General features: G+C 45.6%; 2 protein-coding genes across 2 annotated transcripts; both read right to left on the bottom strand.

Moving 5' to 3' along the window:
* Positions 1 to 21,898: 21,898 nt before the first annotated feature.
* On the bottom strand, positions 21,899 to 22,777 carry LOC125548657 (putative calcium-binding protein CML41). Its single transcript, XM_048712220.2, has one exon. It carries the CDS (start codon positions 22,657 to 22,659, stop codon positions 22,057 to 22,059), a length of 603 nt encoding a protein of 200 aa, XP_048568177.1. The 5' UTR covers positions 22,660 to 22,777; the 3' UTR covers positions 21,899 to 22,056.
* An 8,344-nt stretch (positions 22,778 to 31,121) lies between these two features.
* LOC125544878 (protein DETOXIFICATION 33) lies at positions 31,122 to 34,295 on the bottom strand. Its single transcript, XM_048708659.2, has 8 exons — positions 33,637 to 34,295; positions 32,983 to 33,524; positions 32,802 to 32,888; positions 32,647 to 32,703; positions 32,309 to 32,547; positions 32,077 to 32,195; positions 31,888 to 31,974; positions 31,122 to 31,786 (listed from the first exon to the last, which is right to left on the bottom strand). Exons 1-8 carry the CDS (start codon positions 33,865 to 33,867, stop codon positions 31,712 to 31,714), a joined length of 1,437 nt encoding a protein of 478 aa, XP_048564616.2. The 5' UTR covers positions 33,868 to 34,295; the 3' UTR covers positions 31,122 to 31,711.
* Between the last annotated feature and the right edge of the window lie 37,794 nt (positions 34,296 to 72,089).

The following is a 72,089-nucleotide window of genomic DNA, read 5'->3' as shown; positions in this document are numbered from 1 at the left end:
CCAAGCCAAATACACTCAAGACATGCTCAAGAGATTCAAGCTAAGTGATGTCAAGCCGGCTTCCACTCCCATGCCCACCAAGTGCCAACTTGACATTGATCCCAATGGTAAAGCGGTGGATCAAAAGGTATATTGTTCCATGATTGGCTCCTTGCTTTGCCTTTGTGCATCTAGACCGGATATCATGTTGAGTGTGGGAATTTGTGCATGGTTTCAAGTCGCACCTAAGGAAAGTCACTTTGTGGCGGTCAAGCGAATCTTTCGATATTTGGCTCATACCCCAAACTTTGGCCTTTTGTACCCAAGAGGAGCAAACTTTAAGCTTGTAGGTTATTCAGACTCGGATTGGGCGGGAGACAAAGTGGATAGGAAGTCCACTTCCGGAGGGTGCCAATTTCTTGGTTGCTCCTTGGTGAGTTGGTCTTCCAAGAAGCAAAGTTGTGTGTCTCTCTTGTCCACGGAAGCGGAATATGTGGCCGCCGGTAGTTGTTGTGCACAACTTTTATGGATGAGGCAAACTTTAAAGGATTACGGTGTCACTTGTGACAAAGTGCCTCTTTGGTGTGACAATGAAAGTGCCATCAAGATTTCTCTCAACCCGGTGCAACACTTCAAAACAAAACATATTGAGATTAGGTATCACTTCATCCGGGATCACATTAGGCGAGGGGAGATCGAGCTCAACTATGTCAACACTCATGATAACCTTGCAGATATTTTCACGAAGCCTCTGGATGAAGCAAGATTTCGCGAGTTAAGGCATGAGCTAAATATCATTGATTCGAGCAATGTGACATGAACCCTTGCACACCCCACCTCACTCAACTTGTTATCTAGTTTAGGTGTAGGCATGGACATAGGGGGTGTTGTTCTCTCAATGAACTTTCCCTCCCCCCATAATGCATAAACTAACCAAACTCTTTAACATTAGCCATTTTTATGGTACTTGTGCTTCAAAGATGAGTGTTGGTCATGAGCCCAAGGTTAAAATCTTCGTGGCACCATACCTCTGAACTCAAACATAGGTGGCCTCGGCCACCACCCTCTCTTGGAGAGGTGCGTGTCTTCTTTCTTTTTGTCGGTTTTGTGTGTGTGTTCTTGTTTTGTCTCGGTTTCTTCTCTTGTGCTAAGCCCGGTTTGGTCAGTCCTTTTTGCGGCAGAGAGGTACTACCGCTATGTGCGCGGTACTACCACTGACAAGCGTCAAGCGGTACAACCGCCCACCCCAGCGGTACTACCGCTGCGGGGCGGGCGACGAGGGGTTATGTCGGGGCAGTGGGAGTTGTTTCTCCCCCATACCCATTCGCCCCCACTCGCTCGTCTTCATCGGCGCTCCAGCAAGCTCTCGCCGCAGGAGGGGCCCGGCCGGCCACCGCTTTCGGGCCATCTCTCTCCATTTCCTCCGGTGGAGTTGATCCCCACCACGTCCTCTAGCCATGGATGCCGGTATTGCCCCCGTTCCCGTTCTCTCTTTGCCTAGATCTTGCATCTAGTTTTTAGGGGCAATAGGCATTGTTCTTCTCGTCTTTTGGCCAAGGCGAGGCTTGAGTTGGATGGAGATGGCTTCTAGGCACTGTGGATTGAAGTTTGGTAGGTTTGTTTTTGAACTTGTCATCTCCGGTAGTGCCGGATCTGACCACGGTAGTAGGGAACCGCCGTTCCCCATCTAGCGCGATACTACCGCTCTCCTCGAGCGGTACTACCGCTCAAGCGCTACTGCCACTGTTGGGTCGCGGTACTACCACTGGATGCCCAGTTCCATATTTTCCTCCCAATCTTTGATCCTTGTTGTTTTGTTTGGTGGCTTATGCTCTTTCTTTCGTGTGTTTCTTCTGGTCATGTGTTTTGGTTCCAGGTGATGATCATCCTGAGCAGCAGGTCCGCCGTGTCAACCCTGGTCGTGCAACGTCAAAGCGCTACCGCACTTCTGAGTCAGCAGGTGATTCCTCTAGTGCTCAACCGCCGCCAGCAGGCGCAACCTCAAGTGCTCCACCGCCACCTCAGCACTCAAAGAGATCTGCAAACAAGCCAAAGGGAAAGACTGTGACTGAGATGACTTCCAAGGAATTTTGGGCAAAGCGTCGCCGCAACCCCTATGAGGAAGACCAAGATCCCACTTTGGTTAACCGCCCGTTCTGGAACCGCTTTTAGTTCTCCATCTTCTTTGATGTGATCAAGGCTAAGAAGAATCACTTTCTTGATGTCCATTCCATCGACACCGATCCAATGGAAAAGGACCCTGTGTACTTTGGCGAAGCCCTTCAGATGTGCACTCAGTTGAACATTCTCAGAATCATGCAGTTCAACAAGGACTTTGATGCCGACATCATATGCCAATTCTATGCCACTGACCATCTTGGAACTGATGCAGAAAGGACCTTGACTTGGATGACGAATGGCAAGTTGCTCACTATCACGTGGAAGGCCTTCATGGAGCTACTTGGGGTGGAAGATCACGGGCTTGAGCATCCAGTCGGCTTCCGTCCTCACCGCAATGTCACCTCCACTCACAAGCAAGCTCTCTGGCCCTACTGCTCTCAGAAGGTTAACCCCAAGACAAAGAAGGTAACCTATGAGCTGTCTACCTATCTAGACATCCTTCATTGTGTCTTCCGCGAGACTCTTTTCCCGTGCATTGCGAATCTGGATATGGTCCACTCCTATCTTGTGGACATGCTTCTCTTCTGCCAGCATGAGAAGGAAGAAACCACTGGAGAGACCCTAGACATTTCTCATGTTATGTGGTCTGAACTTCTGTCTGCCATTTCTAAGCACAAGTGCCCGATCTATGGTCCTGTCATCATGCTGCTCATTGAGAAGGCCTGGGCACATCACTATCCCAGGGCTGCGCTTGAAACTGGAGAGTTGATTTCTCATGATATCAAACGTCTGCGGAAGAAGGACAACTGGGGCACCCAGGCCCCTCGTTCTGATGCTCCACCTTCTGAGGCTGACATGGAGTCCGAGGACGATGCTGAGGTCGACAAGGATGAGGACTATGAGCCCTCCGGTGTGGAGCCCTCATGGGCTAAGAGGATTAAGCGCAAGATGAAGAAGCTTTTCTGCATGGAGTCTCATGGCCAGTACATGTCTCATGTCTCTGAGAAGAAGGCCCGCAGACGTCACAAGGAGCTCATACGCCAGTTGGGTGCCACTGTTAACAGCGGATCTAAGGAGAGGATCACTGACGAGGAGGAGTGGGTTCAGCAGCATTGCCCATGGACCGATTCAGAAGCCGAGCAGTTTCCGACCGACGACGTAGGTGTAGATGATCACGCTGAGATGTGATGTTCGAGAACCTCAGCTTGCTATCACCTGGAGCCGTAGCAACGCTCTTTGCCCTTTTGGTGTCTCGCTGCCAAAGGGGGAGAGAGTTTAGGGATTTGTGTTGTTGCCGTGTTGCGAGTGTGTCTTTGTGGTTTGTGGTGTCTTGTGTTTTCTCGTCGTTTTGCTTGGTTTGGTTTGGTGCCAGTGAGACCTAAGTTCTAGACATATGGTGTGAGACATATGCTACCTTATCTTTACCTTTTTTATCTATGTCTATTCAGTACTGTAGTATCTTATGAGTTGCATGCTTATCCTGTTTTATACACTGCTCTCATGTATCCTGTGCTTAGAATTTTTGGACTATAAAATATAGGGGGAGTGTTGATCCTAATGTGTGTGTCTTGCATTCCAAAGGCACTACTAACTAGCTGCACACATTCAGGGGGAGCCCGTCTATATTTTGTAGTTCTAAGTTTCTTTACTTTCATGGTTTTTCCCTGTGCAAATCCCTGGTTGTCATCAATCCACCAAAAAGGGGGAGATTGTTAAGGCATATCTCTCTCGATGTAGTTTTGGTGATTGATGACAACATATTTGCAGACTAACCATGTGCTTTGATCATTTCAGAGATTCATCCTTTGGCTCGAGACGATTTCTTTCCCCTCGGAGTGTTTTTCAAGACGGTGTAGCTCTTTCGTTTCTTGTTGGTGGACTAGTTTCGTAGGAGTCACCGTTCTATCAAGAGGGGGTTCTCTTCGGTAAGTCTAGGGTGGAATCATCATGTACACTTTCGTTTCACACCCTCTGGGCCTTCCCGCGTCGTTGGAGGTTTGATTCCCTGTTGTTTGGGCAGTCTTTGGCCCCAGCGGTAGTACCGCGGTGCCCAGCGGTAGTACCGCTTGAGGGTCCTTAGCGGCAGTACCGCTGCGGTACCGGGCCACTACCGCCTCGACTCGAGGGGGGCGCTTCTCGTGTCGGGTTGAGCGGCACTTGCAGTGGTAGTAGGTGTGGTAGTACCGCTAGAGAGTGGTAGTACCGCCCTGCCACCGCGGCAGTACCGCGCTGGGCCTGTCCGGCAGTACCGCACTGGGCCAGTCCCTCCTCTATCTTCAAGCCCTCTCTGGCTGGGTGGTAGTACCGTAAGGGGGAGCGGTAGTACCGCTGGTCCAGCGGTAGTACCGCTGGTCCAGCGGTAGTACCGCTGCCCCCTGCGGTAGTACCGCCCTCTGCGGGGCTGTTTAGTGGGGTAATGGTTGGATTGTTACCCCCACTATAAAAGGGGGTCCCCTTCTTCTTCGTTGACTCACCTCTTCCCCCAATAAGCTCCATTAATGCTCCAAGCTCCATTTTTGCCCGATCTCTCTCTCTAGCCAATCATACTTGTTGATTTGCTCGGGAGTGGTTGAGAAGGCCCCGATCTACACTTTCACCTAGAGAAATTTGATTCCACCACCAATCCCTAGCGGATCTTGTTACTCTTGGGTGTTTGAGCACCCTAGACGGTTGAGGTCACCACGGAGCCATAGTCCATTGTGGTGAAGTTTTGTGGTGTTGTTGGGAGCCTCCAATTGAGTTGTGGAGTTTGCCCCAACCTTGTTTGTAAAGGTCCGGTCGCCGCCTCCAAGGGCACCAATAGTGGAATCACGACATATCGCATTGTGTGAGGGCATGAGGAGAATACGGTGGCCCTAGTGGCTTCTTGGGGAGCATTGTGCCTCCACACCGCTCTAAGAGAGACGTACTTCCCCTCAAAAGGAAGGAACTTCGGTAACACATCCTCGTCTTCACCAGGTCCACTCTTGGTTATCTCTTACCTTTACTTGTGCAAGCTTATTAGTGTTACTTCTCTTGCTTGCTTGTATGTTCGTTGTTGTTGCATCATATAGGTTGCTCACCTAGTTGCACATCTAGACAACCTACTTTGATGCAAAGTTTAATTTGGTAAAGAAAAGCTAAAAATTGTTAGTTGCCTATTCACCCCCCCTCTAGTCAACCATATCGATCCTTTCATCGAGTGCCATGATTTCAGATCTGAACCTATTATGTTTTCATCAATATATGAGAGTTCTAGATCCTATCTTGCAAGTCTATAGTCACCTATTATGTGTTATGATCCGTTAACCCCGAAGTGACAATAATCGGGATACTTATCGGTGATGACCGTAGTTTGAGGAGTTCATGTATTCACTATGTGTTAATGCTTTGGTTCGGTACTCTATTAAAAGGAGGCCTTAATATCCCTTAGTTTCCATCAGGACTCTGCTGCCACGGGAGGGTAGGACAAAAGATGTCATGCAAGTTCTTTTCCATAAGCATGTATGACTATATTCGGAATACATGCCTACATTATATTGATGAATTGGAGCTAGTTCTATGTCACCCTAGGTTATGACTGTTACATGATGAACCGCATCCGGCATAATTCTCTATCATCGATCCATTGCCTACGAGCTTTCCATATATTGTTCTTCGCTTATTTACTTTTCCGTTGCTATTGCTATCATCACTACAAAATACCAAAAACACTACTTTTGCTACCATTACCTTTTGCTACCGTTACCACTACTATCATATTACTTTTCTACTAAACACTTTGCTGCAGATATTAAGTTTCCAGGTGTGGTTGAATTTACAACTCAACTACTAATGCTTGAGAATATTCTTTGGCTCCCCTTGTGTCGAATCAATAAATTTGGGTTGAATACTCTACCCTCGAAAACTGTTGCGATCCCCTATACTTGTGGGTTATCACCTTCACGATATTTATGTTCATGGTGGATTATATCCTACTCATGCTTGCATTCGGTGTTGATTAATTTTAATGCATGTTCATGACTGTTGTCGCTCTCTAGCTGGTTGCTTCCCAGTCTTTTGCTAGCCTTCACCTGTACTAAGCGGGAATACTGCTTGTGCATCCAACTCCATAAACCCCAAAATTATTCCATATGAGTCCACCATACCTACCTATACACGGTATCTACCTGCCGTTCCAAGTAAATTTGTATGTGCCAAACTCTAAACCTTCAAATAAATATCCTGTTTTGTATGCTCGAATAGCTCATGTATCAACTAGGGCTGTCCGTATCTTCCATGTTAGGCGGGTTATTCTCAAGAGGAGTGGACTCTCCTCCTCACTTATGAGAAAATGGCTGGTCACCGGGATGCCCAGTCCCATGCTTTATGCAAATCAAATCAAAATAATTGCAAACAAAACTCCCCCTGGGACTCTTGTTAGTTGGAGGCACTCATTGTTTCGAGCAAGCCATGGATTGATGCTTGTTGGTGGAGGGGGAGTATAAACTTTACCATTCTGTTTGGGAACCGCCTATAATGTGTGTAGCATGGAAGATATCGCCATCTCTTGGTTGTTATGTTGACAATGAAAGTATACTGCTCAAAATATTATTCACCTCTATTTCAAAACCGAGCTCTGGCACCTCTACAAATCCCTGCTTCCCTCTGCGAAGGGCCTATCTATTTACTTTCATGTTGAGTCATCATCCTCTTATTAAAAAGCACCAGTTGGAGAGCACCATTGTCATTTGCATTCATTACTGTTAGTTTACATTGGGTATGACTTGACTGGATCTCTTATACCATGAATTACAATGTCTAGTTAGTCCTTGATCTTTAAGGGTGCTCTGCATTTATGTTTTGTGGTCTCAGAAAGGGCTAGAGAGATACCATCTTGTTATATCATATTACGATTGTTTTGAGAAAGTGTTGTCATCCGAGATTTATTATTATTGCTCGCTAGTTGATTATGCCATTGATATGAGTAAACATGAGACCTATGCGTTATTGTGAATGTGTTTAGTTCATAATCTTTTCTGAAAACTTGATTGCTGGCTTTACATATTTACAACAACAAGAGCAAACAAAGTTTGTAGAAGTCTTTCTTTATCACTTTAAGTTTGTCAACTGAATTGCTTGAGGACAAGCAAATGTTTAAGCTTGGGGGAGTTGATACGTCTCCACCGTATCTACTTTTTCAAACACGTTTGCCCTTGTTTTGGACTCTAACTTGCATGATTTGAATGGAACTAACCCAGACTGACGCTGTTTTCAGCAGAATTACCATGGTGTTATTTATGTGCAGAAACAAAAGTTCTCGGAATGACCTGAAACTTCACAGAACATCTTTTCGGAAATAATAAAAAATCCTTGCAAAAGATGAAGACCAGGGGCCCACACCCTAGCCACGAGGGTGGGGCGCGCCTGCCCCCCTAGGGCGCGCCCCCCTACCTTGTGGCCCCCCTGGAGCTCCTCCGACCTCAACTCCAACTCCATATATTTGCTTTCGGGGAGAAAAAATCAAAGAGAAGGATTCATCGTGTTTTACGATATGGAGCAGCCGCCAAGCCCTAAAACCTCTCGGGAGGGCTGATCTAGAGTCCGTTCTGGGCTCCGGAGAGGGGAATCCGTCGCTATCGTCATCAACAACCATCCTCCATCACCAATTTCATGATGCTCACCGCCGTGCGTGAGTAATTCCATCGTAGGCTTGCTGGACGGTGATGGGTTGGATGAGATTTATCATGTAATCGAGTTAGTTTTGTTAGGGTTTGATCCCTAGTATCCACTATGTTCTGAGATTGATGTTGCTATGACTTTGCTATGCTTAATGCTTGTCACTAGGGCCCGAGTGCCATGATTTCAGATCTGAACCTATTATATTTTCATCAATATATGAGAGTTCTTGATCCTATCTTGCAAGTCTATAGTCACCTACTATGTGTTATGATCCGGCAACCCTGAAGTGACAATAATCAGGACCACTCTCGGTGATGACTGTAGTTTGAGGAGCTCATGTATTCACTATGTGCTAATGCTTTGTTCCGGTACTCCATTAAAATGAGGCCTTAATATCCCTTAGTTTCCATTAGGACCCCGCTGCCACGGGAGGGTAGGACAAAAGATGTCATGCAAGTTCTTTTCCATAAGCACGTATGACTATGTTCGGAATACATGCCTACATTACATTGATGAAATGGAGCTAGTTCTGTGTCACCCTAGGTTATGACTGTTACATGATGAACCGCATCCGGCATAATTCTCTATCACCGATCCATTGCCTACGAGCTTTCCATATATTGTTCTTCGCTTATTTACTTTTCCGTTGCTATTGCTATCATCACTACAAAATACCAAAAACATTACTTTTGCTATCATTACCTTTTGCTACCATTACCACTACTATCATATTACTTTGCTACTAAATACCTTGCTGTAGATATTAAGTTTCTAGGTGTGGTTGAATTGACAACTCAGTTGCTAATACTTGAGAATATTCTTTGGCTCCCCTTATGTCGAATCAATAAATTTGGGTTGAATACTCTACCCTCGAAAACTGTTGCGATCCCCTATACTTGTGGGTTATCACAGCCCCCCTTTCCTTATCCCTCTCCCCCTCTTTCCTTCTCTCCTACTCCGGAAAGGAAAGGGGAATCCTACCAGGACTTTGGAGTCCTAGTAGGACTCCCCACACTTGGCGCGCCCCCTATAGGGCCGGCTTCTCCCTCCCTCCTTTATATACGGGGGCAGGGGGGCACCTCTAGACACAACAATTGATCTCTTGGATCTCTTAGCCGTGTGTGGTGCCCCCCTCCACCATAGTCCACCTCAATAATATCGTAGCGGTGCTTAGGTGAAGTCCTGTGTTGGTAGAACATCATCATCGTCACCACGCCGTCGTGCTGACGAAACTCTCCCTCAAAGCTCGGCTGGATTGTAGTTCGAGGGACGTCATCGAGATGAATGTGTGCTGAACTCGGAGGTGCCGTACATTCAGTACTTGATCGGTCGGATCATGAATACGTATGACTACATCAACCGTGTTGTGCAAACGCTTCCGCTTTCGGTCTACGAGGGTACGTGGACAACACTCTCCCCTCTCATTGCTATGCATCACCATGATCCTGTGTGTGCGTAGGAATTTTTTTTGAAATTACTACATTCCCCAACAGTAACAACTATCACATTTTAAGAGGCTGAGTGCCAAAAACCATATGTTCCATATCTACATACTTAACATAGTAACAACTAGCACATTTTAAGAGGCTGAGGGCCAACAACCACAACTATCCGCTGGAAGCAGCTTGATCACGGCGACTCGACATCTCGTCAATGAAAAGGAAGAACCCTCTTGTTCCTTGGTAGAATATGAGTAGAACAGTGTCTCTAATTCTCCAATATGGATGCATTGCCACGACAAGCGAGAACTTGTTAATTTGAATGGTTCCATTTCTGCGGGAAATGTAGTACCTTGCAATCACTTTGGCGTTATTAGCAGGCACAAGTGTAATTCGACCATGCCGGGAAATCGATCCAGGAACCGCTGCAACGGGCATTTTTTGTTGAAATGTAGAATAAAAACCAATTATAACATATCATTGAAGATATATATAGTTTATGAGCATCAACATAAAAATAAGACTTTGTACCAGCGTTTTGTGCACACAATTGGTCTTGTTCAATGTGTGCACTATAAGTATAATTAATCCCATCCAAAATCCAACGTTCATACGCTGTGCTATCTCTGTGAGATTATCAACAAATTTTATAACATGCTTCAAGTATTCCAGTGAAATTTGGTACACTTAGTAACATACAGATCATTAACTATGCATCCAACATATCCTGCTTAAAAGGTGGAAAGGTATTATTTATTTAGAACATGGCAGAAGAATATATAGTGTGCATAAATTGGTAAATATAATTTGTTACTGCCTAGGAACGGAGTCAAAAAATGCAATCACAATTAGTTGCTTAACTAGTGATCAGTTAGTGAGAACAAAATCCAATTTTGCTAAGTAATATGTGTGCATGGAGAAAGTTGAAAGGACACTAACCTCGATCAGACTTTGATCGGCTGATGACATTGGGGAAGTAAACATCCGTGTTAATTAGACCAGGCTATCGTGCACGCACTAGAATTTTATTGCCACCTTTCAGTTCATAAAACCTAGTCATTTTTCTCGAAAGGCCCGCATCAAAATAGGAGTGACCATCTTTATCAAGTTTTATGCTAATTGTCATTGTAAATCAATGTTGCATTGTCAATATGACATCCATGGAGTCATCAACAAATTAAAGCCCAAGATTTCCTTCTACTCCTTTTCTTGTAAAGCAAGGGATGTACTGCTTGAAATAAAAAATTAAGATCGTAAATTAGACATATTGAAATAACAGAGCAAGATGCAAATATGGGAGTAACTGATAGAACAAAACAATATATAGATGAAAGCAAAGTATAAAAGTATATATTTCAAAATAGATAATGTAACAAAGATCCACATGATTATGTGATGCCTGTTTCTGTACAAGAACCTATGCCAAGGTTGACATTTCTAACTGGAATTGGTTGGCCCCGTCTGCCTCGTATTTCAAGGTTTTCATTCCCCTTGCCACTTCTCTGAAACCTTCACCAGCTTGTGTATCCTTGTAAGGCCGCAGACCCGGCGTAAGAACGTGATGCAAATATGAGAGTAACTAAATGAATAATGCATCATTAATTTGCCTAGGGAAAAAATCGGCTTCGACATCTCGGCTGCACGTGGCACCATACCTTTTATCTAAATGTAGCAATAGACGGTATATGTTCACAAATTTAGGCCATGCCGAACGTGGTAGGGTGAGATTGAACATACCGAGCGCTCCCTGAAGTAATCCGGAATGGTGAGATAGAACTTCGTTTCCGACTGGCCGCGACCACACTTGCCCGATTTGTGCTCGAACTATGGACACATGAATGAAAACCCTCGAATCAGCTAGAAGAAAAATGAATCCACGACCATTTACGCCAGTTGATTAACAGTGGCGGACAGACCGCTATAAGAGATGAGTGAATATTTCACTAAATTGATTACCTTCTCCATGAGAAAAATCCACGGCCCAATCCCATAGAAAACCCCAATCGGCCAGAGTCTAGAATGTCGGTGCAAGTCGGTGCAGATAGGTGGCGGCAAGCGGTAAGGGCGAAATCCCGTGCCGTTTGGAGCGTGACCTCCACCAGCCAACAGCCATCGAGCTTAGGGTGGCCGCCGCGATAAAATTTGATGAGGTGCAGAGTAGCGGAGAAGCCCCCGGTGAGTGGGTGGGGACGAAGTGGGGGAGGGTTTTGTTTTTCCTTTTGCATGTGTGGGTGAACACACACGGTTCCTAGAGGCGACGGAGATGAATCGTGTGCGATAGTAAATAACCGAGATTGAAGGCGATTCCAAATTCCTTCGTCCTTTGTCCATGAGTTTTTTCTATGATGAACATACACCCTGCAAATCACCGTGTTCAAATTTAGCACTTTTCCGGGTCCATTTACCATATTTAAGAGATTATGTGTATTTTCTAAGCATTAATGCACATAATTCAAATTCAAACAATCGATGCATGAAAAGTTGCACGAGAACGATCTGGAAAACCATGCTCGTGCTATTTAGTAAATTCTCATGCCTTTTACAAGGAATGGGCAGAGATTTCACGGAAATGTGTGGCAATAGTCAACCACAAACGCGTCGTTTATTGGTTTTTCAACTATAGAAAAATGAAATACATGCTTGGAAAACATGACGCCTGGCGTGGTGCCATGGTATGGCCTCACCGCGCCCTGGTAAAAATTTGAGAATGTTTGCCTTATGTCGTCATGCACGCCTTTCATAAATTGAACCATCATCGAGGAGGTTTCATGGTTTCGAGTGGGAGATCACCAAGATTGAAGGGGAATCCAAATTTCCTTCGTCCTTTGTCCATGAGTTTTTTCTACAATGAACATACACCCTGCAAATAACCGTGTTCAAAGTTGGCACTTTTCCGGTTCATTTACCATATTTAGAGGATTATGTGCATTTTCTAGGCATTAATGCACATAATTCAATTTCAGACAATTGGTGCATGAAAGAGTGCACAAGAACGGTCTGGAAAACCGTGCTCGTGTTATTTAGTAAATTCTCATGCTTTTTACAAGGAATGGTAGATGTTTCGATGAAATGTGTGGTAATAGTCAACCACAAATGCTTGTTTATTGGTTTTTCAACTATAGAAAAATGAAATAAATGCTTGAAAAACATGACGCCTCGCATGGTGTCATGGTATGGCCTCACCATGCCCTGGTAAAAATTTGAGAAGGTTTAGCTTATGTCGTCATGCACACCCTTCATAAATAGAACCATCACCGAGGAAGTTCCATGCTTTCGAGAGGGAAATCACCAAGATTGAAGGGGAATCCAAATTTTCTTTGTTCTTTGCCCTTGAGTTTTTTTCTAGGATGAACATACACCTTGCAAATCACCGTGTTCAAATTTGGCACTTTTCCGGGCTCATTTACCATATTTAGGGGATTATGTGCATTTTCTAGGCATTTGCCTACTATTATTTATAATGTTTTTATGCATAATAATGCTTTTTGGTGTAATTCTAATGCCTTTTCTCTCATAATATGCAAGGTTCACACAAAGAGGGAGAATTCCGGCAGCTGGAAATCTGGACCTAAAAAAGCTATGTTAGGTCGCCTATTCTGCACAACTCCAAATGAGCTAAAACTTCACGACGAATTTTTATGGAATAAATAAGAATCATTGGAGCGAATAACTACCAGAGGGGGCCCACCAGGTGGGTACAACCCACCTAGGCACGCTAGGGAGCCCAGGTGCGCCCTGGTGGGTTGTACCCTCCTCGGCCCACCTCCGGTGCCCATCTTCTGGTATATAAGTCATTTTGACCTATAAAAAAGGAGAGTACTTTCGGGATGGAGCATTGCCATCTCGAGGCGGAACTTGGGCAGGAGCACTTTTGCCCTCCGGCGGAGCGATTCCGCCGGGGGAACTTCCCTCCCAGAGGGTAAAATCATTGCATCATCATCACCAACAACCCTCTCATTTTGGGGAGGCCAATCTTCATCAACATCTTTACCAGCACCATCTCCTCTCAAACCCTAGTTGATCTCTTGTGTTCAATCTTTGTACCGGAACCTCAAATTGGTACCTATGGGTGACTAGTAGTGTTGATTACATCTTGTAGTTGATCACTATATGGTTTATTTGGTGGAAGATTATATGTTCAGATCCATCATGCTATTTAATACCCCTCTGATCATGAACATGTTTATCACTTGTGAGTAGTTACTTTTGTTCTTGAGGTCACAGCAGAAGTCATGTTGCAAGTAATCATGTGAACTTGATATGTGTTCGATATTTTGATAATATGTATGTTGTGATTCCCTTAGTGGTGTCATGTGAACGTCGACTACATGACACTTCACCATATTTGGTCCTAAGGGAATGCATTGTGGAGTAGTTATTAGATGATGGGTTGCTAGAGTGACAGAAGCTTAAACCATAGTTTATGCGCTACTTCGTAAGGGACCGATTTGGATCCAAAAGTTTAATGCTATGGTTAGATTCTATTTTAATATTTTCTCGTAGTTGTGGATGCTTGCGAGGGGGTTAATCATAAGTAGGGGGTTTGTTCAAGTAAGAACAACACCTAAGCACTGATCCACCCACATATCAAATTATAAAAGTAGTGAACACAAATCAAGCCAACATGGTGAAAGTGACTAGATAAAATTCCCATGTGCCCTCAAGAACACATTGCTTATTATAAGAAACCATTTTGGCATGTCCTTTACCACAAAAGTATTGGGCTATCTTGCTACATATTCTTTGTTGTTACCGTTACGTTCTCGTTACAAATTATCCTGCTACCAAATTATCTATTACTTACAATCCGAGCGCTTGCAGACATTACCTTGCAGAAAATCACTTGTCATTTCCTTCTGCTCCTCGTTGGGTTCGACACTCTTACTTACCGAAAGGACTATGATTGATACCCTATACTTGTGGATCATCATGCTCTTAGGTGCTCCGTTGGTCAGTCGAAGCCGGGCACATGAAGGGCGCCCATGCCTCCTGTCCGGGGCTCTGTGATGCCCGTTTCCCATTGTCGTCACATCTCGATGGAGATCCCTTTCAGCGGGGATCGTCCCATTCACGATTTTAAGATGGTGGGGCCCGGTCCATATATACCTTGAGTTCTGGCGGGATACCAACCCGTTTGAGATGGTGGCTGATGCCGAGGACCCTCGGTTTCGTACTCGCATGCAGCAGGATCTCTACTCTAGCTTCGTCCGCGGTCGTGGACTTTCTCCTCATATATACTTGGATCTGCCATTCCTGCGTGATCATCCTGCCATGTTTCCTGATAACACGGTCAAGATCATTGATGATATGACTCTCGGTCCGGCAATGACCTTTAAGTGTGACTGGAATGAAGCTGCCATCCTTCAGTTCTATGCCACTTGTTTCTATGGCCCAAACAACACCCTCACTTGGATGACCGATGATGCTATGCTGAGCATCACCTATGACTGTTTTGTTCAGATTTTGGGCTTCTCTGGTGTTGGCCATTGGATCCACAGTCTGAATCCACTGCATAAGCCCAAGGGGATTGATGATTGCATGCCTCTTGTTAAGACTACCACTTAGCTCACCCCCGAGGAACGTGAGTATCCACCCAATGAGGTATCCATGTTCAGGTCTCCATACTACATACTTTATCAGTGTGTGCTTCACACTCTCTACCCTAAAGGGAGATCGCTCGAGGGCTCGCAACTACTGCATTGATTTGATGGTATGTATGCATGACGAGCCCACGGAGCCAATTGACACGGCCCATTACATTTGGCATGAGATCCGTTTATCCAGCTTTCTTCGGTCGCGCCAATTCCCTCGTGCTCCATTCATTCAGGCGTTGATTGATAGCACTGCCCCCTTTGAGGTTGCCAAGATTGTTGTGCATCCCATTTGGAGACCTCTAGCTCATATGCGCATGTCTGCTCCTACCCAGTCTACTGCTCCTACTCAGCCCAAGAGGTCCTCTGTAGGTACTCAGCCCAAGGTGTCTTCCGTGCCTTCCTCTCCGGCCGTGCCTTGTGGTCGCCTTACCTCGTTTTTGGGCAAGGCTTAGTCTGCAATTATGAAAGCTATAACTTTTAACTGTCAGCAAAACCATGATCTTCAGAAGCGCCTCATCCTCTCCAAGAACCAGCTCAAGCAGCGCCTTTGCGATCGTGGCGGTCCAGTGAGCGATGATGATCCCATACCCACTGCACCGTCCACTTCCTCTTTCGGGTTCCCATCTCATGACGAGTACGCCGAGTTCTTTGAGGGTGTGGCTGATGATGATGACCCCGCCAGGAGTGATTTCACTGATGTTCCTCTAGTTGCCTTTGCCCCTTTTTGCATGTTGCTGTCAAAGGGGGAGAAGTAGTACCTTAGATGTCTAGATGTTGAGCTCTAATGTTTGCTATTATTCAAACTATATATGTATGCTACAAGTGGTACTTGATTTTGTGAGACTATCTTATTATCTATGAGACTATGGGTTGATGATGTATATCATACTTGCATGCCATCACCTTCTCATCATAAGATTGATTGAGGTTTGGTTTGAATTGTGTCCTAACCTTTTTCCATATGCAAACATGTAATATGTGCATTGAATTATGTATCTCATATACTTGCATGCCATCACCTTCTCATCATAAGATTCATTGAGGTTTGGTTTGAATTGTGTCCTAACCTTTTTCCATATGCAAACATGTAATATGTGCATTGAATTATAAATAATCATCTTACGCACACATTGAGGGGGTGCAAAATAGAAAAGGAACATATTGTATTATGCTCTCATGTATTACACTGTAAAATGTATTTCTTTTGTGTGTGGTACTACATAAAAATGTATGATTGTCATCAACAAAAAAGGGGGAGATTGAAAGTGCAATCATGCCCTTACATCAAGTTTTGATGTTGATGACAATATACATGTAGGGGACTAACTATGTTCGTCAAGTAAATCTCAAGTGTTAGTCCTCGGATGACAAATGTGTGTGGAACATGGACATACGGAATTGATATAACTCAAGGAAGAAGAAACACTAGATCAAAAGGATTGTATCTCCGTTTATTCTTGAGTATAGGGATCCCGCACTATTAAGAGGGGATCAGTAGGGCTACTGAAGGACTTGCTCATATCAGGAAAAACCTAGCTTATCCATCTTAGTCACATATCCTAAAAACTGCAGTAGAAACATTGCCTCTGCTCCCACGCCGGATGTCCGGCCCGCAGGCCGGGTGTCCGGCCTGCATCGCCTGATATCTGGGCTGCTCCGCCGAATATCCGGCCCTTGCTATTCGGGGAGCATCTGTGTTTGTGATGTAATCTCCACATGTACGACCACCACGCCGGATGTCCGGTACTTCCAGCAACGACGGATGTCCATGATCTACCCCGGATGTCCGGCCTCCCTGTTTTTTACACTAAGCTGCGTATTTGTTGTGATGCCGGATGTTCAGGCCTTCACCCGGATGTCCGGCCTGGCACAACCACTTACCCTACAACGGTCATATGCACACCACCACTATATATAGCCTTCTTCCTCCACGGGATAAGGTTTACCATTCACTTTGAGAAAACCCTAGAACACATTTCACTCTCCCTCACACACACACTCATACACCAAATCTTAGATCCCGGAGGGATTCGAGAGCATTTGTGAGAAGTTGTCCAATCAAGTGATAGATCCACTCCTTCCCCTTTCTCACCAAAGGAATTCATGATTTGAGCAAGTCTTGAGCTTTTCCCCATCGTTCTTGTTACCCTTGGAGGTTGGAGACTCCTAGGCGGTAGGAGTTCTTCGGAGAGGAATCGACCATTGTGATTACCCCCGAAAAGTTTGTGAGGGTTTGGAGACCACCCCAAGGTCTACCACTAGTGGTTGAGAATCGTCTGTGTGGTGATATCTCAAAGAGAGAATAGGGTGAGCCTTCTTGGCGTTGGTGTGCCTTCATGGTAACATCCACCTCTCTAAACGATGACGTAGCTTCCCTTCAAGGAAGTGAACATCGATATACATCCTCGTCTCTCGGAGTTGCGGTTATTCCTAACCCTAGCTCCCTACTTGTAGTTACTTGTCTCTTAGTCTTTACTTGTCTTATATTGTGCTTGCATATTGACTTACTTGTAGAACTTGGTCACCTTGCTTAGCTCATTATATCATCTTTGCAATTGTTAGGCTCACCTTCATATTCCACATTATAGCCTAAAATTGCTAAGTAAGAATTAAAATTTGTAATTGTACCTATTCACCCCCTCTAGGTCCATCTCGATCATTTCACCATGGACTAGACTAACTAGGCCGAGACCCCCTAGCCCAGAACACCATCAATCCTACCCTGATGAATGTTACATTATAGTTTGTTGTCCTAGCCTCACTGCCTTACTGATGTTGCCTCACTTGAGTTGGATGTTCTGTTGTCATTGTTGCAGGATTTTGTCCCCCGTGACGCTAGCAATGGAAGGTTTCTCAACCATGGGGTTTTAAAAGAATGCTTATAGTTTTCTCTCTAACAAGGATGCTGAAGACTCCAACGTATATGGAATTCCAAGGTGCCAATAGAGACCAAAATCCTTTTTCACAGATAGGATTAATTCCAAGGCCAACCTTTTCCACAAGAACACTTCACCAAACAAATCCTGCCCAAGATGGGATGCACAATGCGAAGATGTGCCCCACATTTTTATCCTTTGCCCAGACGTTGCTCAAGTTTGGCAAGACTTGGGCCTCACAACTCCCATCTCCATCGGTCAAATTTGCTACATCAACATGGTGGCGGGCCTCGAACATGACATCTGGACCTCGCTCATCCTCTTCATTATTTGGAAATTTTGAGACTCCCACAACGCCTCATATTCCGCAAAGAAAGCCACTAAGCTGATGTAACTATTACGTCTCCGATATCACTCTTTGGACTTTAGGACTATGTCTCGGCGACGGTACCTCTCTTCCCGCTCTACTGCGGCCTTGTAACACTTTTTTTAGAAAGACACTCAAAAGAGCATCTTAGATCTGATAACTATCAAGCAAAACAACCAATACAGTGGAAAGACAACTTGACACAGATGGACCAATAACATTGAGAATCATACTAACCTGCTTCTTCCTCTGATTAAATGTCGTTCGCCAAAGATTGAAAATTGCACCGAACCAATAGTAAATGTTATAATAAATTCGAGGCGCACCGTCAATCTACTGAGGACCAAGCAATCACACAAGCATGACACCGAGATTTGTTAACGAGGTTCACCGATATGGCTACATCCCCGGGGCTTGACTACGGGCGCTCCTCCCCATGACACCGTCACAATACCGCACCTCGGCCGCCCGGGCGCCGGCACACGCCGCCGGCTCCCCCGCGTGCATGTGCTATTATGTTGGCATAGGTTACATCGTGTGTCTACCCCCGATATATATGAGAGGCCTATGATACAGGTGTCCTATTAGGACACAACTCCTACCCTGTCTACACACAGTCCAAAACCAAGTCCAACTGTAACCTACCTTGTACAATAATATTCGACACAATTCTAACAAACTCCACCTTGGCGAATATTCTTCACCACCTTGGATTCATCCATGCGTCGAACCTTCATGTACATTGGACTTGAGATACGCCATGAGCACCGCTGCTACTCCCAGACTCCATGTGACTCCACCTGCAACTGTAGTCCCTTGTCGTCTTCATCACAGTCAACACTCAAGCAAAAATTAAGTTCCTCATTACTCTACTTTGTGCTCCCAATTTCCGGAGAATCCGTTCAACGCCATCACACACCGACCACTGTCTGTGTGAGAATGAACAACTCACATATTGAATGCCACATATAAGAATTACATGAACTCAACATCATCGCTCTTTTATGTCCGCCTGTCTGAAACTTGAAGGAATTTCATCGTCGCCTTGTGTCGCCCTGAGTCAAATTCGCAGTTGTCTCACCCTTTTTCCCGGATAGTCTCTGACATGTCCCACAGCTATAGCACTCCACCTCCTTCTGTACTAGTCATCCGCACTTTGCCATGTGCACCGAACACCACAGAATATACGGCCATGTACTCTCTCAGCCTTTGACAATTTCAGACTTTCCGCCACTTTCTCAGATTCTCCATGGTCAATTTCTGTCCATCTTCTGGCACCGATAGACCTAGTCACCAACTTGAATCCGGTACTCGTCAACACTGCTTCAGCACCCCATGCACACTTTGTCTAACAACATATCTGACCACCGGTGCCCTGGCTTGTCGCTGTGTCCCGTGCTTACCGCACGCCTCGCCGCTATCACCGCGTCGAGTCTCTGCTGTCCTGGTCGAGTCTCCCGGGTAGCTAGCCCCCACTGTCTCAACTCCCACTCCAGAGAACCATCGATCATCACCGACCGATGCCGAGTGTCACGCCTCCATCAGACCACTGGTGCCCAGTCCGATCCACATGTATCTCACTTTACCCGCTGAAATAGGCTTCGACTCTCCGTTAACTTACGCCGTAACCCCTCCATCAGCTCAGAGTGAAGTCATCCATCAGACTCAAACTCCACCTTCAACATGACTTCATGGTGGTTGTACGTGCCACCCTCCCGCGCCCTGTCGACTCCAAGCTCTCATGTGCACCTTCTTAAATCAACCCCGCGCAATAGTCTGTCGAAGCCGCACAAGCCCTCAAGCCTGCACCACGTGTTTCCACGCCCCAGAAGTCGGCCACCATCAGCATCACGCTCCTATGTCGTCGTCGCTGAAATCACCGCCGTCTTCTGCTTTGACCGACATCCCCGTCGATCCGTCAGACAATCCAGTCCGACCCAGCCGAAATTATCCGACTGCAACCATGCTCCATCCTGCGTCGTGTCCGCCTCGCACAATTGTGCATTGCCTTGACGCCCTGTGTCTGCATGATCCTGTCACGGCATGCTCCAGACTCCTCCGAGACTTATACGCACGTCGTCAACCTGCCAACTGATACAATCCCGTGTGCAATTAGCAATGCCTCAAACTAAAAAAATGCTTCCATGGTAGCTCCTGTGGCTGCACCATGTGCGTGCATCCACAACTCCCAATGCTATTTTCCTTTGTCCCATTGCTGTCTATGCCACGCCAATCCAATGGGCAGATTGTTTCTTTTTTTTCTCTAACAAATCTCATGTCCACATGCATCCTTCGGCTCAGCACATGTAAATCTCACGCGATCCCACAGCGCCACTGACACGTCGTCCTCCGCTCCCGATCGTACAATCCACCTAGCCTGCCCCACCAGCACTGCTTGGTTAGACCACTCCAGCAGCACCCATCCTGATTGGGCCTTCACGCCCTCTGGGCTGCGCCAGGCCGCCAGGCCTCGCCTCGTGTGAGCGCCCCGCTCGGCGTCTGCGATGCTACTGCCTGGCTGTGTGCCCTAGCACGTGCTTCCTGTAGCCGCCGCTGTCCAGCCGCTGCACGATGCATCGCGTTACGCCGCTGCCTCTTGTACGCTGCTTCGAATCGATCCGATCTCGCTCACGAAGTCCTCCCACGTACACGTCGTCCAAGCCTCCGAGTCCGATCGGAATCCCGCCGAGTTCCACGCTGACGCCGTGCATGCCACTTCTCCGATTGCATGATTTCCATGCTGTAAACTGCAACATGCCAAGATAACCTTGTTCCTGACCAGCCACGCGACAAGATTGACGAAACTCAGCTCCATCCGATCTTCACATCCGGCTTCAACCAATTCTGATCTTAGCTTCCGTGCACTAATCCGTCCTGTAGAGCGACTCTGCAACCTTCTCAAACCTTGCTCTGATACCACTTGTTAGAATAATCCGAGGCGCACCGTCAATCTACCGAGGACCAAGCAATCACACAAGCATGACACCGAGATTTGTTAACGAGGTTCACCGATATGGCTACATCCCCGGGGCTTGACTACGGGCGCTCCTCCCCATGACACCGTCACAATACCGCACCTCGGCCGCCCAGGCACTGGCACACGCCGCCGGCTCCCCTGCGTGCCTGTGCTATTATGTTGGCATAGGTTACATCGTGTGTCTACCCCCGATATATATGAGAGGCCTATGATACAGGTGTCCTATTAGGACACAACTCCTACCCTGTCTACACACAGTCCAAAACCAAGTCCAACTGTAACCTACCTTGTACAATAATATTCGACACAATTCTAACAGTAAAGGAAAGGGACACCTGCAAACGCCCTCGCTGCACTAGGCTTTAAGCACCACAATAGTCACTCGCCGCTTAAAATGAGATTTAGACATCGCTGAAACACGTCAGCTTGCAGTACATGCATGCAATACATTACCACTAGTCCAGAGAGTTGGAGAAACTGAAACAGGCCGCAGAACAACATGAAGAAGATGCCGAAGTCGCCACATCAATAGCCAACATATTGTTCTCAGAACACACCAATTGTCAAGATCCCAAGAAACATAACAGATCTAGCGGCACAAACCCTCACAAGCCCTTCGTCGGCTCCCGATCGATCGCGCTCCAGATCGATTGTTGTTGAGGTAGTGAGAGACCTATTTCAAGGCACCATCGCTGCCGCCACCTCGTCGATGTCAACAGAAAAAACAACCCCTCTTGCATTGACAAGGCCTTGTAGCACTTGCCACTTGGTGGCACTTTGAATAGTGCATTTAGGTGGAACACACACCCTCTCCTTGAGATTGTTCAAAAAATAAATAAATCATGATGCTATTTGGTCAATTAAAATTTGCATATCCATTGAGATTTGTATGAGGCCGCGATCTCCAATATGTCAATGTTATCCAGTTCCCTTGTAAAAGCAGAAACACCCAAACAGCTTCAAACTGGCGCGCGCGCCACACAAACCACACGCACTCACGCACTGGAAACCGGAAACACACACGGATGAAGTAACAAGTGGTGCCCGGCCGCGCCACAGGCAGCTAGTCATGGCTCATCATGCGGTGGAAATCGTGGAAGTCGAGCTCGCCGTCGCCGTCGTCGTCGTAGGCCCGTATCATGGCCTCGCACTCGGCGACGGACGGGTCGTCGCCGAGCTGGCTGAGCACGCGCTGCAGGCCGCGCGGCGTGATCCGGCCGGAGCCCTTGACGGCCTCGAAGGCCTGGAACGCGCGCCGCAGGTCCTCGCGCTCCTCCTCCTCCCCGCCCTTGCGCTCCACGATCCTGACGAAGTCCTCGAACCCCAGCATGAGGTCGCCGGCCGCGTCGAGCTCCAGCGCGGCCTCCGCGCCGCCGTCGCCCATGGACGCGAAGAACTCGCGGAGCTCCCGGCCCGAGATCCGGCCGTCCATGTCGCGGTCGAAGTGGCGGAAGATCTCCCGCAGCTCCGCCTGGCGGTCGCGGGAGGTCCCCGCGGAGGACGACGCCGAGGACGAGAGCGACCGCGCGCCGGCGCCGGTGGGGGAGTCCGGGGGCGAGACTGTGGTGGCCTTGCAGTGGCCGCAGGCGAGCAGGCTCAGCTTGAAGCTCCCCTTCGGGGACATGCGCTTGGATGACGGTGGCTTGGAGACCTCGATGGTCGCCATTTGCCGCCGAAACTACGTAGCCAAAAGCCTGGGAATTTTCTTCTCTCCGCGAAAGCCGAAAGCTAAGCTAGTGAAGCGTGCGTGTGCGCGCGCGCGTGCGGTGAGACCGTGATGCTTGAGGTGCGGGCGTATATATAAGGGGAGAAAGGCGAAGCGGTCCAATGCAGTATGTTACGGCGGGGCGTGCAGCGGAGGGAAATTTCACCGGACTTTTGTGGTTCTTGCTTTCTGTCGGAAGGATTGATCGAGCCGATTGATGATGGCACATGAGGAACTTACTTGGAGTTTCGGTATTCGTACCAGCGGTATGTAAGTGAGGCGACAGTAAAGGTGAAATTCAAAGTCTTACCCCATTGAAAGCATTGTTTTGAGTGTGGGGGCTATCTTCACTATGAAAGCCCAAGATCTATTCTCGGCGACGAGCCGACGACGGTGCTTATGTACTGTTTTCTTCTTTGAGGCATCGCTTTTGAAGAACTTGGACTTCAGTTGTGTTTCGGTAGTGGTTGTACTGTAGTTGCAAGGACTGAAACTTTGTAGTGGGCTTTTTCTTTTTTATTGATTGTGTGCATTCATAATGTCATTAAAGTTTTGCGTTGTTGCAAAGGCTGGTATAATTGATATCTTCATGATATTAATACACTCGCTTCGTCGAAAACAGTGGCACATGTCCATGTTCACTTCCTCAGTTTACATTACACGCACCGATCGAGTGAGGTTACTAGTCGCTAGCCAAAGAAGAGTGTCGACTTGGTGTAATTACTGACCGCCATCAGTTTCAAACTAAGGAGAGAACATACTAATTCGATCGGATATCCAAAGGAAACATCATGGGTAGCACCGCCGTGAGTAAGCTATAGGTGTCGTCGCATGCAAGATGCAACATGACAGCCGTGAGACTAGCGACAGCGAGTAGTGATATCCAGTGTCCCATCCAATTCTCTAATCGATCTGCTTCACGTAATTAACTACACTTATTCACTAATGTGAAAAACGATCTTATATTATGAGACGGGGGAGTAGCTTCGTTTCCTCTTACTACCATGGCAAACAGAAGGATGGCGGTGTTTCTTCCATTAATTTTGGCCCCTCCGCCTTTTGGGAAGCTTCGAAACACCAACAACTGCTGAACATTTCGCCTATAGTTTCTTGTTGTTTCCCTGGTTGCGTGCTTTCACACCATCGCGATTAGAAGCTAGGTCCAAGACAAGATCGAAGCCGCCCATGCAATTCATTCGTATATACCACATGTTTATCTTATTTGACGGTACGTGCATGTTTATTTATGGCATTGCCCACGCAATGCATTGTATTGCATAAACAATACGTACATAATAGCTAAAGGTTAGTCCACTGAATTTAGTTTTCGGGTCAATCGATTTCGTTTTGAGAAGGAAGGAGATGGCGAGGCTGCCAACGTCGGGGAAGAAGCAATCTCATCAGATCGATGGTTCCATTTGGAGGTTGACGAAGCTAATCTAGCTATCCATACGGCTAATACAAATCGACTGACCTAAATTTATTTTTTCAATCGTGTCTAGCCATTTTTCCTAAATAATAAAGTCAGCCCAATTCCAGTCCGCAAACAGAAACCTCGCAATGAAATGGACGAAGGCGTGCGTTATGTATGCCACCTGAACCACTGCGCGGAGCTCAGGCAATAAAGAGCCGGCCGGCGACCGGACGTCAGCTGTTCAACGCCGGAGGAAGCTTCCTGCCTGCTTCCCTCGGTAATAAAAAGAAGGGAGGCGGACGGAGCTCAGCATGCACGCCCACAATTGCATGAGAGGATTAGTTAGTTTACAGCCCCTCCAGTCTCGTCTCGTCTCGCCGAGCCTTTCTGTTGCGCGGGGTGACAATTAAGTTTGCAAAAATTGTCACTGGTCAGTGGTCTGGTCACTCACGGTGATGTCTGATGTGTTAGTGGCACTGTGATGCTGGGAAAAGTAGTGTTGGAACTTATTAAGTCAGCTTCCATTGCTCGGAGATAAAAACACGCAAAAACGGCGCCTGGGGGACGATGCCGGTGTATACCGTAAGGAGGGGCAACGACTGCCAATTGACGGGGTCCTCGCCGCCGGATCCGTCGTTGGCCACGGCGCTGTCGGAGCTTCACACCGGAAGAGAAGACGATGGGACAAGCCCGGGAGAGGAGGGGACGGAGAGTGGAGAGTTTACGAGTGTTGATCGTAGTCCGGGGTTGGATCAGGTGGGGTGTATGTGCGGAGAGGATGAACCAGCGTTCTCCGGTCTGACATGACAGAAGCGTCCGAACCTCTCTATATTCACTTCACCCTAAATGTGAACTAGATATGAGGGGTGCTGGACAATTCAGACGTTTAGCATTGACGTATAAGGTTTGGTTGGGTCGTAAAAAAAGACCGGCACACGACTTTACTGTCCGTGACCTACTTTTCCTAACATCTGATCCTACATATGTCACATGAGGCATCGTCATGAGGCTGATGCCAAAGTGTTTCGGGCGACCGTTCGATGTTGACCCGTTTAGGCGAGTCCAGCTTTACCCAACACGAGCGAAAAAGCTGCCCTCGTCAGCTATCTTTCAGTTACGCCTTTGGACGGCGAACTGAAACTGAAACTGCACGTTCACTGTCCAGTCGCTGGCTGGTCGATGAGGGATCACACCAGATCATATAGACTTGGGATTGAACTGAGACGCCGCGCAGCGCATGCACAGGCGCGTGCGTGCTTTGGTAAGTTTCGACGCGCAGCGTCGGGAGCTTAGCCTGTCACCCGTTTTGATGCCTGTGCTGCTGCGTAAAGGCCAAAGGGACCCTGCGTGATTTGCTTCTCGCTGGTCCAGAAAGCGGAGCCGAGCCTGCTTGGATTCCATGGATCTCTTTGCGGGGCTACGGAGAGGAGAGGAGAGGATGGCGACCCGGCGGATCAGATGTCAGCTTCTTTTGGCGGGCGTTCATGCACCCGGCGATCGATTGTAACGAGCCATTTTGAGGTTTGTAGGTACGTGCTGACTACTGAACGTGCACTTCAGCACCTAACATGTGAATTGGTTCTGGCTTTTGGACCGTTAGTCTTCCGTTCTAGCATCTCCGACGAGCTAACTCATAATTGACTTAACTATTATGGGAATCAAAGAAAGAGCTAGCACATGTAGGGTTAGGTTTTCTACAGTGGAGACAAGAACAAATATGAATATCACCTAGTGAAATGTTCTCAAGCTTATATGCCTAAAGAGAAACGTGTTTTAGGTGTTCTTGAATTTCGAAGAATGGCCATATTGCTTGATTGCCTAAATGGCCGTGGAAATTGTTTAATATCAGAGGTCATTGGCAAGATTATCGTTTTGACAGATATGTCGCACACTCAGACGAACCAACTGAGATCGAAGCAGGCCTCCTCTCAGTCTGCTGCTGATCTAGGAGGAGGGGCTACTGACGAGCCACCCTTGTGCTCCCCTGGCACGCCTCTGTTTGTGCCGGTGCAGTCGGCTATCCTGCCTGATCCGGGCTCTCCACCACCCAGACCGCCAAGCAGGAGGAGGAAGACCTTGGCTGGGGTCATTGGTTTTGACCTGAGCCGACGGAGCCCACACATCCGGGACAAGAACAGGGCAATGCCTATTGCCCAGTTGGCGGAAAAGCTCCTCTGTCAGAGGATGGGCATAGTTGGCGAAGGGGAGGAGATCACAGAGGAGGCTATTGGTCGTTTTGTGGCAATGTTCAAGGGTCAGCTGCCTGACTTGGCTGTTGCAGGGCTTCGAGCTTTGTTCAAGATGGATTGTGACCTTGCAACGGCGGTGGAAGATGCTCTGTTGCTGCATGGAGGCGAGGGCGCGGCGAAGACGACACCTGCGGCTGGCGAGGCTGGGCTGGAGTAGACTGGAGCTCCATGTTATGATTAGTTGATGTAGCTAGTTTCCTATGTTAGTGAAAATCATCTGTGTCCTAGGCCTGTTTGTAGTTGCTGTTGTTGCTGGCTACCACCCCAATGTGCCCTGACAAGGCTGTTTATGTAATGTGCTGAATGATGCTATGCACCTCCTGATGTTATCTAGTTTGCTCAATGACTAGTCTAAATTTAAGTGTGCTTAATTGGAATGTACGTGGCCTGAACTGCCCCAATAGAAGAACCACTGTGAATGCCACCATTGCAGCTTCAACATGTCACTTGGCTTGCCTCGAGGAATCAAAGCTTGAAGATGTGGATGCCTACACTGCTGCTTTTCTTGGCGGATATAGACTGAAAGTTTTTGCTCAGCGTCCTGCTGTTGGAACGCGGGGTGGAATCCTACGTCTCTGGAATGAAGATCATGTCCGCGTTGAAAGTGTCCAGTATGGCGACTACACCCTCTCGGCCACTGTCACTATCATCAGCTCCATTGTTTCTTTCAAGCTAACCTCCGTCTACGGCCCAACTAGAAACAACCTAAAAGAGACATTCTTCCAGGAAATGAAGGAACAAAAGCCAGCAAATAGTGTGAGGTGGCTCGTCACCGGCGATTTTAACCAAATCTACAGGGCTAGAGATAAGAATCATCCAAATGCTAACCGTGGCCGAATTGTACGATTCCGCAACACCCTCAACTTCTGCGAGCTCAAGGAAATCCACATCCAGAATAGAAAATACACCTGGAGTAATGAGCAAAGCAACCCGACAATGTCCAAACTAGATGGGTTTTTTTGTAATGAGGAATGGGATATCACTTTCGATAAACACATCCTTCACGCCCTGTCATCCTCACTTTCGGATCACTGCCCTCTACTCCTCGCCAATGAAGATGGGCCTCGGCGGCCGCGGACTTTCAGATTTGAAATTTTTTGGACCAACATGCCAGGCTTTCAGCAGGTCGTCCAGGAGGCGTGGAATGAGACGTCCGCACACAATGAGCCATACCAAAGACTGTTTCACAAGCTAAAAAAGACAAGTCAGAAGCTTCGCTCCTGGAGCAAAAGCCTTTTCTCTAATGCCAAAGTCCAGCTACATATGGCTCTGGAGGTCATCCTAAGACTTGATGAGGCCCAGGACCTTCGAGCTCTTAGTCCAGCGGAGTTGGATCTTCGGAAGCGACTCAAGAAAAAAGTAGTGGGCCTTGCAGTGATGGAACGTGCGCGGAAAAGGCAGACCTCGAGAATCACCAACATAAAAGAGGGAGACGTGAATACTCGCTATTTTCACCTTAGAGTCAATGGCCCTAGGAGGAAAAACCTTATTCACCGCCTAAAGCATGGCCAAGGTTGGGTGACAGACCATGATCACAAGAAATCTATTGTTCACTCCCACTTCAATGCGATTTTGAAAAAGGGCGCTCCACGCTCCAAGACCATTAACTGGGCATCCATCCCACCCACTGGCATTGACCTTTCAGCGCTTGGTGATCCCATTTTGGAAGAGGAAGTCAGAGATGTTGTCTTTTCTCTTCCTTCTGACAGAGCGCCATGCCCGGACGGATTCACCGGAAAATTCTTCAAGAGTTGCTGGAATATTATTAAGGATGATATCATGCTAGTGATCAACAGCTTCTCCAACCTAAACGCCGGAAATCTGCACTGGCTCAATTCGGCGAATATCGCCCTCATTCCCAAGAAGGATGGTGCCGAGGACATCTCTGACTTCAGACCAATTAGCCTGATTCATGCCGTGGCCAAGCTCATTGCCAAAATTCTGGCCACTAGACTGGCCCCTCATATGAATGCCATTTTCTCCACTGCCCAAAGTGCCTTCATAAAAAAAAGAAGCATCCATGACAACTTTATGTATGTTCGGAATCTGTCCAGAAAATTTCACCGCTCAAAGAAACCTATGCTTTTATTCAAATTAGACATCAAAAAGGCTTTCGACTCAGTTAGATGGGACTACTTGCTGGAGGTGCTAAATCATCATGGCTTCCCTACCCGCTTTCGTGACTGGGTCTCGGCACTTCTTTCCTCCACGTCCTCTAGAGTGTTGCTAAATGGTATTGCTGGTGACCCAATCAAACACGGTCAGGGTCTCAGGCAGGGGGATCCGTTTTCACCGCTCCTCTTCGTGCTTGCCATAGACCCCCTACATCATATTCTCAGCAAGGCCACAACCCAAGGAAAGCTACATCCCTTGCCCGAGAGACAACCGGGGAGAATTCGTGCCTCGCTCTATGCTGACGACGCTGCCATTTTCTGTGCCCCCATTAAGGAGGATGTCCAATACCTTACCAACATACTTTCCTCCTTTGGTGAATCTACTGGCCTCTCCACAAACTGCACCAAAAGTTCTGTGGTACCCATCAGATGTGCCAATGTGGACCTAGATGATGTTCTCCAGTCTTTCCCCGGCTTGCCGCGCCTCCTTCCCGATCCGCTATCTTGGGCTCCCCCTCGCGGTCAAAAGATTAAAGAGGGTGCATCTCCAACCTTTGGAAGACAAGGCTGCGGGCAAATTGGCACCTTGGAGAGGAAGGCACGTTGCTATTTGCGGGTCGTATGACCTTGGTGAAGGCAGTCCTTACGGCGGTGGCCATTTATCACATCACGCCGCTCGACATCCCGGTGGAGGTTATAAAAGCGATTGACAAGTTGCGGCGTGCCTACCTCTGGGCAGGATCTGACTCGGTTAGTGGCGGCAAGTGCAAGATTAATTGGGAGCATGTCTGCAAGCCAAAGGAGTATGGGGGCCTTGGCATTTTGCACCTTCGCAAATTTGCTGCCGCCCTCCGGCTGAGGTGGCTATGGCTTGAGTGGAATGACCCACCTCGTGCGTGGTGTGGATTGGGGATGCCTTGCATGACTTCCGATCGCGACCTTTTCGCGGTCTTGACTGAGGTCAAGATCGGCGATGGACAGAAGGCTTCCTTCTGGGAATCTTCTTGGCTTCAGGGCGTTAGGCCCAAAGATATTGCGCCAAAGATTTTCAATATTTCACGCAAGAAAGGTGTTACGGTTGCCACGGCCTTAAGGGATGGGCACTGGATAGCACAAATCAACATTGACGCTGGCCTCACTCTAGAACACCTTCAACAATTCTTGGCCCTTTGGGAGAAGCTAGCGACTGTGGCCATTCAGCCGGGTGTCCAGGACTCCATATTGTGGAAGTCAACCAATGATGGGCAGTACTCTGCAAAGTCTGCTTATTTGGCGCAGTTTCATGACCTCCCGCTCTCAAGTTTGGCTGCTGCGGTTTGGAAGGCGTGGGCTCCCCCCAAATGCAAATTTTTCGCGTGGCTCGTTATCCACAACAGAGTTTGGACGGCTGATAGGCTTCAGAGGAGAGGATGGCCAAATTGTGACAAATGCCCACTCTGCAGTCAGGTGCAAGAATCTGCAGCACACCTGATCTTCAAGTGTCGTTTCTCTGTTCGGATTTGGAATGCGGTCTTCTCATGGCTCGGGCTTGCTATCCCCACGGCTCCGTGGCTCCTGTTCGATTCGGTGAAATCTTGGTGGGATGCGGTTCTCTCTGATAATACACTCCCGATGAAGGCCCTATCTTCCCTGTTACTTCTTGTGGGATGGGAGATATGGAATGAAAGGAATGCTCGTGTCTTCAGGAGCAAAGCGGTGCCAGTGGCGATTGTCATGCGACGCATCAAAGATGAAGTTTCGATTTGGGCCACTGCAGGCGCTAAGCATTTGCGTAATGTAAAATACCGCGAGAGTAATTGTTTTGCTTTTCCGCCGCTTGGCGATGTCTGTTCTGAAACCTCTTCTTATTAAATGAAAATGGCAAGTCTTTTGCCTTGTTTAAAAAAAACATCTTTTCTTGGGCTATTCCAATGTCCAAGTCGATAATGGGAATATTGTGCATACAACCTTTGGAAATGGTATTTAGAACATGATTTTGAGAAAAAAAAAAGCATTGGTATGGGTTAGGTTAGAGCAATGTCGAGCTACGAGAGATTTATGTGCACTTTTCATTAACATAGAAAGTGAAGATAAACTGGTCTGGTTGTTATCTGAGTTCATACTAGATATTTCTACTCTATCGTGCAAATTGTAGGCTACGGGCCTTACAAGTTCTTGTGAAAAATCCTCCTTGCGGTTTGGTAGTGAATTTTAGTTGTTTTGTTTCGGTCCTCGGCCAGTTTTCTCAAGTTTTTCCCCACCAGTTTATTCTGTTATTTCTTTTCCATTTTTTCCTTTTTGTTCTTATTTATTTTTAGGTTTTTATTTTTTCTAAAATGGCAACAAATTTTAAAACGTTCATGTTTTCTTAAGTCAATATTTTTATAAACATTAAAAAAATTGTAAAATTATTCACCTTTTCATTAAAAATGTTCTTAAAATTGTAAAACATGTCTCCGATTTTAATAGTTGTTCGCAAATCCTTCAATTTGTATAACAATATTGCAACAACTTTCCATTTTTTAACGTTTCAAAACAAAATCCGACTAAAACCGGAGTAAACCGAAAGAAGCATAAGAATGATTTTTGTTAAACCCAAAATAGTACAACATCTTTTCTTTAGACAAAAAGAGTACAACATCTGGCACATAAACAGCGAGAAACGGCTGACTGGGCCAGCAGCCCATAGCAGGCCCGGTGCGACAGTCCTACATGTCGCAAGGAGCGTTATATGGGAGGTTCTTTGGTTTATCAGTGATTTTTGTTTTATCAAGTGTGTTTCAGTTTTTTTATTCGATGTCCTCTTGTTAATTATATGAAATAGTCTCAAAACAAAATGATCAAACTCCTCTAGAAACCAAGATCAAACAAAAGTGCACCCTAGACATCGGCCTATTAGCATCGCGCCGGCCGCCCACCGCAGACCACGAGACTAACTTCTAACCTTATGCTTCAAGAGATTATAGAACAAAAGTGAAGACCCTTAAAGAATACTCCCTTCATCCGGAAATACTTATTATCAAAATAAATTAAAATAAATGTATGTAGAACTAAAATATATCTAGATACATATCTTTTTATTCATCTTGATGACAAGTATTTCCGGACGGAGGGAGTACATCTACACCGAATGATTACTGTAGTCCCTCTCAGTAAAAAAGAGAGAGAATGATTCATGTACTATTTTTGTATCTTGTGTTTATTCTTTGTGTCAAATTTGTGTGGTGCGTGCGCAACCAGGCTTCCCCGTTCCCGTTTCATCTTGCTTCTTGGACGGTCGGCAGCTCGACGTTTCCTCCCCAGTTCCGCACCCGCTCTTCCGCCAGCATAGCCTGCATCACCACCACCCAAAATTAGTGCATCAGAAATCAAAGATCAACTAGGAGTTACACTTTTCAGTTGTTCGAACTAGTTTGTCAAGCGTGTTTGTTACCTCTTTATGCCATTTGGTTCTGAAGAGGATCATAAACAGGATGACGGTCTGCAGAACCGTGCCGATCAGCATCCCCACCCAAATCCCCTGCACGTGCACAGAATCAGTAGCCGTTTGCATTTCTCCCGGCAAAAATCAGAACAGCAGAGAGTCTCCTGGAGCCTGGACTACTGTCCGTCTTGGCCTTACCGTTGCGTTAAGCTTCAGCTTGAAGCCGAGGACAGCTGCGAGGGGCAGGCCGATGAGATAGTAGCAGCCGATGTTGACCCAGGCGACCAAGGACTGCCACCCAGCTCCAATGGCCACTCCTGGAAGGAATCACCAACGACGATCACACACGTCACATCATCATCGATTTGCTGTCAACAGATTTACTTTCCAGATAACGTTCTTGATGATGACTGATGCGTATAATACCTACCTGATAGCACCGGCTGAATGCTGTTGAGGCCTATGGTGGCTGCCAGAAGGTACCCCAGCTTCGCGGCCTCCTTGACGACGAGCTCGTCGTCGGTGAAAAGCCTAGGCAGCTGCTTCCTCGCCAGGAGGGCGACGAGCGTGAAGACGAGCCCGACGGCGGCCGACGTGGCCACCGCCACCACGACCGAGAACTTGGCCGCTTTCGGGTGCTTGGCGCCAAGTTCGTTCGCCACGCGAACACTGGGCATGATGGATCAGGGTCATTATTTCTTGGAATGTCTTGAGAGTTGAGAGACAGGAATTAGAAAGGGGGGGAGGACAGAGCGGTTGCGCGCGTACCTCACGGCGGCATTGAAACCAACGGATACCATTAGTGTCCAGATGTTGTAGTTCATGCTGTTGCAACAGAATTCAACCTCTTATTAGGCGAATTGTTAAAGAAGAGGTCTCGGAACAAGCACTGTAAGTCAGTCAGAGATTACTGGTACACTGACCATATGGAGACGGCCCCGACTTGAATCTCTGGGTTCTTCAGGCAACCCACTAGAATGATCACCGCCGTGTAGTACCACATCTCTAAGCTGCAGCACAAATATCACTCCTATACTCAGAATTTCGTCTGTAATGTAGATACTCCTAATTAGAGCAGGAAGCAACGAAAGTAGTAGTAGGAACCAGAGCATGACGGCGGAGGCGAGGGAGAGCCTGGCGAAGCCGGCGAGGCTGGCGAAGGCCTTGCGCGAGAACCCGGTCCACGCCTCCGGGAAGGAGCCGCCGACGACGTACAGGAACTGCGCGGCGTTGATGAGCCACCAGGAGGCGTTGCCGACCATGGCGGCGCCCAGGAGGCCGCGGCGGAGCCTGGCGACGACGACCCAGTTGATCAGCGCGTGCAGGCCGACGGCGGCGCCGGAGATGAGCGTCATGACCCACACTCGGCTCTGCGCCTGGTAGAACTTCTGCATGGGGAAGTTGACGGCGTAGGCCAAGAGCTGCGGCACGCACCAGCGCGCGTACCGCCCGGCCACGGCGGAGATCTCCGGGGACTGCCGGAGCAGGCGGAGGATGGGGTCCGTGAAGATGTAGACCGGGAGCAGGGCGACGGCCGTGGCGAGGCAGATGATCCAGGAGCGCTGCATGTAGACGCCCAGCGTGTGGAGCTGCCCGGCCCCCACCGCCTGCCCGCACAGCGTCTCCAGGGCGCTCCCCATGCCCAGCTGCGGCGCGACGCCACAACGCTTGTCAAACCACACGGTTCTAGGCTTCTAGCTTGTTTAATGAAAGAATCGAAATATATATGAAGTCGATTTGTCAGGTAGTAATAGGTACCAGGAGGCCGAAGCCGAGGCCTTCGATGACGCCGATGACAATGGAGACGGCGGCGAGCTCGACCTTGCCGATGTGGCCGACGAAGGCGACGGTGACGAAGCCGATGAGGAACTGGAAGACGCCGGTGAGGATGACCGGCCCAGCGATCTGCCACAGGGTCTTGCACTCGTCCGGCAAGGTCTTGCGGCCGGCCATCGCCACCGCCTCCGCCTCCGCCGCCGGTGCCACCATCTGCTCTAAAGGTGCTGGCAGCAAGCACGTATGCAGGACCCCTCACGCCTTTTTTCAGCTTTGTACACCCGTACGGGTCAAGGTTGGGTTCCCCCCACGCTTCAGCTGCTGCTGACCTGACGCCGAGCAGCGGTCTAGCTTGCCGTGCGCGCTGGAGGTCGCGCGGCGTGGACTCCGCATGCCGATGCAGCTGGTGGTGCGCCGCAGCCGTGGTGGACATGGGCGGCGTCAGGGCGAGACTCCAACACCGGAACCCCGAGCTCCACGTGCGCGCTACTTTCCTAACTATCTAGACTTGTGAGCGGGTTGATGCGCTTCAGGTGCTTGGGTCAGGCGCACTGGTCAAGGTTTGCGGCTAGGCAGGAATGGAGAAGAAACCGTAGTTTTGTCAGCATCCTGAGCTCTCGGCAACTCAACATTTGCTTTGCTTCTCTGTTTCTGTACTTACTTTCAGAAGAAGGGAAGAGAGTATTGATGCTCGCCGTGTGGTACAGTCAAGTACGTAGCTCGCTCGCGCCTATCCACAGTGGTGCCAGTGCCACTGATGAAGTACTATGTAGTACTGTTTGGCTTCATCAGCTGTAAACCGTGTCGTGTCGTGCCGTACAAGTGCTAGATAGAATCTCACTTGGATAAGCCTTAGCTTCGGCATTCCTTTTTCGATAAGGGGAAGGCCCCAGTCTCTCTGTCTCTGCATTTTTTTTAAATAAATAAATAAGAATGACCCAGCCTCTATATTTAGGTGATGCATGCAATAATTTTTATTAATTATTCATAAAGACCTTAATACAAAATAATACATCAGTAAATCTAAAGCCATCATCTCAGTAACATATGTCGCTATTCCTATCCACTTGATAAAGGAGTGCCAAAAATCCGAGCCGAATACCAAACAGACTTCACACCAAAACCTAACATATAAAGCCGGAGGCCCCAATCAAGCCACAATGCCAGGTCTCTCGGGCACACACCAGTCCGACGCACTCTCAGAGGCTACCGCCACCGTCTTCCACCTATTCATCTTTAGAACAGACAACGCCGTCCTTTTGCACGAGTCCATCAACCCGCATCGGACGCTGAGACTCCACAGCACCATATCCCTGATATCCGTCGTTATCAATGCGGAGGATGAAACCTACTCCGCCTCTGGGTTCTCTGTCTCTTCTGATGGAAATATACCCTAGAGACAATAATAAAATGGTTATTATTGTATTTCCTAAATCATGATAAAGGTTTATTATTCATGCTAGAATTGTATTGATCGGAAACATAAATACATGTGTGAATACATAAACAAATACCGTGTTCCTAGTGAGCCTCTACTAGACTAGCTCGTTAATCAAAGATGGTTAAGGTTTCCTAACCATAGACATGTGTTGTCATTTGATAACGGGATCACATCGTTAGGAGAATGATGTGATTGACAAGACCCAACCGTTAGCATAGCATATGATCGTTCAGTTTACTGCTACTGCTTTCTTAACGTCAAATACATGTTCTTTCGACCATGAGATCATGCAACTCCCGGATACCGGAGAAATACGTTGTGTGCTATCAAACGTCACGCGTAACTGGTTGATCATAAAGATGCTCTACAGGTATCTTCGAAGGTGTCTGTTGAGTTGGTGTGAATCGAGATTGGGATTTGTCACTCCGTGTATCGGAGAGGTATCTCTGGGCCCTCTCGATAATACACATCACAAGAAGCTTGCAAGCAAAGTGACTAAGGAGTTAGTTGCAAGATGATGTATTACGGAACGAGTAAAGAGACTTGTCGGTAACGAGATTGAACTAGGTATAGAGACCGACGATTGAATCTCGGGCAAGTAACATACCACAGACAAAGGAAATTACGTGTGTTGTCATAAAGGTTCAACCGATAAAAGATCTTCGTGGAATATGTAGGAAGCAATATGGAAATCCAGGTTCCGCTATTGGTTATTGACCGGAGAGGTGTCTCGGTCATGACTACATAATTCCTGAACCCGCAGGGTCGCACGCTTAACGTTCGTTGACGCTAGAGTAGTATTGGGATATTTGATAAGTGGTAACCAAATGTTGTTCGGAGTCCCGGATGAGATCGCGGACGTCACGAGGAGTCTCGGAATGGTCAAGATGTAAAGATTTATATATGGGAAGTCATATTTTGGGTTTCAAAAAAGATGCAGTTCTTTCGGTATTGTACCAGGAAGCTTCTAGAAGGTTCCGAAGGATTCCGGAGGGGTTCGAAAGTCCACAAGTGGTTCCACCACGACCCAAGGGCTAGCATGGGCTGCGGGGAGGCGCCCTAGCCTTATTGGGCTAGGCGCACTAAGTCCTCGAAAGCCTATGTGGCTAGGGAAGGCAAAAAAGGAAGAAGTCCTAGTAGGAATAAGATTGGACTTGGAGTATAGGTCCTCTCCCCCTTAGCTACGCCCTAGGGCTTGGAGGGGCTGTTTACCACGCCCCTCCACCTATATATAGAGGGGATGGGGCGTCCCAAGAGGACAGACCAAGCCCTTGGCGTCCCTCTCTCTCCCGTTACTCCATAGTTCCACCGCCTCGTCCCGGCGACGCTTAGCGAAGCGCTGTCGGTGTTCCACCACCATCATTATCATCATGCCGTCGTGTTGGTTGTGATCCCATCTACTTCTCTCCCGCTTGCTGGATTAAGGAGGAGATGTCATTGAGCCGCACGTGTGCTAAATTCGGAGGTGCCGTCCGTTTGGCACTAGATCAGTTAGATCGTGATCTGATCGTAAAGAGTACGACCACATCAACCGCGTGATAAACACTTTCGCTTAACGGTCTACGAGGGTACATGGACACACTCTCCCCTCTCATAGCTATGCATCTCCATAAATAGATCTTGCGTGTGCGTAGAATTTTTTTGTTTTCCATATAACGTCTTCATCATCAACATAAACTTTAAGACGGAATAACTGTTATGGCAGAGGAGCTAGACCGAAGAAAGAATATGAGATAAGGGAGTTCCTCTGGCACATGAGATTAATCCGATGCACAAGATCGGTCTACGGAGAATAGCCAAGATTCTGTGCCAGTGCCACACTAGCTGTAAACTTTTCCTTCGCGCTTCCTTTCAGCCTTTACGTTAACCAGAGCATCCGATCCACACCCTCGCCATTGGTTCACATTTCAACGTACAAATCTTTCACATGTCGCTACTTTGTACGGTACCCAAATTTTAACGCCGGGTGGCCAAATGGCGCAAGGTCCCAAATTCAAACCCGCAGTTATTCGAAGCAATTTGTGTTTCTTTAATAATTTCGAAATCTGATGCATGTGTGTATTGCTATGATGCACGTGTGTGCCCGAAGCAGAGGCCTTCGATGACGCCGATGACAATGGAGACGGCGGCGAGCTCAACCTTGCCGATGTGGCCGACGAAGGCGACGGTGACGCTGACGAAGTCGATGAGGAACTGGAAGACGCCTGTGAGGATGACCGGCCCGGCGATCTGCCACAGGGTCTTGCACTCGTCCGGCAAGGTCTTGCGGCCGGCCACCGCCTCCGCGGCCGGCGCCACCATCTGCTCTTTTTTCCTGGTGCACGTGACGTACGGACTAGGTAAGTAGAACCCCTCACAGCACGCGCGCTCCAAGAGTCCAAGCTCAAAGCCGGCACCAGCCGTTTGTACGTGCCTCCGACCTTTTGTTGGGTCCAACGTTTCCGCTGCTGCTGACTGACTAACCCCTGCCTGCACTCTACACTGGAGTCGCAGGGTTCAGCTTGTCGTGCGCGCTCGAGGTCGCGCGGCGTGGACTCCGCGCGCCGATGTGGTTGGTGGTGGCCGCGGCCCGCAGTCATCGTGGATACGAGCTACAAACTGTCTAGGCTTCCAACCGAAGCTCGGGTCAGATGTACAGGTCAAGGTTTGCAGCTAGCCAGAAATTGCGAATGCCATAAAAGGGAGTAGTAGTCGAAGAAATGCCAATGTTTGCTTGCCTCAACAGCTTGTCCGCATCGGGTGCTCTGTACAGTGAGAAGGGTCGCTTTTGGCGATTCTCGTCGTCTCCTACAGTCAACTACTGTACATGACTGTAGCTCGCTCACGCCTATGCACGCTAGTCTAGTTTGTGCTGCTACTAATAAGCTAAGATCACACGACAAGGAAATAGTAGGAGCACTACTGTTTGGCTTCAACTGTAAGCTGCGCCGTGATGTGCTAGACAGAATCTCGCCAGGATAAACATTAGCTCGAGCCTCCATGGCCCCTCTGTCTGAATACATGTTCTGGCTATGGTTCTGTTGTGGATAAGTTTGTTGCACAAAACACTTATATTGATGTAATTTGTTGCAACTAAGTCTAATCCATCATTTAGGTGTGTTGGCACTTTATATATATATATATATATATATATATATATATATATATATATATATATATATATATATATATATACACCGACCACATCAGGAGCCAACTAGAATTGTCAATATCTCACAATTCTTTGCTCCAATTGAGCTGAATTTTTCCCTGAATATTAGCGAGTGCATTTATGATTTATTGGATTTTTCTTTTTCTTTTCCACAAAACACCTTGCACAGAAGAGCAGGCGGCAGCGGCCGTCCAGCCGCTAGCAAAGTGGTCGTCGGTGATGGAGCCGCCAACTCTACTACGTCATCGCGTGTCTCCGTGCCCCCCTCCCCACCATCACTAGTGCAGAACCGGGCAATAGCACCGGTTCGTAAGGCCCTTTAGTGCCGGTTTGGTAACCGGCGCTAAAATGTAGGCACTAAAGCCCCCCCCCCTCTTTAGTACCGGTTCAGCACGAACCGGTGCTAAAGGGCAACCACGTGGCACGAGCCAACTTCGGGGGTAGGGAGCCCTTTAGTACCGGTTGGTGTCACCAACCGGTATTAAAATATTGGGGGGGGGGGTTTGGGTTTATGATTTCTTTTTCATTTAATTTTGTGTTTTCCATTTAATTCTTTTTCATTTGCTGGTATTTTATGATACTACATATTGTACACGTTATGCATATATATAAAATAAAATTTCTAGTAGAACCGATCATAATATATATATATATCATCGAATGTCTCACACAACTTCCATTAATTAATTCACACATATATACACACACATGTGTGTGTGTGTGTATATATATATATACATACAATTTCTCCTAATTGGTGCCTTCGGAGCCAGTGGCATTAGCCTAGCTAATTGGTGCCTTCGGAGCACGATAACAATTGGAAGTGGTTCATGGGGGCGGTAGCGGGTAATAGTATTCTCCTTTGGGATCTATGACCTGGTCGAGCAAAAATTCCGCTATTTCCTCTTGAATTGCTTCTATGCGGTCCTATGCTAGGAGCTTGTCCCGCACCTCTCTGAACTGTTAAGAAGGAGATCAATATGCATGTGTATTAGTTGTGTGACTAGATATCGATAATGATGTAAAAATTGTGAATAGTGTTCTGACAATCGATATCGTACCCACTCCTGTCTTTGAGATTTGCTCCTTTCAGACGCCATCATGCGAATGTTCTCGCAAACATAGTATGCACATAGATCATTCCTCAGCGCCTGCTTCAGGGCCTTTACGAGAATGGAATTTGATCAGATAATAATTAATCAAGCATGATAATTAAAGAGATGGCAGCTAGCTAGTACTACTTAATTACTTACCTTGGGTCGATACCATTTCAGCTTTTGTTTCCATGCGCCTGGAGTGGCCCTGATGAACTTTGCCCAAGCCCTGCCCCGCCGACAAAGAAAATGAATAAATGGGTTATTAAATAGTTGTTATCAGGAAATGATGAACTAATTAAATAGGTCGAGATATAGTTAATAATGATTGAAATTACCTGTTGACTATCCCCTTCACGATGGTGTAGTCACTTGCTTTCTTAAGTAGCGAGTCTAGTACTTCAACCGTTCCTTCATCAACTTTAATGATTAACAAGATCTAGTGAAATCTGCATGCACACACGTTTGCATGTCTTAATTAAGCGGGCATATGTAAGCAAAAAACATGTAGCTAGCTAGTAGGGAAAAACAGAATTTGTAGTACAAGACAGTGTGACTCACTGGAAGTTGTAAGGAAGTAGTATATCTTCATTGTATTTGAGTTCCTTGAAGAACTGTAGCATGCTTTCCTCTACACTTTTTTCGTGATATGGATCTATTTTCCATGTGTATTCATTAATGGTATTTGGGTCAACGAACCCAATGCCATAGCGTCCACCTTTTTTCATTTCATAAATCTTCATCCTGCATAATACCACAGAAAAGAATATAGTGAGGATAATTACAGGTAATGATTGATCAAAATGATCACTATAGCTAGCTTGAGACTTAAATTACAGAAAGAAATCACTTACAGACAATAGCAACTGACGATAGATTTGTCGAGTGCGTCTTTATTGTATAGCTGAAATAGTTATGAATACTCAACGGTCACAGCTTTCTCATGGTAGTAATGATCCTTCTTGACATTCACCATGAGGGACTCTTGATTGGAAATCTTGGTAATGTCCATGTGCCATTGATGCAATTCATACATTCTCGTTGGGAGCTTATTGACCTCCTCTGGCTCGACCAAAGGTTGGCCCCGGGCATATTTCCGTTTTATTTCCTCCTCTCTAGTCGGAGACATGGGCTCGATATCGAGGAGTTGTCCAACAGTGATCCCGATCGATTCAGCCTGCGCAATATGCTCCTCGGTTATTACCACATCACCCACCCCGGGAACGTTAACGGTTTGCCCACAATAATATTGGGCACGCCTACTCTCATGTGTTGTTGGCACAACAAGCGGGGGGATTGATTGCGCTGCCTGTTCTCCCAGCTGGGGAACGGTTTTACCGCTCATTTTGCCAGCTGATTTGCTCGAGCTCGAGCTCGCCTCTTTCTGTAGACGTGCTCGATTTAACTTCCTGAGGTGGCGCTCATAGTCTGTGTCAACAGGCTTAGGAGCTAGTGGTCTAGCCATACGAATGAAGTGGTCAATCTTTTCCACAGGCACTTTCTCCCTTGGCGGTGGTGGCGGTTTCGGTGCAAAATGGGCTTCCACCTCGGCCTTCGATATGGCTACGTTTTCCTCCTCGGACTTGTCGTAAGGCCTCTGCTGAAGAGGCGCGAGGCTTGGACCATATTGAAATCGCTTGCCTCCGCCTGTACCTGCAGTACTACCTTGACTTGTACCGCTACAGACCATAGCTGAGGTGGCTCTCTTCCGTGATTGCTAAGGCGGCGAAGACGGCTGATGTGGCTGAGTTGGAGGAGGAGGAGTGGCCTGAAGCTGTGCCGGACTTGGAGGAGGAGTGGCCTGAAGCTGTGCCGAACTTGGAGGAGGAGTGGCCTGACGCTTTGCCGGACTTGGAGGAGGAGTGGCCTGAAGCTGTGCCAGACTTGGAGGAGGAGTGGCCTGACGCGTTGGTGGACTTGGAGGAGCGGGAGTCTGCTGACTCGGTGCCGGACTGCGACGAGGAGTCGGATGACGCGGTGTCGGTGGCCTTCGAAAGATGATGCAATCCTTTCTCCATAGGATGATACGATGGTTGGCCTCTCCTAGTGTCTGCTCATCGTCACCTCCAGGAATGTCAAGCTCTAGCCCCGAATATTGGTCCACCACCTCATCAACCAAGACACGAGCAAAGCCCGCTGGAATCGGGTTGCAATGGAAGGTTGCCTCGGGGGGATTTGTAAAAGCAAGGGCGTCCGCCACCTTCATGGATATGTTCTTCATTTTGAAGTGTAGCTCGCAGTTAGTGTTCTCCATGATATCATCCACTGGGTAGCTATCCAGCAATGCGCCGCCCGGGGCGGAACCCATGCTGCTTCTCGGCATGGATGGGACGGTGCTATCCATTGGTGGATCATCCGCTAGCTACTGAGACCCCCTTTGCTGGCTAAGTGAGTCGATCTGCTCCTGCTGCCGCTGGAATTTGATTGACAAGTCAGTGTGCGCTGATTCTAGGCCTTGAAGGCGTTCATAGTCTAGCTTCCCCTGCTCCTCCTCCATCTTCCTCTTCTTCTCCTCCGTAATCTTCTTTCTTGCACGGGTTCTGTAGTCGGCGTTCCAGTCCGAAAACCCCTCATACCACGGAATAGCGCCCATGCCTCGTGTTCTTCCCGGGTGTTCAGGATTTCCCAGGGCATGCGTAAGCTCGTCGTTCTCTCTGTTGGGCTCGAACAACCCCGATCGAGCCTCTTCTATTGCAACAAGTAGCTTATCTTCGGCTCCGTCCAGACATGCCTTCTTCGAAACTTTGCCTGTCTTCGGGTCCAACTCCCCTCCATGCGCATAGAACCAAGTCCTGCACCCGAGGGGCCAGCTCAATGTTTCTGGAGTGACACATGCATCCAGCATCTCTTTCTCAGACTTATCCCACTTAGGCATTCCCACCGCATAGCCACCTGGCCCCAGCTTATGGAACTTATCCTTTTTTGCGACATTGGCATTGTTTATTCTGGACCGTTCCTTAGATAATTCCGAATCCTTGAATTTCACGAAATCGTCCCAATGAGCACTTTGCTTCTCTAGTGTTCCCTCGAATACTGGAGTCTTCCTTCCTCCCTTGACGTACTTGGCCCATTCACGAATCTTGTGGTTCTTGAATGCAACCGCCATCTTCCTAAGAGCAGCGTCCTTGACTTTCTCCACATCTGCATCTGTGAAATGATCTGGTAGGGTGAAATGTTCCATGAGTGTTTCCCAAAGCAAATGTTTTTGTCTGTCGTCGACAAAAGTAACTCCTGGACATGGCTTTGCTGGCTCTCTCCATTCTTGAAGGGAGATCGGGAGTTGGTCCTTCACAAGAACTCCGCACTGATGAATGAACTTGTCCACAATCTTCTTAGGCGCTAATGGTTCACCATTAGGTCTGATTGCCTCGATATTGTACTTTACGCCCTCCTTCAACTTTTTGTTCGGGCCTCGTTTCGTCCTGTTGCCTGAAGATTTGCTCGATCCGGATGGCTGAAAGAAGAAAGATCAATTCGTTAATATATCTTCAAGTCATTTGAAACATGTGATGATCACCAGATGCCTGCTTATATAAATACTAGCTGAGTGCCCGTGCGTTGCCACGGAACATAAATTTGAACGTCACTCACCATTGTTATTCGCGGCCAACGTTGATCCAACCTTGCTAGTGGCTCGCTGCTATCAACAAACCCACGATAAGCCCTCTTGTAGCCCCGCCAACCCCTCCCGCTTAATGCGCTCACCCCACAGAATAGTATGACACCGTCTTCCATATACAATGTACTCCCTCCGTTGCAAATTTCTCTCTAAAATGTACCAAAGTAGCCTGATAGACAAGTAAGAAGCAAGAAAATATTAAAAAGAGAGCACATATCCACAACAAAGGAAGCATCACTGCATCCACATAACTAAATAAGCATCCTATCAAGCAGGCACATCAGATATGTCCATCTTCAATCTATGTTTTCTTCCAACTAAGTAGCTACTATGACAAGCTCATATTGCTCTGCATTTTCTGACACCATATGTCAAAATGACCATGATTGTGCGTGTGTTGCCATGGAATAAAGAATATGAATACTTTTTTTTTCAGATATCGACTTTGAAAGAAGATAAACATGTTTCACTCTTCTATGTTTGTAGACCGATATCCACCCTCTTCATCACCTTACTGACATAATGACAATGAACTTCTTAACCTCCCTCCACTTGTTTTAACAAAAGAACATGATTTGGAAATGGAATAACAGTCACTTGAACACATACATATGTACTTTCTAACGGTATCATGCCTCAGCCTCACGCATCCGTCTTCATTCACTCCTTGCTCTGGGCAAACTACTGCCCTCTAACCACATGCCTGTCTTGGCTAGCCTCCTCATATCTAGAGCTCACCATGCATGATAAAATCAAATGAGAAATTAGAAGAGGCCCAAAATTTAGAAAAATCAAGGATATTTCAGAAAATATGTAGAATTAAAACAAATAATAAAAAGTAGGTATTTAAAAATTTGAAATTTATTGAATCACATCATTTCTCTAGAATATTTTTACTTATAAAATATTCTTGTGAATGGCACATAGGCAAAGCGCTGACAACAATTCATGCAAGCTCTACAACATTCAACTCAGATGTACTTGTCTCAGTGCAGAAGTATGCCATCCCAACCTCACCCTTCCCAAGCTTCCGACCAAGGATATAAATATAATGTTCCCTTAGGTCTGCCGGTTCAGCCCAATGACAAAGATAGATGTAGGAACAAACCTTCCTTCAGAATCCCATCAACAGTGGACTGCTAAAACTTCTTCAAATGTGAGAGCAATCCTCTTCAAGGTGTTCGTCAGCATACCTAGCTTAAATGAAAATATATTCTCTTCTGCATAGGATTTCACAAATGTACTTAGTTGAGTTTGTGTGTTCCATTCAAAACATAACATCATTTTTTATGTTTTTCTATTTTAACAATCTACACATGAAATACTTGGTGCATGTATTCCATACGAGATCTAACATGTAGCTGTAGTTTCAAAACAAAGCCATGCATAGTTATGTATAGTCATAGTTACCATGCCCTTTTAACTTACTCACCACCAAGTCCTAAGCAGCAATGGAGTTTCTTCCTTCGAACCAAAGAAGTGGTTTATAATCTGAAAAATAGAAACAGAAAACAAATAGTGAAGATAAACCTAAGTTGGAAGAATGTAGATTTTTGTCCTCTTTAGTGAAGACTGTATACTAAAGTAGTACTCCCTCCGTAAAGAAATATAAGAGCATATAGATGTACTAATATGCAGCACTGTAATCAGAGGTATATCAGCATCATGGTTTCCACTTTCCAGAGATTTTCTCAAAAGCCAATTCAACCTGATTATTGTAGGTGCAGGTCTCTCATATTTTCTTAAATTTATCAATCACGGGTATATCAACATTATGTTTATCTCCAATATAGTTACAATGGAACAATCGGATGTACTCAATTGATAGTGAAAGAGCCAAGATTGCAAGGTGAGATGTATTCCATTCCCTCCGTCCCAAGATAAATGGCTCAACTTTTGTACTAACTTAAGTTGAGACACTTAATTGGTGCATAGGGAGTATATATATAATGAATATAAATAAAATTACTATGATGTAGCACTAAGACCTTTGTAGTATTTCACTTCTTGTGAAAAGCTTATGTGAACACAAGGTACATCTCATACTTGCCTGTGTCACTACCTCACTATAAAATGCTACAAATAGACATACATCTATATGCAGTGATTTACTGAACAAAATCTAAAGATACTTAATGTTATTACTTCCAACACATACTTTCTATTTGTAAAACATTAAAATACTCTGTAGAAATTGTTATTATCATGTAAAGTACACTTTATAAAACAATTATAGAACTAACTTTTATATAAATTCGAGAGCAACATCTTAAGGCTGGAATTAACAAAAAGGCATGTACTACATCCAGCATCATCTTAAGTAGCAACACACAGATATTAGGTAGGTGTGTGTACAGAAAGCTCTTGATTGAGCAGCATTTTAGTACATCATATATAGTAGCTAATTTTCAGGACATATTGGTCATTGAATAGTCGGAAGAAGTAAACAGATGGTTACCGAAAGTTTCGCCATTGTGGAGCTTACACAGTCTTCCACCTTATCCTGACCTTGGTATTGAATCATTGTTACAGCACACACAAATAGGGATATCAAATAAAAATCAGAAACCAAGTTGCATTCTCTGCCAAAACCATATGCAATACCTCCTGTGGTAGGAGTATTTTCAGTAACTACTCTGATGTACTACTGCTCCTAGTTTCAGTAAACAAATAAAATACATGCAGAAATAACACATGGGATACTGAGAAAAACCAAAACATAAAGAAGAAATTATTGTGAGCCCGAAATATGAAGCTAAGTCTGATGTACAGCTATAGCCGTCCGTGTAACCTCGTCGGTTATCCACCCCATCCGCCAAACTCTCCACCGATTGCTGTCACCGCGGCCTATCCATCACAACACGAAGACTATATGTAGAGAATGGCGTAACAAAATAAACAAGGCTATCAAATTTCTGTTACAAAGAACGCAAACTCTGTCAGTAGTTACAAAACTGAAAAAATATAATTTCTCCTACATCTACGTATTAGCAATGATGGATTTACTTTCTTTTTTGAGAAAGAATCAAATTTTCAAATGTATAGAGAAATATTAGAGGTCCATGCTCATACATTTTCTCTATCCTGAAAAACATGACAGATAGCAGGGGGACATGAACCTGCACCGCATTTGGCACAAAAATTCACAGTAAGTCGTGAAATAGAAGAACAATATAACTATTATACCGTCTCCATTAGAAGTTCTTCAATGAATTTGTATCAACAATAACAATGCAGGTCATAACCAAGAAATCAAGATCGGGCTCGAGTTCTGTATTAGGAATCAGATCAAGAAGAGAACTAAACAAAATTTCGGAGAGGAGAAGGAAGAAAGAGAGCTTACTGGTAGTTGTACTTGAACCCCTGATCCAGCCGAAGAAGGTGGCACTGTGGAATCGGTCTCGGAAGGCCTCAATGGCAAGAGGGCCATTGACGTGCTCCACGCGCAGGCCCGGGACGAACTCCTCGAACACCTCCGCCACTGGTTAACGACGGGTCAGCCGGGTCGGCGGGTGCCTGGGCGAAGGGAAGTGGCAGATAGGACCTTCGGTGAAACCTCCTTATCAAAGGACTGGCCCGCTTACCATCTCCCGGCGGCTCGTCTAAGATGAAGGTGCGGCGGACCCATGGCATGGGGTAGGGCGGCAGGGTTGCGTACTTGCGTAGGGATGTTTGTAGCCTGAATTGCTGGTGAGGGGACGAAGGTACGCGGGTGGTCGCGAGAGGGGCGCCGCTGCTCCAGGCCGGATGGTTCTCCTTCGTGAGCAGGTTTGGAGACGAGAACTTCTAGTTTCGTGAGATCGCTGCTAGGGGAGAGTGAGGCTGATGGGGTGGTTTCGGGTTCGAGGGAGATCGTGGTTGTGTGGAGACGTGCGGGATTTTCTCTTTTTTTCGCTGGTTTGGAGGGTGGGTTCGTGCGTGGGGGTTGGGGGATCGAACGAGGTGGGGGTATCGAAGGAGGTTGAACCATCGAAAGAGGTCGAACCATCAAGACGTTCGATCCCCCTTTAATAGTAGAGATATATACCTCGCCGGTCTTTGTTGTTTCAAGATCAACATTTTCTTCGTCATGTTCATAGTTCATGACTTCATCAATTCGGTCGTCGCGATCGAATATCATATCACCCTCCCCGGTGTTGTTTAGATATCCGGAGCCGTCATAATCTTCTTCATTCTGATCATCATCTGGCCCGCGAGGATTGCGTATGATATTGAACAGGGCCTCTTCTCCCTCTCTGCCGGTATCGTCCGCCATAGGTTTTGTTTAACTAATCCAAAAGAAATATATTCAAATTACAATGCATGGATGCAATCAATTAATAAGGAAAAACTGAATCAATCATAGTACATAATAAGCATCATCAAATATAATCTCGAATACGTCGTCTCAAATAATAGATATAATCTCGAATACATCGTCTCGAATAATAGATATAATCTCAAATACATTGTCTCGAATAATATATAATCTCGAATACATCATCTCGAATAATATATAATCTCGAATACATCGTCGGATCATGCGGCGCGGGCGGTGGACACCCAAAGAGAAGGAACCCTCACAGGATCATAGCTGAAGTGAGATCCCTGAAGAAACTGCCACGTATTGGAGAACCTGGCGCCCTCTAACGCAACCATGTAGCGATGGACGTGCTCGTCCTCCTCCCTGACACGGCGACGTACCACCTCCGGCGGGGCCGGCTCCCTCCGCACCGAAACTGGCCCATGCGAACGCCACCAAACGAGATTAGGGTCGACGATCGGGGCCGGGTTCCTCATCAAACGGCGCGCCCCTCCAGGCAGCACCTCCCAGTGCCAGCCCGGCGGAGCCCAGTCCCGGACATGGGTCAGCCGGACGTCGTCGCGGACGGGTCGACGGCGAGGATACAGGCCGGGCATCGTCGAGAACAAATACTAGCTATATGCCCACAAAAAGTAACTTTTTTTAATGATTGGATTTTGATAACTAAAATTTTAACATTTCTATATAACTAACATTCCTATAACATTTCTAACAATGCTATATAACTAACATTTCTATAACATTTCTAATATTTCTATAACTAAAAAACAGGAAAAAAATATAACATTTCTATATATATAACTAACATTTGTATAACATTTCTAATATTTCTATAACTAAAAAAAGAAAAATTTCTAACTTTTTTATAACTATTTCTCTAACTAAAAAACAGAAAAATTTCTAACAATTCTAACATTTCTATAACATTTCTAACAATGCTATATAACTAACTATTTCTATAACTAAAAAAAGAAAAATTTCTAACATTTTTATAACTAATTCTATAACTAAAAAACTAAAAAAATGTATGTATGTGTGTGTGTGTGTGTGCTCACCGGCGAGGCGAGAGGCAACGGGGGGCGGCGACAGGGACGGCGACGGGCGCGGCGACGACGGGGATGGCGACGACGGGGACATGGACGGGGCAGCGACGACGGGGACGGGCTGGGGCGGCGATGAAGGGGACGGGGACGACGCGGGACGGGCCGGGACGGCGCGGCGGTGACGACGGGGACGGGGACGACGGGGCGGCGACGACGGGGACGGGGCGGCGACGGGGGATATGGAGACGGGGGCGGCGGGCGACGGGGAAGAGGAGAAGAAGCAGATGAGAAACTGAAATTTTTGAAGTGTTTAGTTATATAGGATGGACCTTTAGTACCGGTTGGAGCCACCAACCGGTACTAAAGGCCTGTTTTGGCTAGGCCAAGCGGCGGGAACCGCACCCCCTTTAGTATCGGGTGGTGGCTCCAACCGGTACTAAAGGCCCCCCCTTTAGTACCGGTTGGTGCCACCACCCGGTACTAAAGGGGGTGCGCTGGCGCAGGTGCGGTGCGGCAAGTTTAGTCCCACCTCGCTAGCCGAGGGGCGTCCGCACTGGTTTATAACCCCCCTTGCGGTAGCTCTCTCGAGCTCCTCTCCAAAGCAGGCCTACTGGGCCTACATGTTCTGTGCTGCCCTGTGGGCCTACTGGGCCTTTGCGGGCCTGCATCCTGGCCCAACAACAGGTTGGGTTTCTAGTCGTATGCAGGCCGCTCTGGCCCAGTAGGCGGGCTTTTTTTTTATTTTTTTTGCTTTATTTATTTTTGAGTAGTTTTTTTTGTGTATTTAGAGTTTCTTTGTGAATATTTTTGCTTTAGGTACAAAAAATTACAAACTTTCTGTTAGTGCCCGTAGTTTTCAAATTTGAATAGTTTAAATTTTGAATTATTTGAAATTAGTGTGAATCACTAGTTTGTGAATAACTTAACTTTAAAAGTCAGCAAAGGCATGAAAGAATTTGTTTGCACATAAAATTTCTTCGCGTTTCAAATGCCAAAACACATAACTACCCTAACTATTACAGAGATTCCCTCATGGGTGTGAAACACAGAAGAAAGTGATGATAGTGAAGCCGATCACATCCCAGATCTTTGGGTGTGAAACTTTTTCTTCGCGTGTGTCCCTTTGCACCGTAACCATGGAAAATCTTCATTATTTAACGGGATGTCGGGTCAATATTCACTGTGAATGGAGCAATTTCATCAAACTTTTCATAATCTTCTGACATGTCTGTCTTGTCATCCACTCCCACGATGTTTCTCTTCCTAGAAAGAACTATGAGCCGCTTTGGCTCATCGTACGATGCATTCGCTTCCTTATCTTTTCTTTTTCTTGGCTTGGTAGACATGTCCCTCACATAGAAAACCTGTGCCACATCATTGGCTAGGACGAATGGTTCGTCCGCATACGCAAGATTGTTGAGATCCACTGTTGTCATTCCGTACTGCGGGTCTTCCGTGACCCCGCCTCGTGTCATATTGACCCATTTGCACCGAAACAAAGGGACCTTCAAACCACGTCGATAGTCAAGTTCCCATATGTCCTGTATATAACCATAATATGTTTCCTTTCCCGTCTCGGTTTCTGCATCAAAGCGGACACCACTGTTTGGTTGGTGCTCTTCTTATCTTGGGCGATCGTGTAAAATGTATTACCATTTATCTCGTACCATTTGAAAGTCATTATATTCGAAGATGGTAATTGGGACAGCAAGTACATGTCATCTTCAATAGAGGTGTCATGCATGGTACGTGTTTGCAACCAGCTGGCGAAACTCCTGGTTTGTTCACGTGTAATCCAGTCATCAGACCGCTCTGGGTGTTTGGAGCGTAGCAAATTCTTGTGTTCATCCATATACGGAGCCACCAAGGCGGAATTCTGTAGAACTGTGTAGTGTGCTTCAGTGAGAGAATGTCCGTCCATACATATTATTTGTTCCCCTCCTAGCGTGCCTTTTCCATACAGTCTGCCCTTATGCCGTGATTCAGGAACACCAATCGGCTTAAGGTCAGGAATAAAGTCAATACAAAACTCAATGACCTCCTCATTTTCATGGCCCTTGGAGATGCTTCCTTCTGGCCTAGCACGATTATGAACATATTTCTTTAAGACTCCCATGAACCTCTCAAAGGGGAACATATTGTGTAGAAATACAGGACCCAAACCGTTAATCTCTTCGCGTAGGTGAACTAGGACGTGCGTCATGATGTTGAAGAAGGATGGTGGGAACACCAACTCGAAACTGACAAGACATTGCACCAAATCATTCTCTAACCTTGGTATGATTTCTGGATCGATTACCTTATGAGAGATTGCATTGAGAAATGCACATAGCTTCACAATGGCGAATCGAACGTTTTCCGGTAGAAGCCCCCTCAATGCAACCGGAAGCAGTTGCGTCATAATCACGTGGCAGTCATGAGACTTTAGGTTCTGGAACTTTTTCTCCACCATGTTTATTATTCCTTTTATATTCAACGAGAAGTCAGACGGTACCTTAATACTAAGCAGGCATTCAAAGAAGATTTCCTTCTCTTCTTTGGTAAGAGCGTAGCTTGCATGACCCTGATGTATGCCGTCTTTTCCGTGCATATGTTGCTGGTCCTCCCGTGCCTCGGGTGTATCTTTTGTCTTCCCATACACGCCCAAGAAGCCAAGCAGGGTCTGAAAGTGCAACTATACCTAGGTGGTTTTGGTTATTCATAACAACATATAGCTCATTGAGCTAATACTATTCCAAGATAATTATTTCAGGAAAGCTCAATGATTGGCATGGCATGGATGTGAAAGTGGAACCCTCAAAATGCTAAGGACAAAGGATTGGCTCAAGCTCAAAAGCTCAAGACTCTTCATTTTATATTTTAGTGATTCAAGATCACATTGAGTCTTTAGGAAAAGCCAATACTATCAAGGAGGGATGAGGTGTTGCTTAATGAGCCTCTTGCTTCATGTGCTTAGTGATATGCTCCAAAACCCTCAACTACTTTCCCATATCCACATATGACCTAAACCCTAAGCCAAACTCGGTCCTACCGATTCTTCCTATCCGGCGCCACCGAGTTTCACTTGTCTTTAGCCACTGCCAAACCCTAGCAATTCGGTCCTACCGATAAGGATCTCGGTCTCACCGAGATGGGGTTGCAAACTCTCTGTTTCCCTTTCGTAACTTTTCGGTCTCACCGAAAGAGCGAATCGGTCCCACCGAGATTGCAATGTAAACTCAGTGTTTCCCCTTTGTAACTTTTTGGTCTCACCGAGTTCCACTCGGTCTCACCTAAAGAGCAAATCGGTCCCACCGAGTTTGCCTGACCAACTCTCTGGTTAGCTAATTACCAAATTCGGTCTCACCGAGTTTGTGTAATCGGTCTCACCGAGATTACGTTATGCCCAAACCCTAACCGAATCGGTCCTACCGAGTTGCATGTCAGTCCCACCGAAACTCCTAACGGTCACTAGGTTTACTATTTCGGTCAAACCGAGTTTTCTGATTCGGTCCCACCGAGATTGGCAAATTGTGTGTAACGGTTGGATTTTGTGTGGAGGCTATATATACCCCTCCACCTCTTTCTCATTTAGTGAGAGAGCCATCAGAACACACACATCATTCCAACTCATTTGTTCTGAGAGAGAACCACCTACTCATGTGTTGAGACCAAGACATTCCATTCCTACCATATGAATCTTGATCTCTAGCCTTCCCAAGTTGCTTTCCACTCAAATCTCCTTTCCACCAAATCCAAATCCTATGAGAGAGAGTTGAGTGTTGGGGAGACTATCATTTGAAGCACAAGAGCAAGGAGTTCATTACCTACACACCATTTGTTACTTCTTGGAGAGTGGTGTCTCCTAGATTGGCTAGGTGTTACTTGGGAGCCTCCGACAAGATTGTGGAGTTGAACCAAGGAGTTTGTAAGGGCAAGGAGATCGCCTACTTCGTGAAGATCTACCGCTAGTGAGGCAAGTCCTTCGTGGGCGATGGCCATGGTGGGATAGACAAGGTTGCTTCTTCGTGGACCCTTTGTGGGTGGTTGCTTCTTCGTGGACCCTTCGTGGGTGGAGCCCTTCGTGGACTCGCGCAACCGTTGCCCTTGGGTGGAGCCCTGTGTGGACTCGCGCAACCGTTACCCTTCGTGGTTTGAAGTCTCCATCAACGTGGATGTAGGATAGCACCACCTATCCGAACCACGGGAAAAACATCCGTGTCTCCAATAGCGTTTGAATTCTCCAAACCCTTCCCTTTATATTCTTGCAAGTTGCATGCTTTACTTTCCGCTGCCAATATACTCTTTGCATGCTTGCTTGAATTGTGTGATGATTGCTTGACTCTTCCTAAAATAGCTAAAATCTGCCAAGAACTAAAATTGGGAAAAGGTTAAGTTTTTATTTGGTCAAGTAGTCTAATCACCCCCCTCTAGACATACTTTCGATCCTACAGGGTCACACAAAGATTCTTCGTCATGTGCATCACATCGATTGCGGAGCGGACCTCTAGGTCTTTCCAATAGGGCAGGTCCCAAAATATAGATTTCTTCTTCCACATGGGTGCGCGCCCGTCAGCGTCATTCGGAACAGGTTGTCCACCAGGACCCTTTCCAAAGACCACCTTCAAATCCTTGACCATATCATGTACATCAGCACCAGTACGGTGGCGAGGCTTCGTCCGGTGATCCGCCTCACCTTTGAAATGCTTGCCTTTCTTTCTTACGGGATGCATGCTCGGAAGAAATCGACGATGTCCCAGGTACACATTTTTCTTACAATTAGCCAAATATATACTGTCGGTATCATCCAAACAGTGCATGCATGCGCGGTATCCCTTGTTTGTCTGTCCTGAAAGGTTACTGAGAGCAGGCCAATCATTGATGGTCACGAACAACAACGCCTTTAGGTCAAATTCTTCCCCCATGTGCTCATCCCACGCACGTACACCTGTTCCATTCCACAGTTGTAAGAGTTCTTCAACTAATGGCCTTAGGTACACATCAATGTCGTTGCCGGGTTGCTTAGGGCCTTGGATGAGCACTGGCATCATAATGAACTTCTGCTTCATGCACAACCAAGGAGGAAGGTTATACAAACATAGAGTCATAGGCCAGGTGCTATGGTTGCTGGTCTGCTCCCCAAAAGGATTAATGCCATCTGCGCTTAGACCAAACCATATGTTCCTTGCGTCATCTGCAAACTCCTTCCCGTACTTTCTTTCGATTTTTCTCCACTGCGACCCGTCAGCGGGTACTCTCAACTTTCCTTCTTTCTTACGGTCTTCTCTGTGCCATCGCATCGCCTTGGCATGCTCTTTGTTTTGGAACAAACGTTTCAGCCGTGGTATTATAGGAGCATACCACATCACCTTGGCAGGAATCTTCTTCCTGGGGCGCTCGCCCTCGACATCACCAGGGTCATCGTGGCTGATCTTATAGAGCAATGCACCGCATACTGGGCAAGCGTTCAAATCCTCATACTCACCACGGTAGAGGATGCAATCATTAGGGCATGCATGTATCTTCTGCACCTCTAACCCTAGAGGGCAGACAGCCTTCTTTGCTTCGTACGTACTCTCGGGCAATTCGTTGTCCTTTGGAAGCATATCCTTTATCATTACCAGCAACTTTCCAAATCCCTTGTCAGGTACACCATTCTCTGCCTTCCATTGCAGCAATTCCAGTGTGGTGCCCAGCTTTTTCTTGTCACCTACGCAATTCGGGTACAACAATTTTTTGTGATCCTCTAACATGCGCTGCAACTTCTTCTTCTCCAAATCACTTGCGCAGTTTCTCTTTGCATCGGCAATGGCCCAACCTAGATCATCAACGGGCTCATCCGATGCCTCTTCTTCAGCTTCTTCCCGCATTGCCGGCTCAGCTTCTTCCCGCATTACCGGCTCAGCTTCTTCCCTCATTGTTGTATCATCGTATTCAGGGAACCCATGGCCAGGATAGCTGTCGTCGTCCTCTTCTTCTTCATTGTCTTCCATCATAACCCCTCTTTCTCCATGCTTGGTCCAAACATTATAGTGGGGCATGAAACCGGACTCAAACAGGTGGACATGAATGGTTCTTGATGTAGAGTAATTGCGACCATTCTTACAGCCAGCACATGGACAATGCATAAAACCATCCGCTCGCTTGTTTGCCTCAGCCGCAAGCAGAAAAGTACGCACGCCATTAATGAACTCGGGAGAGCATCGGTCATCGTACATCCATTGCCGGCTCATCTTCAATACACAGCATCCAAAACATCAAATTAATACAATACATAAAGATCATACAACACTTAAATGCAACAAACAAATAAATCTCTAGCTAAAGAATTTAAATGCAACAACAAATGCGATCAAGATTGCAACTAAGGTAACAATTGATCCAATAGCATAATGATACCAAGCCTCACTATGAATGGCATATTTTCTAATCTTTCTAATCTTCAAGCGCATTTTCTCCATCTTAATCTTGTGATCATTGACGACATCGGCAACATGCAACTCCAATTCCATCTTCTCCCCCTCAATTCTTTTCAATTTTTCCTTCAAATCCTCGTTTTCTCTTTCAACTAAATTTAACCTCTCGACAATAGGGTCGGTCGGAATTTCCGGTTCAACTACCTCCTACATACAAATATCTATGTCAACTTGATGGGCATAATTTGTCATAAACACGAAATGCAATGAATAGTTTTAAAAGAGAATATACCACATCCGAATCATAACCCGGACGAGGGCCGACGGGGACGGATATCAAAACCATGGCACTATGCATAACAAACAACGTATGGGTAAGATAATTATACGAGTAACTATATATCCAAATCACACAAACATCAATTTTTTATATAAAACTTCATGAACAAGAGGCTCACCACAAGGTGGTGCCGGCGACGGGACGTTGCAGCGATCGATGGTGGTTACGACGGAGATTTAGAAGGTACTAAGTAAACCACACCTACATGTGCAAAACTAAGTGTTATTTTGACCTCAAATTGCATATAAATCAAATACTAGCACATATATATAATTCCTCCCAAATTACTAAACTCAAAAATCAATCACTATATAAAGCATTGCACGAGCTAATCTAGCAATGAGAGATGAAAGGAAAAAGTTGCTAACCTTTATGATCATTTGAATGGATAGGGGCCTTAAAATCTTGGGCAAAATGTGTGATGAGCTTGAGAGGAAGAGGGAAAAGAACAGAGAGGAGAGGGGTAAGGGGAAGAACAGAGCGAGCTCGGGTGGACGAAGGGTCTATGTAGGACGACCTTTAGTACCGGTTCGTGATACGACCCGGTACTAAAGGTGCTGGAGGGGCCCCGGACTGACAACATCCTACCACCACTCACTTTAGGACCGGTTCGTGGCATGAACTGGTGCTAAAGGTTCGCCACGAACCGGTACTAATGAGAGCGGCTCGGCTAGCCGTTGGAACCGGCACTAATGTACACATTAGTGCCGGCTCAAATTCAAACCGGCACTAATGTGCTTCACGTTTGACCCTTTTTCTACTAGTGCATCTTCCCCACCCCCAAGGTCTGCTCATCTCCCCCTACCTTTGCTTGTTTGTTAGATATTCTTCTCCCTCATGAAACCCTATATTTCTAGGCGGAAATTGTGTCGTCAATCGACATATATTTGTTAAGGAACATAAATATTTGGGCATTTGTGTCATAGCATGAAACAACAAAAAATTATAGATACGCTTGAGACGTATCAGTGGCCACCCCTCTGCCCACCTCGGGGTCGGGCCTATATCAGAGATTGTTTGCACACTGAAATGGAATAGAATCCTAGTTCTAGATTTCATGTACGGACAATCTGTCCTATCAACAAACCTGAAAACGAAAACAAGTTTTCATGGTCTACATGCACAAATCAAAGGGTTTAAGAATGGATGCAGGCGTTACATTTGTAAATGTCTCAGCTCCAATCGAAGGTTTTAAGAATGGATGCGGTACTTTCATTGGTCAACCTTTTTGTTCAAAATTTAACATTTAAAAATACAAAAATAATCCAATAAATCTTAAATGCACTCACTAATATTCTGGGGGAAATTCGGCTCTATTGGAGCAAAGGATTGTAAGACATTGACAGTTCTAGTTGGCTGTTGATGAGATCGTTTTTTTGCCACAGATGCACTTACAAACTGGACTCACTTGTTAGGAATCATGTCAACACAATTACCCCAATATATGATATTTTGTGCAACAAACCAATAAAGTAGGTGTTTTACACAACATGAACACTAAAAGTAGGTGTTTCTATAATTTCCTCCACTAACAGGATAACATACATATGTCGGTTTCAACATTACTAAGGTGTTGAGGACCTGACTTCTGAAGCCATCCGAAGTCCCGAACGTTCCTTTTACCGTTCGATCGGTTTACTGTGACATAGTCTAGTTTGTTAGAATAGTTGTGCAGAGATATAACTCTTTCTTTAAACTTGTATCTTCCTTCTAGTTCTTCTTCTGTCAAACTCTCCTACCAGGTCGGTAAGATTGCAGGCAAGGGCTCGGACACAGGTCAACCTGAGAGATAGTACATCACACTATAGCAGCTAGGGATAACAATGTAGTCGAATATGAGGCTTCAAGTGGACTAAGGGGTATATGACCCACAGTCGACCATGCCGGATATAAAGTCCATTACTAGCCTTACTTTGGCCAAGGTCACGGGTTTCGCCTCGATCCACTTTGTGAATTTATCCACCATGACGAGCAAATATTTCATCTTATGGGACTCCCCTCAAACTGGGCCGCCCATATCGATCCCCCATACCGCGAAGGGCCAAGTGATCACAATGGTCCGAAGAGTCATAGCGGGCATGTGAATTTGGTTTGCAAAGACCTGACACCCATCGCACCTTTGAACAAAGTGTTTTTGCATCTGATCTGGCGGTTGGCCAGAAGAATCCAGCTCAGACAACCTTGCTCACCAACGTCCGAGGTGTGGCGTGATGGCCGCCCATGCCGAAGTGAACTTCCGAAAGGAGATTCTTGCCCTCCTCCTCAAATATGCACCGTTTGGGTACTCCGATGATGTTTTTCTTATATAGTTCGCCGTCGTGGACCTGATTTGCCTTCGATCTTCTAATTATCCGACGAGCATCGATCTGGTTCACGGGAAGTTCTTTTTGGAGTAGGTGCGCGAGGAAGGGTTTGGTCCATAGTGGGATGATTGCCATAATTTTGTGAGCCGAGGATGTCTCTTCAATGGTTGAGCGCCTACTTATCTCCTCGCCGGTTCAATGGCCGGAGGGGTAACCTCCTCAGCGCCTTTTGACTTGACAGTCTTACTCCCTTTTTACCAAGATATGGATGGTGTAAAGAGTCACTCCAAGAATGTATTTTCTAGGACTTTGTTGCGTGTAGCACCCATTCTTGCAAGGATATCGATAACTTGATTGTTGTCCCTTGGGATATGGTGAAATTCCAGTCCCTCAAATCGGGTTCAAATTGCTAACACAGCGTTTCGATATGCCGCCATCTTTGGATCCTTTGCATTGAATTCGCTGTTAACTTGAGAGATAGCGAGATTAGAATCTCCTCAGATCTCCAGACATCTGATTCCCATAGAGACAGGTATCCGAAGACCGTGTAGTAAAGCCTCATATTCGGCTGCATTGTTAGACTCAGTGTACATGATTTTTAGTACATATTGTATGTTATCCCCGGTAGGAGAGGTAAGGACTACTCCGGCGTCGAGGCCGGCCAACATTTAAGAGCCGTCGAAGTACATCGTCAAGTGGGAATAAGTGTTGGTACTAAAACTGGCAAATCTCGGGTAGGGGGTCCCAAGTTGTGGATCTTGAAGCGATGGTAACAGGAGACAAGGAAGATAATGTTTACCAAGGTTTGGGCCCTCTCAAAGAGGTAAAACCCTACACCCTGCTTGATTATATTGATGATGGAGTATCGAGTACAGGTTGATCTACCTCGAGATCGTATGTTGTTATATAAAATCTAAGGTTGGTAATTATGATTGTGTCTCTACGGACTAAACCCTTTGGTTTATATAGGCACCAGGGGTATCTAGGGTTACACATGGTCGGTTGCCAACTAGGAATAAACACGCCGCCATTTTGAGTTGTCCTTGAAGTACACGACAAGTCTTCGGCAATATACGTTGATATTGTTGGGGAACGTTGCAGAAAACAAAAATTTTCCTACGTTTTCACCAAGATCCATCTATGAGTTCATCTAGAAACGAGTGATCGGATGCATCTACATACCTTTGTAGATCGCGAGCAAAAGAGTTCAAAGAACGGGGATGAAGGAGTCATACTCGTCGTGATCCAAATCACCGGAGATCCTAGCGCCGAACGGACGGCACCTCCGCGTTCAACACACGTACGGTCAGCATGACGTCTCCTCCTTCTTGATCCAGCAAGGGGGAATGAGAGGTTGATGAAGATCCAGCAGCACGACGGCGTGGTGGTGGATGCAGCAGTCACCGCAGCAGGGCTTCGCCGAGCTTCTGCGAGAGGGAGAGGTGTAGCAGGGGAGAGGGAGGCGCCAAGGCTTCAGGTTGCGGCTGCCCTCCCTCCCCCCCTTTATATAGGCCCCTAGGGGGGTGCGCCAGCCCTAGGAGATGGGATCTCCTAGAGGGGCGGCGGCCAAGGGGGTGGAGTGCCCCCCAAGGCAAGTGGAGGCGCCCCCTCCCCTAGGGCTCCCAACCCTAGGCGCATGGGGGGCCCAAGGGGGGCGCACCAGCCCACTATGGGCTGGTTCCCTCCCCACTTCAGCCCATGGGGCCCTCCAGGATGGGTGGCCCCACCCGGTGGACCCCCGGAACCCTTCCGGTGGTCCCGGTACAATACCGCTGACCCCCTAAACTCTCCCGATGGCCGAAACTGCACTTCCTATATATAATTCTTCACCTCTGGACCATTCCGGAACTCCTCGTGACGTCCGGGATCTCATCCGGGACTCCGAACAACTTTCGGGTTACTGCATACTCATATCTCTACAACCCTAGCGTTACCGAACCTTAAGTGTGTAGACCCTATGGGTTCGGGAGACATGTAGACATGACCGAGACGACTCTCCGGTCAATAACCAACAGCGGGATCTAGATACCCATGTTGGCTCCCACATGCTCCTCGATGATCTCATCGGATGAACCACGATGTTGAGGATTCAAGCAATCCCGTATACAATTCCCTTTGTCAATCGGTACGTTACTTGCCCGAGATTCAATCGTCGGTATCCCAATACCTCGTTCAATCTCGTTACCGGCAAGTCACTTTACTCGTACCGTAATGCATGATCCCATGACCAGACACTTGGTCACTTTGAGCTCATTATGATGATGCATTACCGAGTAGGCCCAGAGATACCTCTCTGTCATATGGAGTGACAAATCCTAGTCTTGATCCGTGTCAACCCAACAGACACTTTCGGAGATACCCGTAGTATACCTTTATAGTCACCCAGTTACGTTGTGACGTTTGGTACACCCAAAGCACTCCTACGGTATCCGGGAGTTACACGATCTCATGGTCTAAGGAAAAGATACTTGACATTGGAAAAACTCTAGCAAACGAACTATACGATCTTGTGCTATGTTTAGGATTGGGTCTTGTCCATCACATCATTCTCCTAATGATGTGATCTCGTTATCAATGACATCCAATGTCCATAGTCAGGAAACCATGACTATCTGTTGATCAACGAGCTAGTCAACTAGAGGCTTACTAGGGACATGTTGGTGTCTATGCATTCACACATGTATTACGATTTCCGGACAACACAATTATAGCATGAATAAAAGACAATTATAATGAACAAGGAAATATAATAATAATCCTTTTATTATTGCCTGTAGGGCATATTTCCAACAGATATGTCTCCGTCGTATCTATAATTTTTGATTGTTCCATGCCAATATTCTACAACTTTCATATACTTTTGGCAACTTTTTATACTATTTTTGGGACTAACATATTGATCCAGTGCCCAGTGTCAGTTCCTGTTTGCTGCATGTTTTTGTTTCGCAGAATATCTATATCAAACGGAGTCCAAACGGGATAAAAACTGACGGAGATTTTTTTGGAATATATATGATTTTTGCGAAGAAAAATCCACGCGAGACGATGCCCGAGGGGGCCACGAGGCAGGGGCGCGCCCCTGACCCTCGTGGCCACCCTGTAAAGCGGTTGATTCCCTTCTTTCGCCGCAAGAAAGCTAATATCCGGATAGATATCGTGTTAAAATTTCAGCCCAATCCGAGTTACGGATCTCCAGGAATATATAAAACGGTGAAAGGGTAGAATCTGAGAACGCAGAAACAGAGAGACAGAGAGACAGATCCAATCTCGGAGGGGCTCTCACCCCTCCCATGCCATGGAGGCCAAGGACCATAGGGGAAACCCTTCTCCCATCTAGGGAGGAGGTCAAGGAAGAAGAAGACGAAGGGGCCCCCTCTCCCCTTCTCTTCCGGTGGCGCCGGAACGCTGCCGTGGACATTATCATCACCACAATCTTCACCAACAACTTCACCGCCATCATCACCAACTCTTCCCCCCTCTATGCAGCGGTGTAACCTCTCTTTTACCCGCTGTAATCTCTACTTAAACATGGTGCTCAATGCTATATATTATTTTCCAATGATGTATGGCTATCCTATGATGTTTGAGTAGATCTGTTTTGTCCTCTGGGCTATTTGATGATCAAGATTGGTTTGAGTTGCATGTTTTATTATTGGTGCTGTCCTATGGTGCTCTCCGTGTCGTGCAAGCGTGAGGGATCCCCGCTGTAGGATGTTGCAATAAATTCATGATTCGCTTATAGTGGGTTGCGTGAGTGACTGAAACACAAACCCGAGTAAGGGGGTTGTTGCGTATGGTATAAAGAGGACTTGATGCTTTAATGCTATGGTTGGGTTTTACCTTAATGATCTTTAGTAGTTGAGGATGCTTGCTAGAGTTCCAATCATAAGTGCATATGATCCAAGTAGAGAAAGTATGTTAGCTTATGCCTCTCCCTCATATAAAATTGCAATAATGATTACCGGTCTAGTTATCGATTGCCTAGGGACAAATAACTTCCTCGTGACAACAAGCTCTCTACTAAAACTAACTTAGTTATTTCTTTATCTAAACAGCCCCTAGCTTTTATTTACATCCTCTTTTTTATCTTGCAAACCTATCCAACAACACCTACAAAGTACTTGTAGTTTCATACTTGTTCTAGGTAAAGCGAACATCAAGCGTGCGTAGAGTTGTATCGGTGGTCGATAGAACTTGAGGGAATATTTGTTCTGCCTTTAGCTCCTCGTTGGGTTCAACACTCTTACTTATTGATGACCCACAAGTATAGGGGATCTATCGTAGTCCTTTTGATAAGTAAGAGTGTCGAACCCAACGAGGAGCAGAAGGAAATGATAAGCGGTTTTCAGCAAGGTATTCTCTGCAAGTACTGAAATAAGTGGTAACAGATAGTTTTGTGACAAAATAAATGGTAACGAGCAACAAGTAACAAAAGTAAATAAAGTGCAGAAAGATGGCCCAATCCTTTCTGTAGCAAAGGACAAGCCGGAACAAACTCTTATAATAGGAAAAGCGCTCCCGAGGACACATGGGAATATCGTCAAGCTAGTTTTCATCACGTTCATATGATTCACGTTCGGTACTTTGATAATTTGATATGTGGGTGGACCGGTGCTTGGGTGCTGTTCTTACTTGAACAAGCATCCCACTTATGATTAACCTCTATTGCAAGCATCCGCAACTACAACAAAAGTATTAAGGTAAACCTAACCATAGCATGAAACATGTGGATCCAAATCAGCCCCTTACGAAGCAACGCATAAACTAGGGTTTAAGCTTCTGTCACTCTAGCAACCCATCATCTACTTATTACTTCCCAATGCCTTCCTCTAGGCCCAAATAATGGTGAAGTGTTATGTAGTCGACGTTCACATAACGCCACTAGAGTCTAGACAACATACATCTTATCAAAATATCAAACGAATACCAAATTCACATGACTACTAATAGCAAGACTTCTCCCTTGTCCTCAGGAACAAACGTAATTACTCACAAAGCATATTCATGTTCATAATCAGAGGGGTAATAATATGCATATAGGATCTGAACATATGATCTTCCACCAAATAAACCAACTAGCATCAACTACAAGGAGTAATCAACACTACTAGCAACCTACTAGCACCAATCCCAGGCTTTGAGACAAGAATTGGATACAAGAGATGAACTAGGGTTTGGAGATGAGATGGTGCTGGTGAAGATGTTGATGGAGATTGCCCTCTCCCGATGAGAGGAGCGTTGGTGATGATTTCCCCCTCCCGAAGGGAAGTATCCCCAACAAAACAGCTCTGCCGGAGCTCTAGATTGGTTCCGCCAAGGTTCCGCCTCGTCGAGGCGGAGTCTCGTCCCAAAAGGTTTCTTCCTTTTTTTTTCTCATCGAAAGACTTCATATAGGAGAAGATGGACGTTGGAGAGCCACCAAGGGGCCCACGAGGTAGGGGGCGCGCCCTAGGAGGGGGGAGGGCGCCCCACCCTCGTGAGCAGGGTGTGGGCCCCCTGGCCTTCATCTTTGGCGAGGATTTTTCTTTATTTATTTTAAGATGTTTCGTGGAGTTTCAGGACTTTTGGAGTTGCGCAGAATAGGTCTCTAATATTTGCTCCTTTTCCAGCCCAGAATTCCAGCTGCCGGCATTCTCCCTCTTCATGTAAACTTTGTAAAATAAGAGAGAATAGCCATAAGTATTGTGACATAAAGTGAAATAATAGCCCATAATGCATGCTTGCAGCGACATGAGACTTGTGTATTTGATGTAATCCCATCTTGAATAATGTAGCCCCCAAGTGCCAGGTCGTAAGCCTGCAACGACTCGTGACTATTCCTTCAATTGTAGAATAAATCATATCCATTTATAATATAATAGTTATTGCGCTAAAGCGACTTTGAAAACCTCAGTCATAATATTGGTTATTGATAACCATATGAAAAAAATCCAGCCATGTTGGCTATTTGAATAATATACCCAATGATTTATAAGCGCATAATTCCAATGGCGCAATCCAAATATATACTTGCGACTTATAGTCCAAAGCCAGGCCGGGTCAATAAACACCGGTGATTTGTAATTATGATGTATTCAACCTATTTCTGCATACAACAAGTTTAAAGTGTCCTGGCGGTTTACCGCCGGACGGGTCATAATGCCCAACATATAATCCGGGTTTATAACCAAGGCTGCACTTAAGAATAATCAAATATGAAATAGATCATACCTGTGAAATTGATTCACATCATTGGTTTACCAACTTTTTTTAGTAAGGGTGATAACCCAAATCTTGAGTATGATAACTCCCGTCATATTTTGCCGGTTTGTAATAAAACCGTGTCGGGTTGTAATAACACCAGATAATCATCCTGGCAACTTATAGTCAATGCCAGACCAGGCTAAGAAAACTCCGGTTTATAATTGAGTTTGTACTAACAACTGATAGTTGAAAGCTTGTGCCGGGTTAAGAAATACCGGACTGATGAAATGACTTATAGTCTGGCCGGGTCAATGGACGCTGGTTTATCTTAAAACCTTATCAAAGGAGACGAAACTTCGACAAAAATCAAATGAAAAAAACTTATAGTTGAGGCTTTTCAAGGGCTGCCAGGCCCAAACTCGAGGCTTTTCATGGGCTGCCAAGCCGCTGAATTAAACCATTTGACAAAGCCTTTTAAGATGGGCCTCCAACTAACCAATCGTCGTTTTAACTTTGACAAGTTCAGGGTCTGTATAAGAGTAAATTGTCAAACGTTCGGCGGGTCATGCCAGGATTACCTGGATAGGAGTGGCTTACTTGATGAAGGCAGGTTAACTCGGGGTTTTAGGTGAATACACCAGGCTTCCAAGCCGTGGGTCGATACCCGGTTACAAGGGTCCTTTCAAACTCTTTGGTATTTTACGAAAAGAGCCCCCAAGTAACTTTGTGAGCTGTGCTCAATGGGTGCCTATGTTTGAGTTATGCTTTAGCAACAATACTCTCTTTGGCCCCTTGGGTGTGAAGCCCCAAGCTTTGTTGTGGCGTGATAGCCGGATTAATGGACAGATCTTCCGCTTTGTCAGCTGAAGCCCCCATGTAATCAATAATATGATAAGCCAATAAGGCGGGATACCCATGTTTGAACTATACATCATGGCAACAGGTCCTCTTCGGCAACTTTTAACAAGAGATAAATTCTTCTTGAACCGGGATTTTAAACCGGATATTGAGAGCTTCAAAGCTTTATGGGAGACATCTTTCCCTTGAACCGGATTTTAAACCGAAATCCTCATTTTCAGCCGGAAATTTTCTAACTCCTTTTTGAACCAGAAATTCTTAAACTGGATTTGAGCGCTTCAGAGCTTTGCAAGAGATAGTTTACTTTTAAACCAGATTTAAACCAGATACTAAGGGCTTCAGCGCTGTGTGGGATACGGGATTTTCCTTAAACCAGACTATAAACCGGAAGCATCATTGTGAGCCGGAATATTTCTGACGGCCTTTAAATATAACAGTAGCCTTCGGGATCGGGTTATCTTTCCCTTCAACATCCTGGGGCACTTGAATTTGCTGAAACTTGCAAGAGTTGTTGAATCATATCATCGTAGCCCCCGAGTCTTAAGATGACTCAAGGAGTTGTCTTGAGATTCTCCGTACTTTGACCATAGCAGAAGTTATATATCATTGGTTTTGATAACACGATGTAAATCCATAGAAGGCTGAGGTGACTGCGGCGGGTTATAAATGATCCCGTATGAGCTGTGTCAGCAACTCGGCCAATGGTTACTTCCAACTGGCGTTTTGAAGTTTTAACAAAACTGTAGTGGCGGCGACTTGTGCACCTTCCCATTGAGCCATCCAGTGCAAACGACGGTTGATAATATATGATAATTTGCCTTCATTTTGTTGAAAGAAAATCGGGCTACCCAAGCTGTGACTTGCTCATACTCAATAAACAACTCATGCAGACAGGTGCGGCCTAGTGTGTTGATGTATACTAGACCGCAAGGGCGGCAGCGCAAGCACTTCCATTGAGCACGACAGCACGGATAAATGTTAGTGCAACATGACGATGGTATGCACTCCATATCCGCGATATAACTCCACTTCAACAGTGAATAATTGTCCTGATGTATTTGGACGACAGATGATCTTGTCTGTCTCTGCCATGATAATGGAACAAAAAATATTAAAGGGAGGACAATTGTTCCCGGAGGAACTGAAAATATATTGAAAAAATAAATAAGGTGGATAGCACCTGATCTTTTTCGTCGATTCAAGCAGATGAATTCTGCGTGTGACAATAACTAAGAAGATTTTTGAGTTGTACTATATTAGTACTGATGTTCCATTGAATCTCTTTTGCACACCAGAACAGTAACAATTGATGGGACTTCGACCGGCAGCATGCGCCCCCCTTTTGTTTTTTATTCACCGTCCCAGACTTCTCTCTGCGGGCGACCTGAGGCAAGCCCGCTGTCATGTTGGCAACAGTACCAAAGGCAGGGCCGGTTTAAGGCAGGCGAAGCAGAGGGTAGAGGAGGCGATGACTTGCGGGCATCTCAAGGTTACTTGTGTTAACCGTTCCTGAATTTTACTGTATCTGCATGCGCCATGTACATCTTCTAATTTAAGGGCTATGACGAACTATTTACTCATTTGCAGCTTGAGTCCTTCACATGTACTGGGAATTCAACTTCTTTTGATTCTTGTAGATTAGGTGGACTAGAAAACACGAAACGCCTGCTGTAGCACCATCAGTGTGGTAAGTTCCTCAAATGCCAGTTGGTACCTCGATAACTGAATCTCTGAAAATGCAGTCGAAAGCCTTGAAACCTCCCCCAAGCTTGGCAGTTGCCAAGGGGAGTGCCCATACCCAAGTGATTATGTCTCCTTCTTTGTTGTTGGTGTAATATTCTTGGCGATTATTCCCCTCAGGATGCGGTTCTCCTCCTCGAGCTTATTGACTTGCCGCTTGAGGTCCATTATTTCCTTACGAAGCTTTCCTGTGACAGCTAAAGCTCCTTGCACCCAAGGGTGTTGCATAGCTGCAGGAGAACAAGTGACACTCCTCTTCATATTTTCATAAGAAAGAAATCTAACATTGGAAGGGATAACCGAGTTTGGAATGGCTGAGCTCTGTAGTTCCCCCATCGTGAATCCATCTCGGAAGCGAGAGGTGACTTCTTGATCCTCCATGGCATCTACCCTCATCAAGTCGGCCTCCATCTCCTCCTCCCTTGCTGGCCCAAAGTGGTCAGCGTCGCTGTTTGCCCTTGGTTCCGGTGCCGGATTAGATACCCGGCTCTCCCCGATTGACTCTTGAGAAGACATCTTGCTCTAATCTGCAGCAGCAACATCTCGAAACGAAAACAGAGGATATTCGTGTGATACAGGAGTCAAAACCTTCGGGAGGTTATATAATGAATTTTTACCGACCAAAATACGTATCGTGCAAGAAAATGGAGTCCGGAAGGCACACGAGGAGCTCACGAGGTAGGGGGCGCGCCCAGAGGGGTAGGGCGCGCCCACCACCCTCATGTCCTTCCCGGACTGCTACTTATTTTTCTATTTTTCTAAATATTCCAAAATGGAGAAATATTGCCTTCAAAATTGTTTTGGAGTCGGTTTACTTACCGTACCACATACCTATTCCTTTTCGGAGTCTGAAACATTCCGGAAAGTGTCCCTTATGTATTCCTCCAGGGTTACGGTTTCAATAATATTGGTTTCAACATTTATGGGATTACCTGAGATATAATGTTTGATTCTTTGACCGTTTACCACCTTCGGATTTGTGCCTTCGAAGTTGTTGATCTTTATGGCACCGGAACAATAGACCTCTTCGATAACATAGGGGCCTTCCTATTTAGAGAGAAGTTTGCCTGCAAAAAATCTTAAACGATAGTTGTATAGCAATACATAATCACCTACATTAAACTCACGCTTTTGTATCCTTTTGTCATGCCATCTTTTAACTTTTTCTTTAAACAACTTGGCATTTTCATAAGCTTGGGTTCTCCATTCATCAAGTGAGCTAATATCAAATAACCTCTTCTCACCGGCAAGTTTAAAATCATAGTTGATATCTTTAAAGCCCAATACGCCTTATGTTCTAGTTCGAGAGGTAAGTGACATGCTTTTCCATAAACCATTTTATATGGAGACATACCCATAGGATTTTTATATGCAGTTCTATAGGCCCATAATGCATCATCAAGTTTCTTGGACCAATTCTTTCTAGACCTATTAAAAGTCTTTTGCAAAATTAATTTGAGCTCTCTATTGCTCAACTCTACTTGACCACTAGACTGAGGGTGATAAGGAGATGCAATTCTATGATTAACATCATATTTAGCAAGCATTTTACGGAAAGCACCATGAATAAAGTGTGAACCACCATCAGTCATTAAATATCTAGGGACTCCAAACCTCGGGAAAATAACTTCCTTAAGCATTTAAATAGAAGTGTTATGATCAGCACTACTAGTTGGAATAACTTCTACCCACTTAGTAATGTAATCAAAAACAACTAAAATATGTGTATATCCATTAGAGGCAGGAAAAGGTCCCATATAATCAAAGCCCCAAACATCAAATGGTTCAATAACAAGTGAATAATTCATAGGCATTTCTTGACGTCTACTAATATTACCAATTCTTTGACATTCATCACAAGACAAGACAAACTTATGGGCATCCTTGAAGAGAGTAGGCCAATAAAAACTAGATTGCAATACCTTATGTGCAGTTCTATCTCCAGCGTGGTGTCCTCCATAAGCCTCGGAGTGACACTTGCGTAGGATCTGTTCCTGTTCATGCTCAGGTACACAACGTATAATAACACCATCTACTCCTTCTTTATAAAGATGTGGGTCATCCCAAAAGTAATGTCTTAAATCATAGAAAAAACTTTTTCTTTTGCTGGTATGTGAAGCTAGGTGGTATAAACTTAGCAACAATATAATTAGCATAATCAACATACCATGGAGTACTACGAGAAGTACTTATAACATTTAATTGTTCATTAGGAAAGCTATCATTAATAGGTAGTGGGTCATCAAGAACATTCCCTAACCTAGACAAGTTGTCTGCAATGGGGTTCTCAGCTCCCTTTCTATCAACAATATGCAAATCAAATTCTTGTAGCAGGAGAACCCATCTGATGAGTCTAGGTTTAGCATCTTTCTTTTCCATAAGATATTTAATAGCAGCATGATCAGTGTGAATAGTTACTTTAGAATCAACAATATAATGTCTGAACTTATCACAAGCGAATACAACTGCTAAGAGTTCTTTTTCAGTAGTAGCATAATTTCTTTGAGAATTGTCTAGAGTCTTACTAGCATAGTGAATAACATTTAATTTCTTATCAACTCTTTGCCCTAAGACAACACCTACAGCATAATCACTAGCATCGCACATAATTTCAAAGGGTAGGTTCCAATCAGGTGGCTGAACAACAGGTGCAGAGACTAATGCTTTCTTAAGTATTTAAAATGCTTCTACACAATCATCATCAAAGACAAATGGTATATCTTTTTGTAATAAATTAGTCAGAGGCCGAGAAATTTTTGAGAAGTCCTTAATGAACCTCCTATAAAATCCAGCGTGACCAAGGAAACTTCTTATACCTTTGATGTCCTTGGGACATGGCATCTTTTCAATAGCATCAACCTTGGCTTTATCAACTTCAATACCTCTTTCAAAAACTTTGTGCCCCAAGACAATACCTTCATTAACCATAAAGTGGCACTTTTCCCAATTCAAGACAAGATTAGTTTCTTCACATCTCTGCAAAACTCGATCAAGATTGCTCAAGCAATCATCAAAAGAGGAACCATAGATGGAAAAGTCGTCCATGAAAACCTCACAAATCTTTTCACAGAAGTCAGAGAATATAGCCATCATGCATCTTTGAAAGGTAGCAGGTGCATTACATAAACCAAAAGGCATACGTCTATAAGCAAAAGTACCAAAAGGGCATGTAAAAGTAGTCTTTGATTGATCTCTAGCCGACACAGGTATTTGAGAGAAACCAGAATAACCATCTAGAAAGTAGTAATGTGTATGTTTGCATAATCTTTCTAGCATTTGATCAATAAAAGGTAAGGGGTAATGATCTTTCTTAGTAGCCTTATTTAATTTGCGGAAATCAATTACCATCCTATAACCTGTGATAATTCTTTGTGGAATCAATTCATCTCTATCATTAGGAACAACAGTAATACCTCCCTTCTTAGGGACACAATGGACAGGACTTACCCACTGACTATCAGCAACGGGATAGATTATACCTGCCTCCAGAAGCTTGAGTATTTCTTTTCTTACCACTTCTTTCATTTTAGGATTCAGACGTCGTTGAGGATCACGAATTGGTCTGGCGTCCGCCTCCAAATTTATTTTATGTTGACATAGAGTGGGAATAATGCCCTTAAGATCATCAAGAGTATATCCAATAGCAGCACAGTGCTTCTTCAGAGTTTTCAACAATCTTTCTTCTTCATGCTCTGAAAGGTTAGCACTAATAATAACAGGATATATCTTCTTTTCATCAAGATAAGCATATTTAAGATTATCAGGCAACGGTTTAAGCTCAAACACGGGATCACCCTTGGGTGGAGGAGGATCCCCTAAAATTTCAACAGGCAAATTGTGTTGCAGAATAGGTTCTTGTTTAAAGAATACTTCATCTATTTCCCTTCTTTCATTCATGAACATATCATTTTCATGGTCTAGCAAATAGTGTTCTAAAGGATCACTAGGAGGTACGGCAATAGAAGCAAGACCAATAATTTCATCCTTACTAGGTAATTCTTCCTCACGATGTTGTTTACTAAATTTAGAGAAATTAAACTCATGAACCATATCATCCAAGCCAATAGTAACAACATTCTTTTCGCAATCTATCCGAGCATTAACAGTGTTCAAGAAGGGTCTACCAAATATAATGGGACAAAAGCTATCTTGCGGAGAAGTAAGGACAAGAAAATCAGCAGGATATTTAGTTTTCCCACACAAGACTTCAACATCTCTAACAATTCCCATCACTGAAATAGTCTCTCTATTGGCAAGTTTAACTGTGACATCAATATCTTCTAACTCAGCAGGTGCAATTTCATGCTTGATTTATTTATACAAGTCATAAGGTATAACACTAGCACTAGCATCCATATCACATAAGCCATGATAACAATGATCTCCTATTTTAACATAAATAACAGGCACGCCTACCACAGGTCTATGTTTATCTTTATCACAAGGCTTAGCAATTGTAGCAATTTCACCATCGAACTGAATAACATGGCCATCAATATTATCAGACAAGAGATCTTTAACAATAGCAATATTAGGTTCTACTTTAACTTGCTCAGGAGGTGTATAAGTTCTAATATTGCTTTTACGAACAACAGTTGAAGCTTTAGCATGATCCTTTACTCTAACAGGGAAAGGTGGTTTCTCAACATAAGAAGTAGGAACAATAGGATCATTATAAGTGACAGTCTTTTCTTCAACTTTAATAGGTGCAGCTACTTTTACTTCTATGGGAGGATGATATTTAAACCACTTCTCCATAGGGAGATCAACATAAGTAGCAAAAGATTCACAGAAAGAAGCTACTATCTCAGAGTCAAGTCCATATTTAGTGCTAAACTTACGGAAAATATCGGTGTCCATAAAAGATTTAACACAATCAAACTTAGGTGTCATACCTGACTCCTTACCTTTGTCGAGGTCCCAATCTTCAGAGTTGCGTTTAATTCTATCCAATAAATTCCATTTAAATTCAATAGTCTTCATCATAAAAGAGACAGCACAAGAAGTATCGAGCATGGTGCGATTGTTTTCAGAAAGCCGAGCATAAAAACTTTGCATAATTATTTCTCTTGAGAGCTCATGATTGGGGCATGAATATAACATTGATTTAAGCCTCCCCCAAGCTTGAGCGATGCTTTCTCCTTCGCGAGGCCATAAATTATATATATAATTGCGATCACGATGAACAAGATGCATAGGGTAATACTTTTGATGAAATTCCAACTTCAATCTTTATAGTTCCATGATCTCATATCATCACATAGCCTATACCATATCAATGCGTCTCCCTTCAAAGATAAAGGGAAGACCTTCTTCTTAGCAACATCATCGGGTATACCTGCAAGCATAAATAATCCACAAACTTCATCCACATATATTAAGTGCTCATCAGGATGCTTTGTTCCATCTCCTGTAAAAGGGTTAGTGTAGCGACCAGACCTCAAACAGTCTGATCTCTGTGCTCCGGTGTCATCCCTGGATCAGTAATGCTGACACCACACAGTACTCGGAGGATTTATAACAGAGTAGCAATCACACACTTATTACATCGAGTGTCTCAAAAGAGAACTTATTACAATAAATATGGCTTAAGGCCATCTAATAACGATAACAGCGGAAGGCTTGGAAGATAAGTGAGTCCATCAACTCCAACGGCATCACTGAGTATAGAACCACGACCTAAAACTCCTTAATCATCGTCTGAAAAGTCTGCAACATTAACGTTGCAGCCCGAAAACGGGTCAGCACATGGAATATGCTGGCAAGGTAACACATAGAGAATAATGAAATGCAACAGCTATACTATATGCATATTTGGCTGGTGGAAAGCTCTATGGTTACAGTTTTTGCGTAAAGCCAATTTTTCCCTACTACAAAGGAATAAAATTAATTACTATCATGGTGGTTGTTAAACATTGAGAATGGTTGACAGCATTCTCAATCCCAATTAAAGTAACATCATTAA

The sequence above is a fragment of the Triticum urartu genome, chromosome 3A (assembly GCF_056163025.1).
Source record: "Triticum urartu cultivar PI428250 chromosome 3A, HENAU_Tu73, whole genome shotgun sequence".
Classification (NCBI taxonomy): domain Eukaryota; kingdom Viridiplantae; phylum Streptophyta; class Magnoliopsida; order Poales; family Poaceae; genus Triticum; species Triticum urartu.
The sequence above is the reverse complement of the archived record's forward strand: the minus strand, read 5'-3'. Positions and strand labels throughout refer to the sequence as shown.

Bases quoted from the DNA above. Each gene is read 5' to 3' on its own strand.
- LOC125548657 (XM_048712220.2), bottom strand. From the start codon at position 22,659: ATGGCGACCATCGAGGTCTCCAAGCCACCGTCATCCAAGCGCATGTCC.
- LOC125544878 (XM_048708659.2), bottom strand. From the start codon at position 33,867: ATGGTGGCACCGGCGGCGGAGGCGGAGGCGGTGGCGATGGCCGGCCGC. The intron at 32,548-32,646 runs GTACGCGCGCAA...CATCATGCCCAG, and splicing joins GGTTTCAATGCCGCCGTGAG to TGTTCGCGTGGCGAACGAAC. The intron at 31,787-31,887 runs GTAACAAACACG...GTGGTGATGCAG, and splicing joins GAACCAAATGGCATAAAGAG to GCTATGCTGGCGGAAGAGCG.